The sequence below is a fragment of the Panthera onca genome (assembly GCF_046562875.1).
Source record: "Panthera onca isolate mPanOnc1 chromosome E1 unlocalized genomic scaffold, mPanOnc1 haplotype 2 h2.Chr16_ul_5, whole genome shotgun sequence".
NCBI lineage: Eukaryota > Metazoa > Chordata > Mammalia > Carnivora > Felidae > Panthera > Panthera onca.
In genome coordinates this window covers 162496-233413 of record NW_027675819.1, presented here as the reverse complement: position 1 = coordinate 233413, position 70918 = coordinate 162496, and the positions used below count along the sequence as shown (strand labels likewise).

The window sequence follows — 70918 nt, the reverse complement described above, 5'->3', positions numbered from 1 at the left end:
ATTTGTAGGTTAATTTGAAGGGAACTGACATCTTTACACTATTCTCGGAAAATAGTGTCTCACATCACGTATTCGTTTCTTCTTAATGTCCTTCAGAAGAGCTTTAGTGTTTTCATCTCATAGGTCTTACCCATTCTTTGCTAAGTTTATTCCTAGGTACTTTATGCCTTTTTATTGATAATTGTAAATGGGATAATTCTTCCATCTTTTGATTAATTATTTATGGAACATAGGAAAGTCATTGAGGTTTACATGTTGATCTCTTGATTTTATATATATCTAGCCATCTTGCTGAATTCTCATGTTTCTTCCAACAAAATTTTAGTTGATTCTCTTGGGCCTTTTAGTTTGTCTGTAATTTCATATGCAAATACGTCTTAGTTCTTCCTTTCCACGACTCCATTTTTTCCCAGTGCATCAGTTAGGACCTCCTCAACACCAATGAATAGCAGCAGTGATAACAGACATCCTACTCTTGTCCTTGATTTTAAAACAGTGCTGCTGTTTAGGTTTCTGGTAGACACTTTTCTTTTCCTCCTCCCAAGAATTTTTATTAGGAATTACCTGTTGAATGTTATCTGAGGCAGTCAGTAAAATGTATTACCAGCTGCACGCGAGTTAGGTGTTATTGAAGAGTCAAAGGACTATTCAACAAATTCCTGTCCTAGGAAAAGTTATCATCTCACTGGGTAGATAAGACCTAAAACGCAAAGGAATGAATAAAGATGTGGAGGGAGTGGTTATTGTGATGGGTAACTGTGATCATGTTTTCTTCCAAAACAGATTTATTCTCATAGAACAGCAGCCAAGGAAGGTAAAGAAGGAAGCTCAAGGTAAATATTAGTCTGGCAATCGTTAAAGTAGAATTTTAGAACTAGATTTTCAAACTCATCTATTTCAATCCCCTTGTTTTACAGCCAGGAAATCACCAAAGGCAGAAAGAATACATATTTGGCCTAATGCTTTGCCTGGATCCAGCAAAGTTAGCTGCCCAGCCAAACCCGAGTTAGAATGGGACTGGCACAGAGCACCTGCTCACTAGACCTTTAAAGAAAGATCGTGGGGGGACGGGGGTAGAAATGTTCAGACCCGTTCCCGCTGGCGGTGGGCATCAGGCCTGGCCACAGACCTTCTCAGAGGCTCTGGAGAAGGGATAGGGAGGGCCAAAAGTCGTGGGGTGAAGGGGCTAGTCTTCAAGCATGATGGAAGGTAGAATACATGAGTCCTTCCCGTAAAGTAGGGGGAAAACTTCCTTCTTCCTCCTTCTGGTTTTCGAGGCCCCGCTCTCCATTCCCTTTATCCAGACCCAATAGAATTTGAACTGGGAGAGACCTTAGATAATCATTTATCTCTTCCTTTTATAATAATGAGATGGAGAAGGAGAAAAGGAAGATATCTTGCCGGACGGTTGTATCACTAGTACCACTAGAACCAGAAAGAAGATGGTTCCTTTCCAGTTGGGCACGTCTCTGACTACACTGTGCTTGGGCTGTGAACTGCATTTTATGTCACAACTCAGTGCACACATACCGTATAGACATAAGTACCTTCTAAAACAAACTTACCATACACTCTGATTCTTTCTGTTCTGTTTTTTTTAAGTTTATTATTTATTTGGGGGGGAGGGTGGAGCAGAGAGAGAGAGAGAGAGAGAGAGAATCCCAAGCAGGTTCTACACTATCAGCACAGAGCCAGACACAGGGCTCGATGTCACAATCTGTGAGATCATCACTTGAGGCAAAATCGAGACTTGGGCTGCTCACCTGACTGAGCCACCCAGGTACCCCCTATTCCATTTGTATTCAAAAAGAGTATTTTGTGTTTTAGCGCTAGCCGTGTGTTTTCAGGTGATTTCACGACTCACTCACTCATCTGCCTGCAGTGTGAAAGTCAGTGAGCTAGATAACTGCTGGTTGGACTCAGGCATTCACTCGGTGCGATTCATCTTGTAAGGTAAAGCAGCTAGGAAAATAGAAACACCTCCCCACCCGCCAGCAAATGATGCCTGTGAGGCTAAGCCTGGCGGGGACTGATGTAAAATGCTTCTGGAGAGAGTTGGTGCTTCTGCCGTGTGGTCACCCAGTTTGTTGACTGTACAAGGGCACTTGGCCAAGGGCCAGAAGGTGAGCAGGGTGAAAATCCTGCCTATACTTCATGTCAAGTTACATACAAAGGTCTCCCAGGGACACTGTGGGGCCATTATGGACAGACACAGGAAAATTCTGAAAGCCCAGCATGTATGGAATTATTTCTGAGATCCCAGGTCTGTGTTGATTTTGCTTGCTAATAAGACTGGAGAAATACATTGTGAGAGGCATGGAAAATGGTACGAATCACTAATTGTCTGTGTGTGTGTGTTTCCTTCAAGGGGCTTCTTTGGATCTCTGCTGCGTAAGAGATGCTCAGAGGAAAGTGACAATCAGGTAAATCTGAGGAGGATAAAGTACCGTGGCTGGAGAAGGCAGGGGAAACAGACCTAACGTTGTCCTTTCTGTTTTCTAGGAGGGCTTTTTCTGGAGAAGGCGGCCACTTTGGCTTAGGGACATGTACAGACCCCTCAATGCCACACGCAAGAAAAACATGGCACAGAAGCTACACGACAAGGATTCTTCTGATGAAGATGAGATTTTCAACATGGAACTAGGGTACGTGATTGGGGAAGATTTTCTCTAAAACGAGGAAATTATGAAGAGTTGAATTGTTCCTTTCGAGAGTCAAAGCCTTGGCATTCTTCTCCTTTTCCCAGGGAGGCTGGCAAAGCCACAGCAGAGAAGACTCGGACCACAGATTCCACTACTGAAGAGCTGGGTGACGAGAGTGAGACAGCACGTGAGATTGTCACAGAGTGAACGCCGTCCTGCCTCAGGCCACCTACAAAGTTTACTTTCCGATACTGGCTTCTCAGCATTGCTTGTAAAATACTTTTTTTCTCATATTAAAATGTATAAATCCATAACCAATTCTAGCCACGTGGTAAGGAATTAAAACGTAAACGGTTAAATATTTATCTACAGACAACAGGGGCCACAGGCGAGAGAAGCAGGACTGAAGCCAGAGTCCCTCGTGGTAGCCAGTATTTCCACAAGACACAGTATGGGCAAAGTAGGGTGAACGGGGCGTCTTTCCGTCATTTCCCTGATACGGTCAGTCTCTGGAAACTGGAAAACGTATCTTCAAGGGGCTTAGACTATTAAGTTAATTAACAGCCTATTCTGGTGCTCTCTCCCCTGGCTCACCAAATACCAGTTATTCACAACGCGCTTGACCCCCTGCCCATAGAGGATCATCTCTCTCTGGCCCCTCTGTGAGGTCTTTGGGGTTGCCAGAATATTTGGATCGCTGAGCCGACCTCCACTGTAGGGCTGAGGCCTGTCTTTCTTCCCAAGAGCTCAAACTCAGACACAAAATGTGTAGTTGGAAGTAGGGTGTTCCTCAACCTTACAAGCTAGTAGATAATTCCCATTGGGTTTTTTTGTTTGTTTTCTTTAAAAAAAAAAAAAAAAAAGTCCCCACCCTCAGAGAGCTAGCAGGGAGATGCTGGAGGGTTAGAGTAAAGAATGTGTGAGAGCAGTAATTACCCAGGACTGCCCTGCTCAGGCCTTTATTTCAGAACACTTATTGGTGGGGGCACTTACTGTTCACCTGTACCCCACTAGCCTCTGCTGACCCCACTGAGGGTCGGATGCGTGCGGCTGGGCTCTCTCCAGTTCAGCCCAGCACCACACCTACCACTGCTTTCCTACCCAGCTCAGATCAGGGCTGCACGATTCCAAGAGATAATGCAGCACAACGTGCAGAAGACGCAAACATCCCTCCACTTCTGCAGAGGAGGGCGTTAACCAGTCACATTTAGGATGTTGGGAGGAGTCGGGGTGCCTGGGTGGCTCAGTCCAGTGAGCATCCGACTTTGGCTCAGGTCATGACCTCATGGTGTGGGAGTTTGAGCCCTGCATTGGGCTCTCTGCTGTCAGCACAGAGCCCACTTCAGATCCTCTGTCTCCCTTTCTCTCTGTCCCTCCCCCCAGCTCACACACTGTCTCTCAAAAATAGATAAACATTAAAAATAATGAAGTCATCTATGCTTTCTGAGTACATGAATGACAGGTTTTAGAAAAAGGACGTCAGAGTCAAAATACAGTAGTGAATAAAAGAAATCCTGAATTAACAAGGTTTGATAATCTCTTTTCTTAATGTCTGTTTATTTTGAAAGAGAGCAAGGGGGGAGGGGCAGAGAGAGAGGGAGAGAAAGAGTCCCAAGCGTGCTGTGTGCTCAGTGTGGAACCCGATGCGAGGGACTCGATCTTACGACCGTGAGATCACAGCCTGAGCTGAAGTCAAGAGTCGGATGCTTAACCGACTGAGCCGCCCAGGCGCCCCTGACAATCTCTTTAAATGCCCCCAAATAAATGCTGGTGGCTTAGCGATAGGTGATGGAATATGGCACCAACCGCTGGCCACCAACAGAGTCCCCCGAGGGGACAGTAGGACTGGGGCACAGCCCAGCAGGTTTGGCAGGGTTGGTAGGAACGGTTCCAAGCGGGGTGATTGGCCCATCAGTGCCTCTTCGGCTTTATTAGTTTGCTGCTGCTGGGCAAGGACACCTGTTCTCCTGGTGCCTGCTCCCGTTCCCCCAGCGTTTTAGTGAGAACGGCCACCAAGTGTCTGTCTCTGTGTGGTGACGTCAGCCAACAAATAACTGTGTTGAAAGCACAAGACTAGAGAGTAACAGTAATCGGAAGCGGCAGCAGCACCTAGTTTACTATTTGCTTACTTGGTGTCAAGGCCTGGGTTGGGTGTTTTGCAGTCTTAATTTAGCCCAACAGTCCGTGAAAACATACTTTATTATCCCCATCTGGCAGATAAGGGGACAGGGCTTAAAGGATGTAGGTACCCTGTTCAGGTGCCCAAGGCCGCAAATCCAAAACTGCCAGGTAGGGGTTTAATCCAGGCCTGTTAACTCCAAAGCCTGCTGACGGTTATACTGCCCTGCTGCAGGGTGCAGGGGTACAGAGACGTCTAAGCCATGGTTACCATCAAAGAATCAATAATTATAACGATGAGGATGGTGGCCGCTACTGTTTGTTGAGCACCTGCTTTGAGCCAGGCGCAGTACTAGGCCCTTTAGTCACTCTTAGGTCACAAGGGCAGAAACTCCTCATGCCAGCTCAAACTCCTTCATGAGCTGGGTGGAGCGGGGGCCGGTGGTGACTTTTTGAAGAAGAGAGGTGGACACAGAGACAGAGCTGACGAGAAACCAAGAAGACCCATCTGTGCATAGTTGGGCTTCCCGAAGTGTGGGCCGGGATTCCAGGCAACTCCATTCTCCTATTTTGGAATATTTCCATTAGCTCAAATGTGGTTCATAAAGTGAAGCTTAGAAAATGTTGTTTCTATAACACGACCTCAAATTTGCACAATACTTATCAGTCTCAAATGCTACCTTGCCGTATTTCTTTTAATTTTTTTAATGTTTATTTTTGAGAGAGAGGGAGAGAGAGAGACAGAGCATGCGGGCAGAGAGAGAGGGAGACACAGAATATGAAGCAGGCTCCAGGCTCTGAGCTGTCAGCACAGAGCCCGATGCGGGTCTCGAACCCATGAACCAACCACGAGATTATGACCCTCTCTGCCACCCCTCCACTCGCACTCTATGTCTCTGTCTCTTTCTCTCTCCAAAATAAACATTTTAAAAAATTTTTTAAAAACAACAATAAACATTTATTCCTCAAAAAACATCTTTTTTAATGTTTATTTTGAAGAGAGAACAAGAGAGAGAGGGAGACACAGAATCTGAAGCAGGCTCCAGGCTCTGAGCTGTCAGCACAGAGCCCAATGCGGGGCCCGAAGCCATGAATGGTGAGACCATGACCTGAGCCAAAGTCAGACGCTCAACCAACTGAGCCACCCAGGCGCAATACCCATCCCCAACCCTCCCCTCCCTCCCACCCCCCATCAACCGTCAGTTTTGTGAACATATTTTAAAACTACCATAGCCAGGAAAACAAACCATTCTAGATATTGCAAACACACACACACACACAAAGGTCATACAAGCAATTGGTGCTCACCACTGGTGGGGCTCGCGGTGGTGAAGGTCAGGGCCAGGGGGGAATCGCACCACTAGCTCTCAGGTTACTTTACCACAGTTGCTCTCCATAGATTCAAAGCTGCTGCTGCCACTCGGTCAGGAAACTTCGGGAAGCCACTGCTGGGGTCACTACAGCCCCATGGCCCCAAGCCTGACTGGTGGGGAGTATGGACTCCAACATTCGGCCCGCATGTCTGCTGCTACAGAGGAGAAAAGCATGGCTTCCACCTCCTTCCACCTCCGCCTTCCAAATTTCACACAGGTACGCTTTATTGGCAGAATTCTGCTGTCGAGGGAATCTGTCAACGATGGTTCGTGGGTTTCCAGGACCTGCAAAGAAGGGGCTAGAAATGGGTGTCAAGAGCCAACCAACATCATCCAGCAAACCCCTCCTGATGGGGGGGTGTTCAAAGGCTTTGTAAAAGGGGGGTGGTGTCCACGTGGAGTAACCTGGTGGTCGTGTTTCTAAGTCGGAAACCCTGAAAGGTGTCATTCTAGCTGGGCAGCAGGTGAGGCGCTGGATGCTGACGACATACACTCATCCCCAGAGGTGACTGGAGAAGCGCCTGGAGTTGATTCTTAGTTTCATCTCTGGAACGTTCTCACTGGAATTAAAGCTGGATGGACTATTGGCAATGCAGTATCTGAGAAAACATAGCCCCCATTCAAAAGGGCTGCCAGAGAAAAGATCTCCACAGGGAAACATGTTTTCTCAAAATACAGCCTTTGGACCTCTATACGCAAACATCCCTGGGATGCTTACTTAAAAAGCTGATCCTGAAAATAATTTAATTTCAAAGGCTGTTGGGGCACCTGGGTGGTTCAGTCAGTTGAGCGACCGACTTCGGCTCAGGTCATGATCTCACGGTTCTTGGGTTTGAGCCCCACGTCGGGCTCTGTGCTGACAGCGCGGAGCCTGGAGCCCGCTTTGGAGTCTGTGTCTAACTCGCTCTCTGCCCCTCCCCCACCCCCCTGCTTGCACCCTGCCTCTCTCTCAAAAATAAATATTAAAAATAAAAAAATTAAAAGGCTGATCCTGCACACCTCCCCTGATGAAAACAAACAAAAGCAGACACTACTTAAAGTAATCCAGACAGATTTCAGTCAGTAACATAGTATTGCAGTGCCGTAGGGGAAAGGGTTCATCGTGAGCAGGCACCCGACTGGGATTATTACAGAGGTGATGGGGTATTTCACAGGGAGAATGAGGGACTAGGGAAGGGAATGAGTGGGGGGCTCTATAATCAGAAGTGAAAGATGACAAAAAGCAGGAAGGGACGCTGGCCCATATGAGACCCATCTGGCTTTGCTGACACTTCTCAAAGTTAAGCTCCTGCCCTCTCACAGAAGCTGGGAGACAGGGGCCCGATCTTCAGGCGTTGGCTGGACTCAGCAGCCAATCCTTTAGACAGCCGGGAGTTTTGCAGGCAGGCACTTTAAGGGAGGCTAGGGTCCTACTAGGGATGCGGCCACGAGCTGCCAGCAACCACGTCCGTGTTTGTTCGCCTTCACAGGCCAAGCAAGGTCGAATCAAGAAGAGGGCTCGGAGGAGCCTGGCGAGCATTTGGAGAAAGAATCTGTCACCCTCCGAACCCACATGCCCACCCCTCCTGAGCCCATCCCCCAAACAGAGGGACCACTTTGACAGGCCTTTTTATGCTCACCAAACGACTGAAGTAGGACAAGGCGGACGGGGAGGTGGGGGAAGCAGAGGTTCTCCGGCTTCTTCAGGGCTGGAGGTCGGCAGGGATTTGGGGGTGGGAGACGAAGGGCAGAGCAGATTGAGGATGACCAGGAGGCTCAACTGGATTCTTAACCTGGGAGTCCCGGCTGGTCATGCTGGCCGGCTCCTGCCCCCACGGAGGTCAGGGCCTCTCAGTCCTGAGGACCACCAGGCACGACCAGCTCTGGCTCCTGTGGTCCTGGTGGGGGTATGTTGTTGAGACCTGGGGGATGGCGTGGAGCACCAGCTGGGGGGCGGGAGCACACTCATTCAAGAAGAAGAAAAGTCCCGAGGCCCAGAGCAGAGGCAGGAATGGTGCTTAGGCTGCGTGTGTTTCCAGGGCAGCGGCAGAGAGCGGTCTGGCGCCACACTGTGGAGGAAATGAAGATTTCAACGGTACAAAGGCCTCGTCTGGATGAGGGCTACACCCCAGGGTGGTAGAGCAGGAAAACAGAAGGAGCCTGGCTCCCTGACATAAGAGCCACCGAACCAGCCCCAGATCCAGTACTTAACCGGATTATCATATGAGAGATCAAGAAGCTGCTTCTTAAAAAAATTTCTTTTCAATGTTTACTTATTTTTGAGAGACAGAGACAGAGCATGAGCAGGGGAGGGGCAGAGAGAGAGGGAGACACAGAACGTGAAGCAGGCTCCAGGCTCTGAGCCGTCCGCACACATCCCGACATGGGGCTCGAACCCATGAACGGCAAGATCGTGACCTGAGCCAAAGTCAGACACCTGACCGACTGAGCCACCCGGGTGCCCCCAAGAAGCTGTTTTTTAATTTAACCCACTGTTGGGGCGCCTGGATGGCTCAGTCGGTTAGGTGTCCGACTTCGGCTCAGGTCAGGATCTCACCGTTCGTGGGTTCAAGCCCCACATCGGGCTCTGTGCTGACGGCTCGGAGCCTGGAGCCCGCTTCAGACTCTGTGTCTCCCTCTGCCCTTCCCCCACTCAATCTCTGTCTCTGTCTCAAAAATAAATAAACATTTAAAAACAAAGGAATTAAAGGGCGCCTGGGTGGCTCAGTCGGTTAAGCATCCAACTTCAGCTCAGGTCACGATCTCGGGGTTCGTGAGTTTGAGTCCCACATCGGGTTCTGTGCTGTCAGCCTGTCAGCACAGAGCCCGCTTTGGATCCTCTGCCCCACTCTCTCTGCCCCTCCCCCGCTTGCACTCTCCCCCCCGCCCCCCGAAAAAAAGGATTAAAAAAAAAGAATTAAAAAAAATCACTTAACCACTGTTGTGTTGGGTCTCTACTGCAGCAGCTGAACCTGTACGTAACCTGATAACGGAGGGAATCCATGTATCTGTTATCTTTTGCCACAACAGTGCTAACTAATAGACCATCCTCAAAACTCAGAGGAGGCTGGGAAACCGATTCTCACAGGTTGGCCGTTACCGCTGTACTTTAATGCCCTGCTGGCTGGATCGGCGCTGCTTCTCACTGCTGGTCTTTTCTCCCTGTGTTGCTGCCGGGACCCAGGCTGAAGAGGCAGCGGCTACCCAAGAGAAGCGTAAGAGAGCAAGCAAAAGAGCCATCGGGCCTCTTCGAGCCTAAGCACGGAACCAGCCCCCAGCCCCAAGCCAGGGGATGGGAAAGTACACTGTGGCCACGAGGAGACACAGCAGGAGCGGGGATGCGGGGAGGGCCCATATTTCTCTCTCCCAGAATGTGACAGAGTCCTGGGTCAGAGGCTACAACACGGTGGCCCTGCTCTTCTAGGCGTCACCTACGAATGGCGCAGAGTGAAAGACAGCGTCCGTCCATGTGAAGACTCAACCGCAGTTCTCTATCAGGTCAGGAGCCCTGACAAGACAAGAATCACATCTCCTTCCTCTTCCCAACGCCTAGGGCCAGGCCCTGCCCTCAGGGCTGACTCAGGGAGATTACTGGGTGAATCTGAGACCATTTCTTCACTCTCTGCGTCGGATTCCTTATGTGATACAGACTGACCTCCTAAAGGTCAGCACACAGTGCTAGGGGTTTGCCCGCAAAGCTGCAAAGGGACTGTGCCATTGGGAACTGAGATGTGTACCTAGGTCTGTCTACACCGCATCCTGGATCCACTGCCTGCCAGAGGGACCTCCAGAAGAAAGGACTTCTACAAGTTAAATATCGCAGACTTCACACTCCAAAGGAGAACCGTTTGAAGAGAGCCATGGTTAACCCTGACGAATGCCACCATCACCACAGAATTCCAGGCACCGGGCATGTGGGTAGAAAGCATATTTTAGGGCAGTGACTCATGGTAAGTCGTTTCCTCCAGTCCCTAAAACGGGCTATTCAATGTCAAGCTGTCTCAGGCTCAGGCTGATAACAGGGCAGCCATAGGGGACCTAGTGGGAGCTGCGTTGTCACGGTCCAAGTCTGTACGCACCGCTTGTATAACCTGCCCAAGTTCACAAAGACAGGATATCAGTCGCCGCTCTTTATGCTCCCAGTGAAAGAAATCCAACTAAAATATGCTTAAGCCAAAAATGTCATACGGTGTATCGGCTCACATAACCGGGAAGCCTAAGATCTTCAAGCTGGCCGCATCTAGCGCTCAAACGTCATTCTCTCCCCAACTATCCCTCAGTTGTGCTTTCCTCCATGACGGCTTCAGGCCACAGGATGGATGCCCCAAGACTGCAAAGATAGTCCTTAGTAACTCCAACTCTCCACTGAGGTTGAGCAAGCCTCATAAAGGAAAGCCAGTCTTCAAAAAGCCTCTGATTGGTCTGCTTGGACCCTGTATCTGGCAGGAGGAGACCCTGATTGGCCAGCCATGGTCAGCGTGCACCTGCAAGGTGGGCCTTAAACCAGTACTTAAGTCTCTGCTAGGGCACAGGAACTGAATAGAAAGTCAAGAGAGGGGGTTGTCTCACGGCAAGTTGAGGGGGCGAGGTGACAAATGGAAGACCAGACATTGAGGCTAGATTGAACTAACCCTAAGCCTAAACTTTGAACAGGCTTTCACACGTTCATAGATGCTATTGTGAGTAAAACACAAATTCACTTAAGAGCAGGAGTGCCTTCATAGTAACTTTTGGTCTTTCTGTATTTTTTGTCCCAATTAATAGATATCGAAAGGATCCCTACGATCACGAGCAGGTCCGAAGACCATTCTATTTTTTAATATTAGAAAGGGATTCTTAACTGCAGATTAAGAGAGAGAGTAAAGAAAGCAAGAAGAGAAGGGAGCCAGGAAAACCCCAGCCCAGGAAGCAGCGAAGGAAGGTTCCAGGACAGCAGCGTATGACAGGTCAAGGAGGTAGCCGAGGGAAACGGCACTAACTGTCATGCCAGAGCACTGGAGCGGAGTGGAGGAGTGATCGTGGCGGGCAGCACAGAAAGAGAAGGAGAAGAAATTAAACCCCGGGGGGTCAGGGGACAGAAACGAGTGCCATCGGACTACATGAGCAAGCTCTGCGGTGAACAATGCTTACCTAGTCACAATTCTGCAACCACTATCAATCATGGGGCAAGAGTGACAAAACTAAACCCCAAGAATGGAATGGGTGGGGGGTGTTAAAGACCTAACTCCTTGCCTGTGTTGCTAGGAAGTCCACAGATAGCGTCTAAAATGGGTGAATCAGAGCACCTGGGTGGCTCAGTCGGTTGAGCGTCTGACGTCAGCTCAGGTCACGATTTCACGGTTCGTGGGTTCGAGCCCCGCATCGGACTTTGTGTTGACAGCGCAGAGCCTGCTTGGGATTCTCTCTCTCCTTCTCTCTCTTTCAAAAAAAAAAAAAAATTAAAAAACTCTTTTAAATGGAAGAATTAAGAGCTAGAAACACAAGATAGGTGGAGATAAGCACCAGAAGATCCAGCGAGAGGTAAGGAGGACCGAGGACTGGCGAGCTGGCCCAGGAGGGTGGGGATGGTCGAGGCAAGAAGCTGCTGCGGGTCATTCTGTTTCCTCACCACTTCATTTCGTACTATTTGAACTGTAAACTATGTGTGATAACATTTGGGAGGCTTAAAGAGTCCATTCTTTTGTCAACGGCACCTCAAAGCTGTATTTGTGTCCAACTTTATTGAGATAGAATTGACACATAATTTTTACGAACCCTTTAAATCCATTTTTTAAAGAGAGTGGGAAGAACCAGCTTCCTGCAACAGAAGCCATGAGAACATTACCTATTCCGGTTTCAAAAGAAATGGTGGCATTAGTTCTGCTTAGATGATTTCGGTCAGAGACCAAGTAAGCATACATCTGGGGTTCAAACAAGAGAGGCTCTCACTCCAGTGCTCAAAGACCAGTTAGAAAACGGAGATCTGACTGAACTGGGTAGGTACGAATTAGCCAAAACTGTAACAATAATAATAATAATAATAATATAGCTAGTTATCCTCAAGTGCTTACTTCAGACCAGAAACCGTCCTGAGGATATTATCTTATTTAATCCTCATGGCAACTGATATTTTCCCCAATTTACAGATGAGGAACTGAGGCTCAGATAGTTTGGGGAACTTCCCGGAAGTCACACACTCTGGCCCCTCTGCCTGAGGCGGAGGGGCCTCAGCGTGTTGTGATTTACTTCTCTTTTCTAACCACCAATCAAACTTAGAAGTTTCTATCTCTGGTGCCATCTCGAGGGGCCTATGAAAACCACTGACTGTGGCAGTGGTCTCAGGCCCACACTTGCTGGGTTGTGCTGGGCCCTGTGCTGTCTTAGGGAAGGCCTAGAAAACAGTATGGGGTAGAGCCGGTATTCAAACCTAAGCATTCCCGGCTCCAAAGCCCACTTGCTCGGCCACTGAATTATGCTAGTTCTCCAGCTAGAATCAGAGCTGGGTGAGGATCCCACCTGTAGTAATTATGAGTTGTATGGCCTTGGGCCCCCAAGTTCCTTAACCTCTCTTAAGCCTGTTTTATCATCTATGCCATGGGGATAACAATGGTGCTTACCTTCAGGGTGGTTGCTAAGGATAAATCAAAATTCCTATCTGGCAAATAGGAGCCTCTATTTTCCACACCTGTTAAATCCCTTGCCCTTCAGCTCCTAGGTTAAGGAGAGATTCTCACATTTTCTCACCCTTCAGATCCACGGGTGGTAGGGCAAGAGACAGAAAAGGTTTGGGTCAAGGCTAAATACTTGGACCTCATCCCAGAGTGACTCTCCAGGGCAGGGGCGGGGTTCAGGAATCTACACCTTAGACCCCCGAGAAATTCAGATGCCTGCAGTCCTCCTGCCTGGCTTTGAATGACTATGCGTAGTGCTTGAAATCTGACAGACCAGTGCCTTTGTGAGCGTCTGAGCCCTTCCTGCACTGGCCTCCAGCTCTGTCTGTGCCTCCTCCCTTTCCCCATTGCCCAATCTGTCTTTATCTCCCCCTTCCATTCTAAGCCCCCTCCCCTTACTCTAGCCTTACTTCCTAGCTTCCTCTCCACCTCTCCGTGCACCCTCCCCTGAGCTCAGTCTGCATTCCTACCCACCGGCCGTTTCTCTACCAGTCTCTTCGCAGGCATTGCCCTTTCCTGTGTCCACCCGGAAGGCTCAGATAAAAGTTGCTTCCGCCAGGATAACCTTCAAGGCCTCTTCCCTGGCACCATGGCACTTTGCACGTACCTTTATTATTGCTCAAATAACAGGGTAATGGGAGATTTTTTTTTCCGGCCTCAGATTACCTGGTGGACTCGTGGCCCACGAATGGTGGAAATGTGCGCCAGAGTAAGATGGAGAGAGGAGGACAAGCCCGTAGACTTTGCAGAGGGGCCGAGAGGCCTGAGAAGTAAGAGAAGACCAGGAGACAGGGGCTCCTGAAAAGATAGATAAGAGATTACCATGCGGGGTTCCCACAGCTTTTGCAGACAGCGGCTGCGCAAAAATTCATTGGAAGAACTGAGGAATGTTGCTGGCTCCATCTGGGGGAGGGCATGCTTGTATCAAGACACTGATGCTCTTGATGTGCTATAATTATAACCAGAAACACTATCCTTTTGCCCAGGAAACTGGATTTCCCAGTAAATTCCTTACTTTCCAAGTTGTTTAACGCTAAGATAATGCTTTGCTTCTGTGTCCTTATTTATTTATCTTTAACGTTTATTTACTTTGGAGAGGGAGAGCACAAGCGAGGGAGGGGCAGAGAGAGAGAGAGAGAGAGAGAGAGAGAGAGAGAGAGAGAATCCCAAGCAGGCTCTGCACGGTCAGCGCAGAGCCCAATGCAGGGCTGGAACTCACAACTGTGAGATTGTGACCTGAGCCGAAGTCAGACACTTAACCGACCGAGCCACCCAGGCATCCCTCCGTGTCCTTATTTCTAACTTTCTGTTCAACTGTTAACCATACTAAATGTACTCAGATTCATCTAGTCTAAAATCGAGGAGAGGTGGTTCTCGCTCCTAGAGACAGAATTATTGAAGAGGCAGCCCGCACACACTCAGGTGCCACATCTCCAACAGCTGGTTTTATAAATGGAAACAGGCACTGGGACCCCTTCTTCTCCCCTTCCCAGAAAGGCTGATGGAGAGCCTGGCCCAGATCAGTGGAGCTTTCTTCCAAGAACTGTCCCGTTCCCAGACCAGCCCTGTAGACACCCCCAAAGTCCCCCTGGACCTGCAGGTAGCAGTACCTCTCCACCCCAGTACTCACCCCACACTCAGGCCCTAAGATCCCACTTGACCTGAGCCTGCAGGTATGAAGTGTCCAAAGCACAAGACATCTGTCCCCACCCCCACCAACACACACTCTTGACCTTTTGTTCTGGGTCCATGTGAAAGAGAAATGTCAACTCTACCAAGTAAAGGAAACAAACAACTTCCTGGCTAGATGAGAATAACCAGAACCTTAAGCTTCATGCCTGGGGGCTGACGGGTACCTAAAGGTGCTCCCTTGGTGATAGGGGTGATCAAAACCTGTATGCTTGTCCTGAGAACCACCAGGCGGGAAGCACCAACTGCACTGATGCCCTCAGGGAGGCAAAACTAGGGTAGACGTTATTGGTCCGATTTTACAAGTGGGAACCTTCCGGGCAGGAGGCCAACAGACAGCCTCGGTAGACAGCACGGTAGATAGTGCTGTGCCCAGGCAAGGTCGTGAACCCAGAAGGCGGCCGGGATCTAGTGAGACGCAGACACTGCTGGGGGCGGGCAGTAGGACACGTTCCGCCCGACACTGGTGGGCTAGCCTGGTGGCCTCGCCTCTTCGTGCGCATCTCGGGTCGCAGAGTCCCCAGCCTCCCAGATCACTCACCTGCTCTGGAGCTGGGAACTTGGGCTTTCCTGAGCGCTGGCCCCGCCCCGAGGCTCCGCCGGCCCTGCGCTTGGCTCCGCGGTCCGGGGGCGGGGCCGGACGCCGAACCAACGTGATGGCGTCAGGCGCCGCGAGCGCCGTTTCCTGTTGTCCCTGGCCCGGAGGCCGCAGCGCCTGGTCGGAGGCTTAGGGGCTGCAGTGGCCAGGAGTGCCCCGCGCCCCCTCCCCGCTCCCTCTGGTGAGTTAGGGGTCAGAGGGCGAGGAGGGTGAGAAGGGGACGGCGGGGCCGAGACGAGAACGGGCGATGGGTCACCAGCCCTGTCCGTGATCGCAAACCCTTGGTTGCTTTGAAACTGTCCTGCTTCAGAGCCTTTTCCCTGCCCGGCCTGAGCCCCGCACCCTACCCCACTCGGACCCGAGCCTTCAGCCCAAACAGCCAGTGCTGACCCGTCCCCTTCCTCTTCTCCACCCGTGACCCGAGCCCAGCCCTTACCCTCACCCCTTCACCACTGGTCTTGCGTAAGTGCAGCCACACTCGACCCCACGGTAGCCCACTTCCAACCCCTAGGACAGCCACTTCCCTCCGCCTCCCTCTAACGCATCTCCTTCTCACCCCTCAACCCCTTTGGCAATCCCAGTGCTCCACGCAAACCTCCTCGAGCCCCCCCTCCCCCTCCCCGTCTTTCTGGCTTACCCCTTTTCAGGCTCAGCTTTCTTATCCCAGCCCCCCTGCTCAGCCCCCCAAGGTCTGCTCAGCCAAAACACCCACCTCCCCCCACTCATTTAATACCTACCACTACAGTAGATGCCCTATTGCGCTTACCCCCCTCTTCTTGATAACTCTGATCTCAGCCCTATCTCAAGTCTTGTATGTATCTTCTTGCCCTCACCCACTCAACCCCTAACTTCCAAGCCCACCGCATACTTTCTTTCCATCCCCAGCCAGCCTGAGGACACTTCATTCCTGAGTCTTTGCTAAACCACCCCCCAACTCTTGCTGCCCTAGTTCCCACCACCCCTACCCAATCTTGTTAGATTGACGTCTTCCTATCCCCATTTCAACTCTTCATCCCAGCTCTGTGCCCACTCTTCCCTTGATGTGGTCCCCATTTGATCTGAGAACCTAGTGCAGTCCCCTGCCAACCCCACCTGCTTTCTCAGAGCCAGGCACTTGCCGAACACCTCAATTGAGGCAGGGCCTCAGATGGTAAGTAAGTGTGGAGGAGTAGAGATCCTTCTCCCGTGGGTCAAGTGCTTTTCCTGGATGTCAGGCCCCCTGTACCTGTCCTTAAGGATTGTATTCCTGGCATCCATATTACATTACTCGCGTTGGCTGCTGGAATGATAGGTATCATCCAAATACCTGGAAGGTGAGGGAGCTACTCATTCAGCTGGGGCAGTGGAAGCTTATCACTTCCTTTTGGGTGACGATCTGGAGAAACTCAAGCGGTTCCACTGTGTGGGGTTGGCTGTGGGCACAGAATCATGTCCATGTGCATTGCCCTGCCGCTCAGAAAGGACCCTCACCCAGTGCTCCTCCTGGCCAGAACTGGTTGTAGATTAGTCCCGCTACCGAATGTGCCAGAGGTGACGTTACATGTTGTGAAGAGTAGAGATGAGTGGATCCTGGGGACGCCGAGGCCTCCGTGGAGGCTGTTGAATTGCTTCCTCTTTTTGCAGGTGCTGGATCATTGAGTTTTGACCATTTTGATTACCCATGAACACAGAGAGTCAAGTTATCTCAGAGTAGCTAGACATTCTTGAGGCACCCAGGCTCCATGGTTAACATTTATAATCTCCTGGGATTTGGGGGTGCACATCCCCTCTAAGTTCTGGTGACCAAACTCCAAAGGATTGGCCACTTGACAGCCATTGTAAAGGACCCCAAAGAAGACCCCTTGTGTTTGCTTGCATTTATAGTCTCACGCCTTTGAGAATCGGATGTCCTTTTACCTTCAATATCCCCTTCCGTTAAGGTGTGATCTCTGAAGGGTTTCAGCCTGTTGGCAGCTTGGTGTAATGGAAGGAGTTCCGCAGTGACCCCACCACTGAGAAGTTGTATACCTCAACTTCTTACAGTCTGAAACGGTCTGAGCCTTTTTATTTTACTCATCTGTTCATTCAGCAAGTATTTTGTGAGCACCACTGTGTGCCGTGCACTGTTTGAAGCATTAGAAAGACAATGGTGAATGAGTCAGGCAAAGGTCCTGCTTTCATTCACTCAGAGTTTGGTCCTTGCCAGAATCTTAAGGGATCTGGGACAAGAATATGGGAGAGATGGGTGTTGTTGGATGGAAGGAGGGAGGGAGGAAAGAAAGATACCCAGTGTTCCTAGACCTCACATTTCTGGCCTCACCCACTAGCCTTTGGACTGGGAATCACGAGCTAGAAGTTGCTTGCCCTCCAGCTGATATTCAGTTGCTTTGTTGCCCTACCCACCCCCACCCCCCCACACCCATCCCACCCCCCACAGGGCTCTTGTCTAGAAATCCAACTTTCTTCAGGTAGAAGGAGGTGCTGTTTACTCAGCACTCACATGTCTGAAGTATCAGCTGTCTTTCTGAATCAGAAGATAACTTTGTCATTTGTTTCCAGCTGAAAACCCTGACTCATCACCTGGTACAGCAGCTGGAGGGCTTAAACACCGGCCTGTTGTCGTGCATAGCCAGGTGCAGGATCGGAGTCAGGCCGTAGAGACGAGGCTGTCGCGGATGGCGGGGAAGTCTCTAAGAAGAAGAGGTTGCTGTTTACTGATGAACGGAGTGTTTCGAAAGTGGTGAAGCCAGGTTATCCATTTCTTCTTCTAATGTAAGTCTCATCTGAGTCCTTCTCCTCTTTTCGTTCTTCCTTAGTCTCTGGAGGAAGTGAAATTGGATGTTTATAGAAGGCCAGGCAGTATCACGAAGAGAATCAACCCCAACGATTCCTTCCTGTGTGTTGGAACATTTGAGGAGGGACAGCTCGGAAACCTGGCTGCCATGGAAAGGACCTGTGGTCAGCTAGTTGGGGCCACAGATCTGATGGGCAAGATTGTTTCTTGTCAGTGTTAGGCCTTCTTTGATAAGGTGGAGCTTCTGAAGAGTCTGTGAATAATAAGTTTGCCTGAAACTCTTTGAACCAAGGACCTGGGACAGTATGAACTGACGAAAGGCACAGAGCTTGGAATGAGAAAATTCTGTCCCTCACCTGAGGCATGTTTCTACTGAGCCTCAGTTTTCTCTTCTGTGAATGAGGGATACTCATCCTTCTCTCACAGGATTGTTTTAAGAATTAAATGAGGATAGAGAATGAGATCCTGTGCCAGAGTGAACCAATACAGAGGGGCAGAGGTAGACGAAGGGTGACTTAAGAGTTTCCTAAAGGCACACGGCACTCACCTTTTCTGCTCCACTGTATCAGGGATGTTTGAACTCTCTACTTGCTCTCTTTATTCTGGGTCTCCTGAAGACCCACCCCTCTTTGGGGCGCCTGGGTGGCGCAGTCGGTTAAGCGTCCGACTTCAGCCAGGTCACGATCTCGCGGTCCGTGAGTTCGAGCCCCGCGTCAGGCTCTGGGCTGATGGCTCAGAGCCTGGAGCCTGTTTCCGATTCTGTGTCTCCCTCTCTCTCTGCCCCTCCCCCGTTCATGCTCTGTCTCTCTCTGTCCCAAAAATAAAATAAAAAAAAAACATTGAAAAAAAAAAAAATTAAAAAAAAAAAAAAAAAAAGAAATTGTGGTTTATATACACAATGGAATACTACGTGGCAATGAGAAAAAATGAAATATGGCCTTTTGTAGCAACATGGATGGAACTGGAGAGTGTGATGCTAAGTGAAATAAGCCATACAGAGAAAGACAGATACCATATGGTTTCACTCTTATGTGGATCCTGAGAAAGGTAACAGAAACCCATGGGGGAGGGGAAGGAAAAAAACAAAAAAAAAAAGAGGCTAGAGTGGGAGAGAGCCAAAGCATAAGAGACTGTTAAAAACTGAGAACCAACTGAGGGTTGATGGGGGGTGGGAGGGAGGGCAGGGTGGGTGATGGGTATTGAGGAGGGCACCTTTTGGGATGAGCACTGGGTGTTGTATGGAAACCAATTTGACAGTAAATTTCATATATTAAAAAAAATAAAAAATTAAAAAAAATAAATAAATAAAAAAATAAATAAAAAAAAAAAAAACTATATGCACCCCTATGTTTACTGCAGCATTATCTACAATAGCCGAATTTTGGAAGCAGCTCAAGTGTTAGCAGCCCATCTATCCATTGATAGATGAATGGATAAAGAGGTGGTATACATATACACACACACACAAGCACACACACTGGAATATTACTCAGCCATAAAAAAGAATGAATAATCTTGCCATTTGCAACAGCACGGATGGAGCTAGACAGTATAATGCTAAGTGAAATGTGTCAGAAAAGACAAATACCACAAGATTTCACTCATATGTTATGAAACAAAGGGAAAAAAAGGGACAAACCAAGAAACACTCTTAACTATAGAAAATAAACTAATGGTTACAAGAGGGGAGGTGGGTGGAGAATGGGTCAAATAGCTGAAGGGATTAAGAGTACACTTATGATGAGCACTAAGTAATGTATACAATTGCTGAATATTGTACACCTAAAACTAACACTTTATGTTAACTATATTGAAATTTAAATAAACAAACTTTAAAAGCCGTAAATGAAGTCGGGGAGGAGTGCTTATTGTTACATGAAATCATAGAATCCACAACAGAGCTAGGATGATTTCAGAAATCTTTCTGGTCAGGGGTGCCTGAGTGGCTCAGTGGGTTAAGCTTCTGACTTCAGCTCAGCTCATGATCTTACGGGGCGGGGGGTTTCGAGCCCCACATCGGGCTCTGTGCTGACAATTCAGAGTCTGGGGGCTGCTGCAGATTCTGTGTCTTCCTCTCTCTCTGCCCCTGCCGCACTTGTACTCTCTCTCTCAAAAATAAACATTTAAAAAAAAAGAAATCTTTCTGGTCCAATACCTTAGTTATATATAAGGAAGCTGATACACAGAAAGATTGTGATTTGCTCACACAACGTACACAAAATAGTAGCAAAATTCAGGTCCCTGACTCCCAAATCCAGGGATACTTTCACTAAATTTACACTGCTGCTTAGTAAACCCAGAGGCACAGCTAGGCAGAAATATGGAGAATCTAACTTTATTTTGTTTTTAGCGCTCTGATGTTTGCACTGCGCTTTCACAACTGCACTTTCTCACTTGCTGAGTTACCACCACCTCCACATCTGCTTCCCTCCCATCACCCACCACTTCTGCAAAGTACTTTCTACTCTTTCCATTTGGGTTCCCTTCCAAACCGCCCCTCACTTCCTCCCTCACTTCCCTTGCAGCGATGACCGCAAACGTCCATTAACAGCAACTGCAGACACCTCTTCACCGCACCTGTTGCCCTTAACGTTCACACATGACCGGCACCACCCCCAACTACCACCTTTAACAATACTGACTGAACTTCCACTTCATGGAAGAACCTGTGCTGTGGAACATTCCAACAGGCCCTGCTCGTTTAGCCTTCTGGCGAAGAAAGTGAGTAGACCTGTGAACACGTTAAACCACTCACCAGATGAAAACAAGTGCTCTACTAGAGGTCTGAGGGTTTGCTCAAGAAGCAGGGAAGCGTCCCAGCCACCATGACCTCCACCCTTCTAGAACCACCACCATTTCCGAGGCACCACGGGATCCAGCCGCGTCTGCCCCTTTAGTGCCCGGCCCGCCCAGTCACATCGCTGCCCCTTCTGGAACCTTCGTCCATCTCCGTAATTGTTCTACTTTGTCCCTCGCACCGGGTGGCACGCTCCTCGGCAAGTCTTGCCTCTCCACCTGTGTCCCCCCGGGGGGGGGGGGGGGGGTGTCCCACCGTGAACCCCCTCGGGCTCCCAAGGGTGTCCCCGTCCTCCCGCCTCACGGGCCGAGGCCCTAGCCCAACGGGATCCGAAGGTCCTAGCTGCAGGCCGCTCAGCCCCCCCGCGTGGCCCGGCGCTCTCGCTGCGCCGCCTTCCCGGGCTCCCACGCGACGAAGCCCCGCCCCCAGGTCACCTGACCGAGGCCGACGCTCCGCCCACTGAGAGGCCCGCGCTGGAAGAGCGCGGGACCCAGGGCACGGCCACCGCCACCGCCTCCGCCACCGCGCAGGGGCTCCGGGGCAGCCGGGAGCGGCTGAGCTCGCCGCCGCCTCCGCGCCGACTGGACGGCGCTGCGGCCCCGCGGCTCCACCCCACCTCACAAGGGCCTGTGACCTCACCCGGCCCCGCTCGGCGGCCCAGACGCGAGCTCCTCCCCGCGCGCTGTCCTCCCGGCACCTGGATTTCGCCGTCCATCCCGCACTCCCTACCCTTCCTGCAGCTGTCTTCGTTCCCTGGTGCAGTGTCCCGCCCCAGTCTGACATCTTTTCAGGATTATCCTGTATCCATCCTTTGAATACTTCCCGCCCTGCCTTCGAAAACATTCCATCCTTCTTGGTTTCTACCGCTCTGTACCGGACAACAGCGCAGAGCTCTTTGTCCCGACACTTTGCTGAAATCTGTTCCAGGCTGCCCTTCAGAGGACTAACGCTCTCTTTGGGAAGAGATGCTTTGTGTTTCTTCGAAGATCAATTTCTTGTGTGTGTGCGTGCTGCAGATGAAATGTTACTGGTAAAAGACAACAAAGCGATTTTTCACGGCTTGCCCCAAATATTATGTCGCTAAAACGTTGTACGAATCCAAGACAGTGAAATTAATCATTTTTAAGGTTTTTGCTACACTAGAGTCGTAATGTTCTGTCAAGCGGAGAGCGTTTTGCAAATATTTTCCCTCTAAAGCTCATGATTTGAGGTGTAAAGGTAAATTTTCAAAAAGGTAAAATTCACATTGATTGAGCCAACCTGAGCTCTCCGTTGTTAACATTGTGGTGAGCAGCGTGGGCTTTAGAGCTGGATCTATGCAAATTCAATTATTGAGTCAATTATCCTAATTATTTACTGTATGCAGTGGGGCAAACTAAGCTCTCTAAGCCTCAGTTTTCTCATTCGTTCAGAATTGTGATAATTCAAAAATGTTTATGCAGTGCTCAAAAAATGTTAAAACATTTAATTACTTCAGAGATACTTGTGCCCATTTATATCTCAAATCCTGTTGTGTAGGCATTCTTTAGTATTCTTTAGTATTTTTAGTATTCTTTAGTATTTTAACATGTATGTGTTTTATCTCCCTAAACAGTCTGTAAGTAATGAGTGCTGAGACCATGTCTTTTATTTTTGTAAACACCCCACCCTCCATTCCCTACTTCCCCACCTACCCACACACACTGTTTACAGTCCACCTCTATTAATGAGCTGAGCCCATTTTCCATCTATTCATAAGACATCAACTTCTAACGTGTAAGGATTATAATGGTTTCAGTCTGTCTGATCACCAGATTGTGGACGCTTCACAATCTTGAGCACTTGTAGTTTGTTAGTACTGAGTCTATTGATGAGTTAGTTACTGTATTAGTCAGTTTCAGAGACGCTCACCAAATAGCACCAAGAGTATAGTAGTTAGGATTAGATTCTTTCACCTAACAGAAAATCCCTAAATAACAGTGGCCTAAGCAAGATACAATTTTATTTCTCACATTCAAGAGGTTCAGAGATGGTCACTCAAGGGTGAATATTGCTAACCATAGTTGCAAGGACACAGTCTTCTATTTTACTGCTCCACTGGCATTTTTTCCAGTGGTGGCTTAAGGGAGATATCACAGGCAAAAGACTCTCAAAAGATTTTAAGGTTATGCTTCTTGGATCCTCTCATTCAAATAATATGGCTTCTAAGAAGCTTAAGGCTTTTGTCCTTCTGCAGAAGCCCGAGGTAGCAAAAGATTTAGCTCAAAGATATTTATGGGTAGGGCTTTTATTTTATGGGACTGAAACCCAATTAAGATTTGCAGGAGATTCATAATTTTTTTAAAAGAGTATTGTAATTGTCAGAAACACTGCCAGCTTGGGCTGAAGGAGTCAGAGCATGAAAAGGAAAGAGGTCTTTGGACCCTCAAGCTCTATAAGCAGGAAGCAGGCTGAGAAAACTATTTCCATGTAAATATATGCTACCTTTAATGGAATAAAGATGGCTTAAAGGGTAAAACCAAAAGCCTAGAAGATAGAATGAAAATCCATGGAGAATTATTCCCAGGCCTTTCATATGGAACTGCCAGCCTATACCCAAGTGACTTTCAGAACTGCTATGGACTGGGGGCTTCTGCAAACCTGTTTTCTGCCCCTTGAAACTGGAATGTCTATAACAGTTACCCTATCTGTCCTGCCATTTTAATTGGTTGTTGCAGGAAGAGAGCATTATAGCTTTTTCCTTTAGTTCACAGGACTTCAGATTAAGAGGCACTATACTCAAGTAGCCAAATGTAAGGAACTATATCCAAGAAGACTCCTCTGCCCCAGGACCTATTTAGAGGACAAGACTCTGGACTTTGAGTGAATGCTATAATGAGATAAGACCCGGGGTCCTTGGGAAGGGGGAGCACTTGTTGCAAGTGAGGGAACTAGGAATAAGTAGTGACCAGAGGGTGGACTGTGGCAGTTTTGAACTATGTCCACAAGTTCTTTGGTGTATTAGTTTCTTGTTACTGTAACAACTTACCACAAACTTCAACAACAATGTATTACATTTCTGGAGGTCAGAAGTCCAAAATTGGCCTTACAAAGGCTGCATTTCTGGAGGCTCTAAAGGAAAATCTACTCCTTCCCTTTTCCCGCTTCTAGAGGCTTCTGCATCCCTTGACTCGTGGCAACCTCACACTGACCTGTTTCCATCATTACATTTCCTATTCTCACTCTGACCCCCTTATGATTGTATTAAGGCTATCCACATAATCCATGAAATTTCCCTGTTTCTGCCCTTAATTACATCAGCAAAATTCTTCATTCCATGCCAGGTAACATATCCGCTGGTTCTGGGGATTAGAACATGGGTGCCTTTGGGAGAGGGGGATGGGCAGGGGCAACAATTTTATCTACCAGGGCGCTCATACCTTCAAGAAGTGGCATCTAGGTTCATGAGTTCTAGCCCCGCGTCAGGCTCTGTGCTGACAGCTCAGAGCCTGGAGCCTGCTTCAGATTCTGTGTCTCCCTCTCTCTCTTTCTGCCCCTTCCCCACTCATACTCTGTCTCTGTCTCTCTCTCTCTCAAAGCGTAAACATTTAAAACAATTTAAAAAAAAAAAGTGGCATCTGGTCCACGCTTCTTGCATGTGGACTAGTTGTAGCGGGCTGCTTAACAACGAATAGAGTATGGTGGAAATGCTGACGTGACACGTACAAAACTACATCACAAGAGATATTGCAGCTTCCTCCTGGCTCTCTCTTGGCTTCCGCACTTTGGGAGAAGCCAGCTAACATGCCGCAAAAACTGCAAGATCGCGTTTGTGGTTTTAAGCTGCTAAATCGTGGGGTAATTTATTATGCAGCAATAGATAACTACCACAATCCCTCAGGTCCCATCCTGTTCCGTGAGGTCTGCTTAAGTTCTAGCTATTGTCTCTACAGTCGGCCTACCTGAAGAAGGAAGGGGAGAGGGGAGGCATGCTCCCTTCTTAAATGGCACGCGATGGAAGTGGTATGAACCTCTTCCATTCACATCTGTCTACAAGATGGACAGGGCAGCCTAGGAGAAGCTTGGAGACATAGTATCTATTCCAGGCAGCCATGTGTCCAACGGGAAATTAGGAGTTCTGACTATGTGAGAAGAGGAAAACACATATGGGGGCACAATTAGCAACCTCTGTCACAATGGGGGATTATAAGGGTCAGGAGAAGCAAAGTTGAGCATAGATCCATTAACATTTTTCCTAACCAATCTCTTCATTGGCCACCGAATGATATTTACACACCCAGCACTGTGATCTCTCCAAAGAAATCATGCCAATTGTATGAGTCACAGGAAAACCCAACTAATAGAAAAAAAAAAAAAAAACCCACAATGAATTGCGAAATTTTTTTTTTCTTACAAAGCTCTTTTCAGGGACACTGATAAAGAATTTACTGTGGAGATTTTGCCTGAAGGCTGTTAAATCTCCTAAATGTTGCTTTCTAAATGCTTCTATTCTGTGAGCATTCTCCCGTGTATTGTCAGAAAATACACAGCTGATGGAAAATGTCTTCTCTGTGCAAAAGTTTAGAGAGACAGCACTATGGCAGCAATCGCAAGGAACACAATCATGTTAACTGACCTATAATTTTCTTTTCACATGCTAACTATTCTTGGATAGTCTCATTAAGTGGATTTTTAAAAAAATTTTTTAAGTTTATTTTTGTGAAAGAGACAGAGCAAGTGGGGGAGGGGCAGAGAGAGGGAGAGAGAGAGAATCCCAAGCAGGCTCTGCACCATCAGCACAGAGCCCAATGTGGGGCTCAAACTCACAAACTGTGAGATCATGACCTAAGCCAAAACCGAGTCGGACACTTAACCGACTGGGCCATCCAGGCGCCCCTTAAAATTTAACAATATAGATAACCCCAATCACAAGCATTTAAAACTGCCTGTGTGCTTTAGTCAAACTACAAACTATCAGAAATAGATATTTCAAGAAATATGTTACAAAACCAAATAGAAATTATTTTTCAACAAGCATTAAATGGTTTTCTTGCACAGCATATGTTACTGTTTCCTTACATCAGTGTGAAAAATGAAAATTATAGTTGCACTATAATTCCAAGGCAACTTGCTTGTAATTGATCCCGGTGGTCATTACATGGCTGTCACTATAGAGTTCAGACTACACAGGCCAAGAGTTAGGGGATTACAAATATGATTTGATATATAGCTTTTCATTTCATTTTCACATAAAGTCCTCCATTTTACCCAGATATGTAGTCATCAGTTACCATGAAGTAAATAAAACACAGTGTACCTACAAAATTTCACCATAAAAGGTCTCAGTGTGTGTTCACATAATCCTTTTATGACGTCATGCACCGTCATGTTTTTTAAAAATGCACGTTATTTAAGGAATGGAAGACCCAAAGGCAAAGATGATGAGTGTGCCATAAAGTACTTCAACCCCACACTGTCAATGCTCAATACATTTTAAATAGCAAAAAGTGAAGTTGCAAATTCTAGAGTCTTACCCTATAAAGTGATAATGCTAATAATTTCGATATTCATCCCATCTCCTGTGAATTAAAGGTTTTCTTAGATGCCTGCCAAGTATCCTGTTAGTTGGGTTTCTTTCCCTGTGATTTTGATCTAGTACTTCTTTTAGTTTTTCATGGGAATTTGTGGCTGTGAGGGAACCAGAAGCCTCTGATCACTTAATTTGGAAAATGGATCAAAAGTGCATTTTCATTTTGTGTGGGTAGATATTTGGTTCTCTTAATATACCCGCCAAGCTATATTCATAATCTTTTAGTAACTGAGATGATTTAACTGCAAACTTAGTAAGCCAGAAGGACAGGTAAGTGACTTCTTAAGTCAGTGGTTCTCAAACTTGAGTAAGCAGCAGAATCACAGGGAGGGCTTTGCTGAAACAGAACACCGGGCCCGGCCCCATCTCAGATTTTCTGAGTTAGTAGCCCTGGGGCGTGGCCTGTGCATTTTTATTCCTAACAACTTCCCAGGTGATATGGAGGCTGCTGGTCCTCAAACCACATTTTGAGACCCAATTCCTTAAATAAAAGTTGGGCATTTTTCCCCCTAAAGCTGGGCATTTAAATGATCCTGTCAATAATCTGCCATCAAGCCTTTATTGTACTGATTTATGCCTCCTGCAAACAAAACCTAGGCCAAACTGACAGTCTGTTCTATTGAGATTGCACAAGTTCCTAAAAAATCCCCAATTAAAAGACAAAAAACTCCAACTCTTAGAACAGCAATAACCTGCTCAGTTTGAAAACATTATGAAAGTCTAAAGAAACGCTCTGGGTTCTGGAGTAAACTTCAGTCCCCGTGGTGGTCATCATTTGGTTACATTTGGAAACAGGCTTGTTCTAAAATAATCATTTTTGAGGCGATGACATTTACTCTTTTCACCCAAAGAAAACAGAAATAACAACACAGGAAGAACTGGGCAGCCTTAGGTCAATTCTTTTTGGAAAGCACATTTAATTTACTGTTGCACAATTCAAACAGAGGGGGTGGTTAGGAAGTCAGGAAGGCACTTAAGTCATTTCAACCAGGAATACCTAACAAAGAGAGGGATCTTGAAATCATGGATGGTCTAGGAATATCTGAGAGAGAAAGAAGGGATTCGTTATGTGACAACTTGTCAGGAGCATCCCAAGCTTCCCATTACTATCCACACACCCTGAGACTGAACATACATTCTCTCCAGATGAGCTGAGCACAAATAAATAACTTCTTTGGGCTGTGCTGATACCAAAATACTATTTAGATGTTCACCCTACGTGATGCCCAAACTGACTGCCATTTGCTGTCTTGCGAACGCAGCTACAGGTTCTCCCCGCATACAAAGAGTATTGGTCTTTTTTTTTTTTTAATCTTTATTTATTTTTGAGAGAGCGTGAACAGAGAAGGAACAGAGAGAGAGGGAGACACAGAATCCGAAGCAGGCTCCAGGCTCTGAGCTGTCAGCACAGAGACTGATGTGGGGCTGGAACTCACGAAATGTGAGTTCATGACCTCAGCCAAAGTCAAACACCTAACTGAACCACCCGGCGCCTTTTTAAAGCCTAGGAGTCTCTTTCCAGAAGCTCAAAGAGTCCTACTGATTTTTTCATCCTTTAAATATATGTTCTTCCTCCTTTGATATAGTGTCTTCATATAAACCATCTTATCTAAAGAAAAGGTCCAACTACTGCTTTAATGGACTCTTGTCTCAGTAGCCAAAGGGTATAGTTAGGTTCTAAACTTCTGGGATTCATTATCGACCCTCCCCTCCCCCATTTACCCCTCTACTGTACTACCATCCCTTTCAGTAAAGAGTAATCCATGGGTGAGACAAGGCTCAGTCATTTGCCCTACTCCTAATTCCAAGGCTTATTCTCAGTGTTAACACACGAATACAGAATACACATTTCAGCTACTTCTTAATGGATTCCTCTCCCTTATATGTGGATGCAAACGTGTGCAAAGTGAGCTAAGGAATAATAAACTAAGTGGAGCTTAAGTGCTACATTAGGAAATGTGACTGCTAACAAACATTGGAGAAGGGGCTCTAAGAGAGGACAGAATGAGGCTTTTTCATTGAGAAAGGTGATGTGGAATGACATCTGCTCTTGCAAAAGCTGGTCTCTCAGATCTCCCAACTTAACAAAAAAAGTAGTATCAACATCTCATGGAATCTTGACTGTATGTCTGATGCCACAGTAAATCCCAGCATCTCAGATTATCAATATTGAAAGACACCTTCCAGACTGGCTGGTCCAAACTATCATTTTTCAAACTAGAAAACTGAGCCCCGAAGGGAAGGAAGAGAGGCTTGCCTTAATTAAGGGTAAAACTTCCTCAGCTGCAACAATGAGGCCAGGACTTACATTTTCTGATCGTCAGACCACTGTCTATAGCTCTTTCCTTTTTCTTGATGAATGGGGGGTGAGGGTGGTTGTTAATGTTTAGACCAATGTGAACACCAAGGAAGCAACTGCTAGGAGAAAAGAACCACTTGTACCCCTCCTGCTTAGAATGGCCCAGCATGCCCGTGGGGCCATCCCCACAGGCTCCCAGGATGAGAGAGCCCCTACAGATCCAGCAAATGGGCAGCAACTCCCTATGAATGATGCCAAGTGGGAGGGTCTGTATCCATCCCAAGTCTATGTGGGGTTGTTTGTTTGTTTTTAAATATGCTCCTTCCTCCTCAAATAAAACTACAAAATATAATGCAAATGTGTTTCTGTACATGTTCCTTTAGATTAAGCAAGCCTCATCATGGTTTCAGGTGACCCAATGAGAAAAATAAAATAAAATTGCACTTGTGGCCTCTCAGATTAAAGACTGAGTTAAAATGAGGTTGCCCAGCCCGTAGGAGAATAGGCCACACACGCTGATACAACTGGCCCATCATTCTAAATGTGGCACATATGCCCAGCAGACTCAGAGACCCATGGGAATGATTCCTTCACAAGACAGCCAAGAGGTAGATAAGTGCAATCAGCCCCATGGATGGATGTAGCACACAGAAGCACCAGATTGGGTGTAGGGGCGGGGGGGTGCCTTGGACAAGGGGCAGAGGGCCTGAAGGGTGGGGCCAGATCTCTGGCTCTCATCACAGCACTCTCCCTGGGAGGAAAAGCGTCCGGTCATGAAAGAAATTCCCAGTATGTAGCAAATGTCTACAGCAGTGAGAGTGTAGACGTAGCAGGTAAAGAGGTGATGCTGGTCTAAGGGTAACACGCGTCCTCCAATCGAACTTCTAGGGTGGGGTGCCAAGGAGACAAATGTGAAGGGTGATGATTATGAACTGGGGGACTCTGGCACATTCATCCAGGCCATGCATGACCCCTGAGTGGCCTTCCCATCCTCACTCCCAACAGAATTGCTGGCAAGGGCTCCCCTTGTGAGAGAACCATACTGGATTGAGGGGACAGCAAAAGACATAGGCAACTCCGATGGCTGCTCTTGCTTCTGATTTCTCCGTCAGCCTGAGGGAAGGCAAAGGAGATCAAAGTCCAGATGACACGACAAGGCTGCGGAGCCCAGCATTTGCTATCAGAGCTGCTGAGCGTCGGACCCAAGAACCGTCAACTCAAGGCAGAGTCAAGGCCCCTTCCTCTGGAACGAGAGGCTCAGCCCTGCCCTTCTCTTCGGGAGAAATGGCCGGAAAAGGAAAGCTGGCTTCTCAGTGAGGTAATGAACAGTACCTGCTCAGCTACGTGGGTCACCCTAAGGTTAAGCAGGAAGGATCCCTGAAGGAGGCATTCTGCGGACAAAGGCTGAGGAGCTCCACGTGTCTGGACACACCTCAAGTTTTAAATTACACACTCCCCCACATGCAGCACACTCACGCGCACACACGCACAGAGACCCACACCTCCACATACTGACATTCTTGTAACCCACCCCACTCCCAGCCCCCGATCCTGCCCCACGGATTTCGTTCCCTGTAAACATGACAGCAGATGTGTCCACAATTCTGGGACAGCCTGACAGTGAACTGAGGATGACTGCTTGTCATTAAGTGCCCCGGTAGGTGATGTTGGTGAAGGTGGATGTGGCCTCTTTATACAGTGGGTTGTTGGCCTGCGGAGAGAACAGAAATGTGTCTTACAGTGAATTCCTCAATTGTTCCCTGCCCTCAATGATTACATTTCGCCTGAAGAGTTTACCCAAGACACCTTTCTCCGGGCTACACCATCCATGAATCGCTTAATGCTCATTGTAACCCCATATTCGCTCCTGAGATGGGAGTGGGTAGGAAATAAGAGGAGAGAGAAAGTGGAATGCCATTGTGCTGCTGTTTCGAAGGGGTTGAATTCAACCCATTACTTTTTGGTGATCCCCAAACACCTCAGTACCACTTGTAGCCAGTATCTATTTCCTGCTTCTCTCCTGAACTCTCTCTTTTGCCCTTCTCCAATTTTTTTTTTCTTTTGTTGTGACTATGCTGGCGGATGCGGGCAGAGACGAGAAATGTAGCAGGTGGTAGCTGAAACAGAGAGGATAGCTTTCACTCAAAATAATTTTAATTTGTTCTCATCTCATCCTTCCAAACGCTACCCACTGTCATGTTAGCAGGAAAAAATAAGACCCTCACTGGGTTGCCCAAATTATTTTCTAACAAAAAGTGATAAATCCCATAAGATCTGGCCGTCTTTAGGAGTCCCATTTCAAGAAATACAACACATTCTCATGTGCCGCTGAGATTCCAGATTTCTACACTGTACGAACAGAAACATCTCAAGTTTCTTGGGACCCTTGAGTACCAAGGCCTGAGGTGACCATCAAATGAGAACAAACTTTCAGCCTCCCGCTAGACATTCATGGACTCAAACAGCCATTTTGGAAGGTCCAGAAAAAAAAGTCAGAATGTGGAAGATGAGCCAAAGGAGAACAGAGCAAAATTAAGTATATAGAAAGTTCTCAATAGATGCTTGATTGAATGCAATCAGAATAAATTGCAGAGAGGATATGTTTTAAGAGGCTGGCCCAAAGAGTCATTTCTATCATAACTTGATTCTCTCCCACAATTGGGCAAGCTGTTGAACGTCTCTGTGCTCAGTTTTCTTATCTACAAACTGGCAATAATAACGTTCCCCACCCCCCATCATTTGTCCTGTCTTCCTCAATTAGAGAATATGTTTCCTTTTGATTATGTCAGTGTCCAGAGCAGAGCTGGGCCCTACCTGTACTCAGTCAGTTCTCACCTATGGGACCTATGGTCACTGTGTGGCAGTGAGAGACTCAGGTGGTTTTCAGGAATAATAAAGACAACAGGACCATCTCCCAATTTCCACAACAGAGACTAACTGGGAAATTATGGTGCTGGCTGAACCTGGCTCCCCTAAGTACCTACTATTTCCAGTTGAGGCTCTCAAACCAATGACTTAAGAAAATGCCCAGCCCCGACTCTTACTGTGTCCCATTTTGCTCTGGCTCGCTCTTCCTCAAATTTAGCAAACTCCTTCCGGTCATGGATGGTGATGAGGAGCTTCCAGATGAGCAGAGTAGCAAGGCCGATGAGCAAAATGGCCCCCATCACTGAGAGTAGGACCACCAGGATGTCAGGACCCTTGGGACACTCTGTCAGGAGAGAGCACAGAGCAGGGACGTTGTAAAGGCAACCTGACCAAGTAAGAAATTACTAGAAATCTCTCTGAGGGAAACAGGGCTTACAAAATAAATCAAAATTTTTAAAGGGGGGGGGGGGGGGGAGCACCAATATTTAAGACAGCAATAATCTGTCCTGAGTAGTTTAAATTAGAGGTCATAAGCAGGTCACCCCCGGTAGAATCTAACCTACTCAAGTGTTTATTAAAAAGTTGATTTTATGTTAACTCTACTGGATTTAAAACAAAAGCTTGATTAAATTTTTATTTTGTTGGCAGCATGGAATAATCAGGAGATTATCCCCCTAAAACTTCAGATTCTTCTTCTTCCCTTTAAAAACATGAATAAATAGAGGCGCCTGGGTGGCTCAGTCGGTTGAGCGTCTGACTTCGGCTCAGGTCATGATCTCACACTTTGTGGGTTCGAGCCCCGCATCAGGCTCTGTGCTGACTGCTTGCTCAGAGCCTGGAGCCTGCTTCAGATTCTGTGTCTCCTTCTCTCTCTGCCCCTCCCCTGCTCACGCTTTGTCTCACTCTGTTTCTCAAAAATAAATAAAAGTAAAAAAAATTTTTTTAAACATAAATAAAAAGGTCTGGAAACACTGCACCCACAGGGCAGCTCTGGTTAGATGTGAGTAGCTGCTGTCCCCTTTAGATGGGACACATTTTCTAGTTTGCCAGACTTGTCACCACCCTCTTTTCTCCACTAAACAGAGGCAACATGTTAACTTGTCATGGAGGCTGTGCTACTGTGGGTTCTGGAGCTAGACCGCCAGGGTTCGAATCCTGGCTGACAACTTACTTTGCTATGTGACCTTTGATAAACTATTTAACCTTTCTGGGTGTCTGTTTCCTATCTCTCCATGTTTAAAATGGAGAAAGTAATAGCACTGAATTCCAAAACTTATGAAGCATAGTTAAGTTAAATATATACTTTTAAAAATTGTTTTTAACGTTTATTTATTTTTGAGAGAGACAGAGCATGTATGGGGGAGGGGCAGAGAGACAGGGAGACACAGAATCCGAAGCAGGCTCCGGACTCCGAGCTGCCAGCACAGAGCCCAACGCGGGGCTCGATCTCACGAACTGTGAGATCATGACCTGAGCTGAAGTCGAACACCCACTGCGCCACCCAGGCACCCCAACTTATTTATTTTTTTAAGGATTATTTCTTTTTTAGAGAGAGAGAGAGAGAGTGCGCATGAGTGGGGGAGGAGCAGAGAGAGAGGGAGACACAGAATTTGAAGCAGGATCCAGGCTCTGAGCTGTCAGCACAGAGCCCAATAGGGGCTTGAACCCACGAACTGCAAGGTCGTGAGCTGAGCTGAAGTAGGACGCCTAACCAACTGAGCCACCCAGGCATCGGGCTCCATGCTGATCATGAAGCCTGCTTGGGACTCTCTCTCCCTCTCTCTCTGCCCCTCTCCCCAACTCGTGCATGCTCTCTCTCTCTCTCTCTCTCTCTCTCTCTCTCTCCACAAAATAAATATTTAAAAAAAAAGAAACCTGTAAAAATAAACAAATAAGTTAAATATATTTAAAGAACTCAGAACACTGCCTAGCACAGACTCAGTGCTCAATAACTATCAGCTACCATTATTACTCGTGTTCTTGTTACACCTGTTTTCACTAATTTATTTACCTAGCTCCTTAGGCATTTGTATTTGTTTCTCTGGTTTGGATATGTACATCTCTGAGGGCTGGGAACCTAATGTCCTTGTTAGCACAGAGACCAGGAAGCCTGCCAACCCAGACAATATTTTGGGTTCCTTCCCAAAATATTTCGTCATCTTTAATCCTAACCCTATCGAAAGCCGACTTCCTGTTCAACCCTAGTCAACAACCAACACAGACAGAGGTGCATCACCCCTCTGAAGACCAAGCTGACTGTGCTCTGCAGAGCTCTGCTTCCCATAAACCACAGGTGTCTGATGGGTGACCTCACTCCAGTAACTTCTCAGGTGTTATGTAATTAGGTGTTTGAATATACGGGTATTGATGGGTCTGGAGAGGTGGTCATGCCTACTTTCCACACTGTCTCCCACCTTCTTCTCTAAACATACACCCTATGCTCACCACACATGACCCAAAAACAACCACCGATGCAGACCCAAGCTGGCTATTTCCCAAGCTACCAAATTATAACCTGTCTATAATTAAAGGAGCATCTGGAGAGAGGCTGTGAGGTTCCAGTGTCTGAGTTCCCAGGAGTGAAGAGCACCAGCTCTTCCGGGAACAACAATTATGAATTCTTGGGAAGAGAGGGCTGACCCTCAAACCTCAGAGTGAAATCTCTTCAATTCTGCATGTCAGTATGGGCAGGACAAGTAGAATGTCAAGAGGTCTTCAGGCAAAAACATCTATTAAGCATTTGTCCTGAAAGGAGTAGATGGCAGGATTCCCGGAAGAAGATGATGAGATCAGCTAGTCTCTAGAGAGCTCTCTCAGCCACGGTGATGAGGACCCATCGTGGAGACCCAAGGTCAGGAAAGACTGGGCAGGGCTGGCAGGTTTGACAAAAGCACAGGAAATCCAGTTAAACTTGAATTTCAGATAAACAATAATTTTTCAGCCTAAGTAGGTACTAAATGTTGAATGGGACATATTGTATTCGACGAGGCAACTCTATCTGGGAGTGATAAGGACCCAGCTCAGCGGAGCCCACTCCACATAGTAGGCTGAACACCACCCAGTCAAGGCCAAGCCCTTTGGCAGTGCTGTCTCTACTGCCTTGCAGTGGCCCAGCCCTTCAGGGAGACCATCCGCAAAGGCATGAGTTGGGGAAGAGAATGAGAATAATCCCCTCCTATGCTCTGGGACCTCAGATGACACATTCTGCACAAAGCCAGAACCCCTGAAAATAGTTGGGGGCGGTAGGTGAGAAGAGAGGTCAAATTCAGAATTCCAGGGCAACAAGATAGGGAATATGGGTCTGGGGTCCCATCTCCTCATGTGGAGGATGGAATCTACATCAGAAAAGCTACTCCACCCCCCACCCTGGGGGGTTATTTGTACCAGCTCAGGTTATCACCATCTTTCTGCCCCATAATTCCAAGTAGTGGATTCCATCTAAGAATATCAAGCCAAAAGATTTTGGTGTTACAGCAGAAGCACCTGCAAGGATTGTTATAGCAGAGATGAAGTAACGTTAAACCCCAAAGCAAGAACGTACTGCCCTTCAAAAATGAGAAAGCACAAAGGTGCAAATAGGGCGGGTGTGGAAAAATCCATGAAACGTGTTAACACAGGTGGGCGGGAAAGTGTGAGGGGTCATGGCCAAATAATCCACATGTGCTCCCCCACAGATACATACCCAGACTCTGCCCTCTCCCCTTCCCATGTCAGCTTTCCCTTGAGTCGCTAAATAAAATTAAGGTCATACCCTTTCCTTTACCTTCCTTCTCCCTTCTGAAGGGTGAGAGCCCTGGGAAAGGCAGGTGAACAATATCACGGTAGGGGGCGCCATGCTCTCCGGTACCCATGCAGCCAGCAACACCCTGGCTGACCCGGATGTAGTAGAGCTTCTTTCCACTGTCACCCGCTTCCTTCTCCAAGCAGCCAAAGTTCTCCGAGCAGGTTATCAACATGTATGCAAGCCTGCCTGTCAACTCGAATAATCAGTCCTAGTAACTCATTCAAAACCCGTTTACTAAGTATCTTCTCTGTAGATGACTGAGCCAAGTATGGAGATATAACGATAGATAAGACAGATGGTTCGTGTGTTCGTGGGGCACGTGATCTACTGAGGGAGATGGGTGATTAAAGAAGCAAGTTAATGGTGGAATGAAGGCCCATCTAAGGGAAACACAGCTGCTCTGGGACTCAAACAGGAGCACCCAACCGAATCAGAAGAAAGGATGATGGAGGAGGTCTGAGAAGGCTCACTAGGGGAAGTGATGTGTCCAAAGCAGAGGCACTCAAATATTGGGGCGTCTCACAACTGCCAGGAGCACTATTCAAGAACACAGAGGCTGGGGACACCTGGGTGGCTCAGTCGGTTAAGTGTCTGACTTTGGCTCAGGTCATGATCTCACAGTTCATGGGTTCGAGCCCTGCGTTGGGCTCAGAGCCTGGAGCCTGCTTCGGATTCTGTGTCTCCCTCTCCCTCTGCCCCTCCCATCTTTCTCTCGACTCGTGCTCCATCTTTCTCTCAAAAAATGAATGAACATTTAAAAATGTAATAAAAAATCAAATAAAAAGAACATAGAGGCTCATGGAAGCAGCATGGGGCTCAGGACTCTCGATTTTTTAGCAAGGGGAACATAGAAAAGTTGGAGACCCACTTTCCTAAAGCAGGGGCCAGCAAGCTATTGTCTGGGAGCCAAATGTGGCTTGCCACCTGTCTTTCTAAATATACTTAGGCTTGTGCATTAAATATAGACTATGGCTGCCTTCCTGTTACAATGGCAGAGTAGTCATGGCAGAGACCACAAGGCCCACAAAGCCTAAAATATTTATTTTGAGACAGAGAAAGCACGAGTGGGTGAGGGGCAGAGAGAGAGAGAGAGAGAGAGAGAGAGAGAGAATCCCAAGCAGGCTCCACACTGTCAGTGCGGAGCACAATGTGGGGCTCAAACCGATGAACCATGAGATCATGACCTGAGCTGAAATCAGGAGTCACACACCTAACCAACTGAGCCGCCCAGGTGCCGCCAAAGCCTAAAATATTTAACCCCTGGCCCTGAACAGAAAGTGTTTGCTGGACCCTGGTCTGAAGGAGGATTTGAAGAAATTTCTACAGCTGTAGGAATCAACTGACGAGCAACCAACTGACTTAGTCTCTGCCTTCAGACATTGTTCCTTCACTCATAGAAGCTCCTGTCTACCCCCCGCCTTGGCACAGCCCTTGTCCCTCAGCAGTATCACTATCAATTTACATGTCCCTCTCCCCCTGGCCTGTGAGTGCCACATCTGCTTGATTTATTGTTATATTCCCAGCACCTAGTCTACTGGCTGATATACAATAAGTACTCGAAAATATTTTCTAGTGATTCATCGCTTCGTCTGTTGTGTAAGAGAAAGGAAGGAGACGGGGGTGGTAAGGGGAAGAGAGCTAATCTACTACACTGGATGGCGACAAACCTGTGGTTGGTCTGTGTATGACGGATGAGCTCCTCCTGCTTCCAGAAGGCTGTGAGAGCAAGCACTATCTTTTCAGTGCTCAGAACACCTTGGCTTGGTGCCTCAAAGCCAGTACTGTGTCTCATGGTGACCCTGGTAAGGTCAACACCTCAAAGCATCAGGCCTTCCTCTGAAGCAGCGAACAGGTTGCCCTTGGCAACCACCTGACCTTAAGTGGAGCGGATGCTGAAGAGTCCCAGACTTTAAATTCCTCACTTCTTAATACTGTCACCTCAAAAAAATGCCAGGATGTATTTTGTCCCTTCGTGGGATCCATATCTACCTTCTTCCTTTCCTTACTCACCTTCTTTTTCTGCCTCCTCAATTAGCAAGTCACTTTCTCACAAAGATTGGTATTTAAATATCTCCCACCCCCAGATGACAGGCCCTAACTTACCACTTGTAAGGTAGTCTTAACTTGGCTGTTCTGTGTAAGAGGCGTAATGGGTGGAAATTGCTGCCTAACGTGGCTCTCCCTCTCCCTATAGGTGCAGTGTCAGGGGCCCTGGCGGTTCACGTACCTGGCTCCTCTACCACATAGAGAATGGACTTTCCACTGGAGTCTTCATAGTACTGGAATCTGACAACACAGTCATCTTCATTCTTGTACGTGCAGTTCACTGCATCCTTGCCAGTATCCTCTGAGGAAGGGGAAAATATGGGAGAGTGAAAAACAAGGCAATTCCTGGAAGACGGGGCCATCCCCAAACCCCAGTCATGGGACTTCTGAGAAAGTATGCAACAGGAAACCCTATGCCTGACATTAGGCAAGATGCCTAGACTTGAGATGGCTGTTGTGCCTGGCAATTGCCTCTAGATGACCCTCGCTGCTGAATTTTGTCCCTCCCAGACCCTTTTTGGTTCGTATTCCTTCCCTTGGAAGGGACATGACAGAACACATGACACAGTGTGATTCAAAGCCTGGCTCTACCACCTGTCAGCTGCGTAATATTGGGGAAGTTACTTGACCTCATTGGCTCTTTCTTCATCTATGAAAGGAAAAGGATAACCCACCTCACAACACTGGTAGAGAACTAAATGATGTCAAGTGAACAGTACCTAATAGAGAAGGGTGTTCCCTTCCCTCTCTTTCCTTTCCCTCCTGGCTCAACTATTCTCAATAGTTTGTTGGCAAAGCCCTTACATTTCTTCCGTTTCTGCGTCTGATCCAGTGTTCCTCTCCAGAGCCAGCCTCTCTTCTCTGACTCCCATCACTTTTTTGTAGGCTTCACCCCTTCTAATTCTGAAGCCTCTTATTCTGACAGGGAAACTATAGGTGCCCCTCTATCATTTGCACCACGTCCTATAGTGATGCAACCAGACAGGTAAAACTGACACACGATGATGTTAAGCAAATGCACCAAGATCACAACACAAGTACGTGATGGAACAGAACTAAAACAGGAGTCTCAGAGCACACCAGACTTGAACTCAATGATTGTTTCTCGGCCTTTTGGCTAAGATCAAGTGTAGTATCAGACTTGAACTCAATGAGCCGCCCGAAAACTAGTGGTATAAGAGTACAGTGGAAAGAGTAAGGATTTCCAGATTCATTCTAAGCTTAACTTGTTCGGGCAAGTTATGTAGCTTTCCTGAGATTCAGTTTCCTCATCTGCAAAATGAAGATAACAACAGTACCACAGTTCTACTCTACTAGGTGGCTGAGAAAAAGACAAGATCATGTGTATGAAAAGATACTTGCCTAACTTTTATAAGTTACACAATTCCATACAAACAAGCATTTATCTTTATGATTATCATGGCACGGGGGTGGGGGTAAGAGAAATACTTTCAACTAACCTGAGATTCCCCTCTGGTCTAGGTAATAAAAACATCTCACATCTCTCTCAGCAGTCTTGCCCGCCTGAGCTAATCACAGCATACCGATTCTCCTCAGGAGGAAAAGCCGTCTCTTCAAACTCAATCCCCAAATCATGCCCCTCACCCCCCCCCCCCCACCAGCCCCACTTCTGATATTAGCCAAAGGATCCAGAGAGCTGACCCTTTTCTGTAACACCCCAAGCCAGAAGCCGACTGACTGGCTGTGTCTCACTGTGGCTCTCACTGAAAACATGTTTCCTGCCTTCGTGAGAGACAGCTATCTCAGGAGAGATTGCCATCTCCCTAGACCAACCAATGCCTAGCTGACCCAGATAACATCAGATGTGCTGACAGCAACAAAGATTATCCCCTTTTTGGTCAAGGTGAAATTCAAACTACAGGGGCGCCTGGGTGGCGCAGTCGGTTAAGCGTCCGACTTCAGCCAGGTCACGATCTCACGGTCCGTGAGTTCGAGCCCTGCGTCAGGCTCTGGGCTGATGGCTCAGAGCCTGGAGCCTGTTTCCGATTCTGTGTCTCCCTCTCTCTCTGTCCCTCCCCCGTTCATGCTCTGTCTCTCTCTGTCCCAAAAATAAATAAACGTTGAAAAAAAAAAAAAATTAAAAAAAAAAAAAAAAAAAAAAAAAAGAAATTCAAACTACAATGACTGCAGGCAAGAGTTTTGCTCACCACTGTATTTTTATCTGTCTTATTCTAGGAAGGGCTCCAGAGAGCCAAAAAAGGCTACAGCATTATGATTTTAGCTAAAATCCATAAGGGTGAAGGTTTCCCTCCAAACCAGCAGAGCAGTATGCCTGGGCATTGCTGAACACTCTCAGTTAAGTAAACTCAGTAAATGGTTACTAGCCTCCTAAACTGACATCACCTAGCCTAGGTTTCTTCATCCGTAAAATGGGATGCATTGTCTTCCTCTCCCTGGGGAGGTCAAGTTAGGGTTGATTTCTACATACTTTAAAAGTTATCTGTAGGGTCTTGCTGAGTCTGTGGGTGCCGGGAAGCAGCAGAATGGGGAGGGACTGTGGAACAAATTAGCAGAGGGCACAAGAGGACTCAGGGAAGCTGGCCTTTATTAAGTGCCTAGTGTGCATCAGGTCTGTACAACATGCCTTTGAGGCAGGGATTACTCTTCCATTTTACTGATGAGACATAGACACGTTTTGGGATCAACTGAAAACTTCAGCAGCCGCATATGTGCACAATTCTAAGACATGCTGAGCTTACTGAGCTCCTTCACAGGCTCAATCTCATCACGACAGTAACGGCTGCAGGTATTTTCTTTATGTAGGTCTCCTCGGTCAAATTTCTTACACTCCACACACTTCCTAAAAGAGAGACGACACAGAGATTAAGACAAGGGAGGAGAGGGACGCCTGGGTGGCTCAGTCAGTTAAGCATCCGACTTCGGCTCAGGTCATGATCTCGCCGTCTTCGAGTTCGAGCCCTGTGAGTTTGAGCCCTGCGTCAGGCTCTGCGCTGACAGCTCAGAGTCTGGAGTCTGTTTGAGATTCTATGTGTCCCTCTCTCTGCCCCTCCCCAATTGCACTCTGTCTCTCTCTCTCTCTCTCAAAAATAAAGAAACAAAAAAGACGAGAGAGGAGCAAACCTACGTGTGTGTCAGTCCAGCTCTGACATCCACACACCAGAAAGCTGCCCCACCTTGGAAAACAAACACCGAAACAAAAACCCCTGTAAGACAATTCTGGGGGACCCAGAGGGTCGGGTCTGGAGTTCAGGGGTGGGAGTTCCTCCTCACCCAGAGGCAGGGCCTGGCAGGCAGAAGGCCCCAGTCCCCTCATTAAACTTCTTCATGTCCCATCCGAGAGTGTGACAGGAGGTAAGGCGTGTGCCACTTCGAGGAGCCTTAAAGGCAGAACCGGTCATGTAATCTGGGGACCCAGCACAAAAGAAGATGTCAGGCCCCTTGTTCAAAAATCCCTAAGCATTACAAGACAGTGCCAGCAGAGCGGTAAACCAAGCATGGGGCCCTTCTAAGCACAGGGCTCTGTACAAATGCACAGGTTGCATGCCTATGAGCCCAGCCCTGCTGAAAGTGGCAAGAGAAATGGCAGGAGCTTCCCCTGACCCCAGATGAGTGGAGTTTGTACTAGCGAACATCTCCTGTTTCACAGAATCCTTCATAACTCCAGCCCAACTCTCCCACACGATCGGAACATGAGAACGTTCCCCAGAAGTTCCCTGGTTTAGCCTTCCTCCCAACTCAGGGATTCAGGATGCCATCCCAGGAGAGGGGTTTCTCCAACTGGAGTCCAGCGAGTGCTACTTTGGCCCCTGCATGGTTGGCTCTCCCTCCCTCTTTGCCCAAACTTTTCCGTGGGAAGAGGAAAGCTAGCCTCTTAGCTGCAGCGGACGCCTCCTCCTGAAGCTTTGGTGAGTAAGAACCTGGAGGGTTGGGGATTCTAGCCTGGGGGACCCCCTCCCTCCTTCTAGCACCCGACTGGCTCCAACTCACTTCTCTGCCCACTCACTTCTTAAAGGTGCAGGCGTCAGGGCAGGTGGGGCACTTCTCACAGGTGTCCCCGTAGGAGCCGGGCTGGATGCACTTGCAGCTGCCGCACTTACACTCGCCCCGGCCGCTGCACAGCAGCCCGTTGCTGGACATGCAGGTGTCGGTGCGCGTGGTACAGTTGCAGTAGAAGCCGGTCCAGTCGGAGTCACACAGACAGTCCCCACAGCTGCACTGGCCGTGACCTGAAAGCACACAGCCCGAGGGGGCGGGCAGCAGGTGAGGGGCCCCAACCCGTGGCTCAGCCTGCTCTCCAGCTTTACCCTCATCCACCCTCCTCCCACGGCCACTCATTAACACCCCACGGAAGCGTCACCACCTTCTATCCTTCTAGCCTCATGCTGCTAGCTCTGCCTTGACGCCCTTTCGTCCTGTGATCGCTACCAAACTCCCACTTACCTTTCGAAGCTCAACTCAAAAGTTCCTTCCCCTCCATAACTTTTTCTGACCTCCCCGGAGCAAATTGTCTACTACGTGTTCTCCCAGCACTTACATATGCCTCTATTTTAACCCTCATGACCAGCCCATTTGCTTGCCTATCTGTTTCTCTTTCTAGATTTTGAGCTCCACAGTGAGAGAGGACATATCAATTTGTCCGTCGGCAGGGATTAGCGTAACGTCTGAAATACAGTAGGCATGCAATTAATGTTTCTTTATCCATTTATGCAACAAATATTTATTGAGCTCACACTGGGCACTGGAGATTCGGCAGTGAATGAGACAGGAAAGGTCCCTATTACCGTGGAGCTTGTGTCCTAGTTAAGTTCCTGGGTAGGGTGCCTGGTGGCTCAGTTGGTTAAGCATCTGACTCTTGATTTCAGCTCAGGTCATGATCTCACGGTTTGGTTAGTGAGGTCAAGCCCTGCATCAGGCTCTGGGCTGACAGCCTGGAGCCTGCTTGGGATTCTCTCTCTCCCTCTCTCTCTCTCTCACACACAAAATAAGTAAATAAACATTAAAAAAGAAAAAAAAATCCTGGGAACCACACACACATTCACCAGCATGTGCCCTGTGTTGTATCATCACAGTACTGCAGAGAGCCATCAGCCCTAGTAGGAAAGACCTACTCACTTTACTGCATGAATGTAGGAATGGGAAAGAGAGATTGGGGTAGGGGGTAGATTGGTTAAATGCAGGTGTTAACTCTCAGTGCTACATCCCCCTAATCACTTAACAAGGCTTGAAAACTTGGCTCTCCCAAACTCAGAAGAAAGGGTGACTCATTCTCAAGGATTCCGAATCAGGAAGAAGTGGATGAATAATAAAAATCTGACTGTTAATCAGAGGAAAGGCAGGGAGCCAAGGGGAAGTAACCTCAACGGGTCTCAAAATCATGTCACTGTGTGAGCGGATGGGCCCCAAGATGGTGGAGGAGAGCGAGGTGCATAGGCTCAAACAGACACTAGCTGGCATCTTCTGCTCCCCAGGGACCCCAGTGGGTCTGACTAGAGGCCCTTGGTCAATGAGTCTCTCTGCCAGTGATCCTAGCACCATCCTCTATTCAAGACTCAGACACACCTTTGCTGCCTTGGAAAGAGATGTCTGCTTCTTTCTGGATGGCAAACATAAGGTCAGCTGCCCCAGCTCCAAATATCTGGAGAGTAGAGCCCGCTCCACCCGGAGGCAAAGGGAATGGTCTTGTGTAACCTTTGTCCACCAGTCATTGGCCCAGGTCTGAGGGCAAGACAGCTCCTGTCAGCTGAAGATAATTCCAAGGAAGGGGCAGCTGTGAGCCATTATCAGCAGCCCTAACAGCAGCTGGAGGGGCCCCACAGTGTCTACTACAAGCAGCTTTCAGTGATGGCTCCCGAACAGGGAAAGGCAGACGCCACAGAGGTCTGGCAGCACCCGGAGGCCTCCGCCTCCTCAGAAACCCTTGTCCCATAGTGTTTCCTTTGTGAGGCCAAACAAAGTAACCTTTGAGAAGATGGTCTGCCAGGCCAGCCACGGAGCGAGGCTGGAAGTAGAGTGGCGGGCCGGAGCCGGCAGGCCGAGCCCGAGCCCTGGCAGGGTCAGCCCTCAGAAGGAAGCTACAGTGCGGTAATGTCACAGGACTGGCATCCCTCCAGCAAAAGGGTGGCTGAGCCTGGGTTCACAGCAAAGTCAGAGGAGGAGGGTGAGAAATGAAGAGAGAGTGTAAGAAAGAGGAGGGAAATAGAAAAGAAGGCAGCAGGGGAGGGGTGGAGATGAGGGAGGGGGAGGGGTAAGGGAGGAGCAAGTATTTTAGGTCAGAGGGAATGACCTCTCCCTATAGAGCGTGACTCCCAGGCCGATGTCAGCCCCACTCCTCCCTGCCTTATGAGCCGACCCTTTGTCTGACATCCTACTTCCTCCATGAAGCCACCCAGGCCTCCTCTGTTCACACTGGGTCTCTCTCCAGGAGACTCCTATAACATTCCCCAGGGACAACTCACTTCTTTTCTTTAATTTTTTAAAAATGTTTTATTTATTTTTGAGAGACAGAGTGAGAGTGGGTGGAGGGGCAGAGAGAGGGGAAGACACAGAATCGGAAGCAGGCTCCAGGCTCTGAGCTGTCAACACAGAGCCCAACGCGGGGTTCAAACTCACAAACCACGAGATCATGACCTGAGCCGAAGTTGGACGCTTAACCAACTGAGCCACCGAGGCGCCCCAAGGACGCCTCACTTCTAAGATCTGGCACGTTCTGCCTCATGTTGTGAATTATCCTCAGGTAAGTTAATTAAGGGCAAAACTGTCTTATTCATGCCTCCCTATCCCACAACACTACAGCACAGAACCTGGCTCAGGGGTGTCTGATCAATCTATGCTCATGGATGTCCCTCGGGGAGAAGGATGAGTCCCTCGGGGAGTCCCTCGGGGAGAAGGATGCACTCCCTGATGTTTCCGAAGGAAGTGCTGATAACAGATGACCACAAAAGACCATGCCTCCAGCGGGGAGGGGGAAGGCCAGAGGCTGGGGAAATGGCTAAGTCATAGCATGCCCCCCTCGTGAGCCACTGCTTGCAGCAAAGAACAGACCAGGCCAGCAGCCCAGGGAAGAGACAATGGTGAACTGGTCTACAAACTGAGTGGTCAGGAATCACGCATGCCCCCTGTTCACCCGTGTGGACTGAGCGCCTGGCACAGAACAGGTGCTCAATAAGTGTGTGTCCCTGAGCATCCGTCACTGGGGAGTGTGACGGCAGCACCACAGGATCCAGACCTGCAGCCAGTAGGCACACAACACCCGGGCTGGCAGTGGGGGAGGGAGGCCTCTGAGCTGCTGCCTGGGGTTCCCTCCTGAATTGGGTGGAGCGCATTGCTGACGAGCTGTGCTTGCACCAGTGAGAGGCAGGAAGCAGGCTGCTGAACCCGATGGCTTTGTTTCGCAGCATCGGTGGGGCCAGCAGCTGAAGGAAACACACTCTGCCCGCGGTCCCTCCCACCCTGCCTCATACCAGACCAGGAACCAGGAGGCTTGGAGGACAAGTGGCCCTCCCTCTGTCCCTGGTGCCCCCAAGGGGCTATCTGTAGGCCTCACGTAGGACAACCCTCTTCCCCTCAGCCCCACCCTACTCCCCGTGGTCTCCCACATCAAACTTACCATTCCTTTTGGTACTCTGAATATGATGTAAGTACTATTCACTAGTAAAATGAGCTGAAATGCCTCCCTCACCCTCTAATTCAAACTGCTGTTGGGGGGTCCGTGCCTGATCTCTTTCTCCCCTAATCTCCCTGCTACCATTTTTTTCCAATCTCTGTCAAATTTTGCTGACATGAATAAAGGAAACAATGTTGTAGATAATAAAAAGAAGTCTTTTTTATGTGACTTGGGCATGTTTTAGAATGACATAGATTTATGGGGCACCTGGGTGGCTCAGTCAGTTAAGCCTCCGACTTCAGCTCAGGTCATGATCTTAAGGTTTGTGAGTTCGAGCCCCATGTCGGGCTCTGTGCTGACAGCTTAGAACCTGGAGCCCACTTCGGATTCTGTGTCTCCCTCTCTCTCTCTCTCTCTGCCCCTCCCTCACTCATGCTCTGTCTCTGTCTCTCTCTCTCTCTCTCTCTCTCTCAAGAATAAATAAACATTAAAAAAAATTTTTTAAGTTTTTTTAGAATCAAATTGTTTTTTTAACATTTCTTATTGAGAGACAGAGACAGAGCATGGGCACAGGAGGAGCAAAGAGAGAGGGAGACACAGAATCTGAAGCAGGCTCCAGGCTCTGAGCAGTCAGCACAGAGCCTGACGCAGGGCTGAAACTCACAAACTGCAAGATCATGACCCGAGCTGAAGTAGGATGCTTAACCAACTGAGCCACCAGGTGCCCCCTTTTTAATTTTTTTTTAAAAGAATGACATAGATTTACCTTTCTAATCAAGTTTTCATATACATATATATATATATACATATATATATATATACATATATATATATATACATATATATATATATATATATAAATTTTAAAGTTTATTTATTTGAGAGAGAGAGCGAGCTCAAGCAGGAGAGGGGCAGAGAGAGAGGGAGAGAGAATCCTAAGCAAGCTCCACAGTGTCAGGGAGGAGCCCATCGTGGGGCTTAAACTCACAAACCCTGAGATTGTGACCTGAGCCGAAATCAAGAGTCAGTTAACCATCTGAACCACACTGGCAGCCCTTTCTAATCAAGCTTTCTTAAAGGCAGATGTTAAAGTGAACATCTGGTTGGATTAGTTCGGCTCCTTTAAGCCCCATTGCAAAGGAAGCCAATCTCCGCCATAGATTTGATCACCAAAGAAGCCAATTATAATCTGTGTTAATTAACCACACAATACACCCATAAACCAATCCTAAACAACTTGCAAATGTCTTTGATCTCTCTGTCACAAGAGGAATCAAGCCTCAGAGACCATAATCCAGCGAAAACCTATCCCCAGTGCCCCAGGAACTACTCAGGCTGCCTAGTTGCCTCTGCAAGTATTGTCAGCACATACAGACGACATTCACATTAGTTCCACTTGGTCTAGCTGGGGAAGTAGCCTAGGAGCAGTCTTTAGGGCAAGGAAAGACCAGGTTGAGATTTTCCGTGGGCCTCAAGACTTTACTGAATTTTGTAATGAGAAGGACAAAAAGTATCCTGCAGGTAGAAGGAGCCAAAATCGTAACCCCCAGTTTGCAGGCTGGGCCTCTCAATGGCAATCCTTTCCCATGTCTGTGCTGTCCAGCATGCCACGAGCCACGTGGAGCTCCTGAGCAACAGAGGAAATGAATTTTTCATTTTTCATTTATTTTTTAAATTTTTTTAAGTTCATTTGAGAGAGAGGAAAAAAAAAAAAAACCTCCAATGGGGGAGGGGCAGAGAGAGAGAGAGAATCCCAAGCGGGCTCTATGCAGTCAACACCCTGGCAGTGCAGTCAGAGCTTTAACCTACTGAGCCACCCAAGCGCCCCTCATTTTTCATTTAACTTAAATTTATTTAAATTTTATTTAAGTTATAATTCAATGTGACTAATTTACAAATAAATAGCCACACGGGGCTACTATATCTGACAGCACAGATCTAGAATCCAAAACGTTATAGTGCCAATAGCGATAACAAAATAGTGCCAGCATGTAAAAAGAGCTTATGATTTTCCACTCATTGTTCCGAGTGTATTGGCTGTTAAACGTGCTCCATTGCCTTGCTTTTTTACTATTTTCCAAGTCTTGTCATGAAAAGACAAATTCATGTAAAATAATTACTACCAACTTTACTACGCATTCTGATACCATGCAGTTTCCGAATCTGTAACTACTAAAAATCTAATTACCAGCAGCCAGAGATTTTTTTTTTTAACCTAAAAAGGGAGTTGTTCCGCATCCTTGAAATGATCAAGAGCCAGTGATTTAAAGTATTAGCAGGATGGCAGGTGGAAGAAAAGAAAATAACGGTCTTCACCTTCAGGCTCCCCCACTCGTTCCCATGCTCCAGGAGAGCAGAGGCTCCCTTCCGCTGTGTACCCCAGGAGCAAGGACGCGGGGAGCAGAGCGGAATTACAGAGAACCTCCTTCCTGTCTTCTGCCGTTGGAGTGGAAGGACCATCCACTCGGCTCTGCCTGCTGGGCCTTCCTGTGCCCACCTAAGCCCCGGCCTAAGTTTCCAGAGGCTGTGGATGTGCGAGCGAGCGTGCGCGGGTACAGGGGCGGGAGGGTGTGCAGTTTCACTCACCTGAGCACATCTCCCCCTTATAGCGGACGCAGGAGAAGTCATCACACTCGCAGTACTTGCCCGTGATCTTGCCAAAGTCACTGCTGTGGCAGACGCACTGGCCACACAGGCACTCGCCCCGCTGGCTGCAGGCGGGCTGGCCCTCCCGGGGGCTGCACTCTTCCTGCTGCGAGGGGCGGTAGTCCTCTTCGGAGCACTCGCACTGGGACCCCAGCCACCCGGGCCCGCAGCGGCACACCCCACACTCAAAGGTCCCGTTGCCATTGTTGCAGCGGCGGCTGTAAGGCTCAGCATGGGCCTGGCACGCACAGTCACAGTCGAAGGTGACCTGAACGGTGAGGCTGTCTTTGAAGCCTACAGGCTTGATGGTGAAGGACTTCTCCCTCTCCTGCGGGCAGCCTCGCACCTTGGCCTCAATGCTGAAGCTCACCTGGGTGGAAAGGAAGACCGCATTCAAACACAGGCGCACCCTGTTATCACTCCAGCCCTGGAGGGAAAGAAGCCCCGCCCTGCCCCGCCCTGCCCCGCCCTGCCCTGCCCGGGAATATCCAAACTGGGTGTCTCATCCCCCAGCAACCTGGAGTTCCTCAGCCTCCAAATGACCAAGGTCTGCAAAGCAAAAAGAAAAGCCTGGGGACAGTTGTCCAGTTGTATCTGGTTGGGTGCACAGACATAATTTACAGTCAGGAGAGAGGTTGGTTTTGGTTTTTTTTATATATATATCTATTTTTTGGGAGACTGCAAGTGGGGGAAGGGCAGAGAGAAGGACAGAGGATCTGAAGCAGGCTCTGCGCTGACAGACTGACAGCAGTGAGCCTGAGGTGGGGCTCGAACTCACGAACTACAAGATTATGACCTGAGCTGAAGTTGGATGCTCAACCAACTGAGCCACCCAGGTGCCCCTGGATATGTGTGTGTGTGTGTGTGTGTGTGTGTGTGTGTGTGTGTGTGTGTGTGTGTGTGTTTTAATTCCACCTGTGAAATAAGCCAGCTCAAGCAGAACAGAACCTGTGATCTTATAAAAATTCTTCTCTGGCCAATGAAGCCAGCTGGACTGATTATACACAAGGTCAGTCAGCCAGACACACAAAGCACTATATGGCACCACACGATGCCACACAGTGACCAAAGGCTCAGGATCTACTGTTTAATTTCCATATAGTACATCATCACTTGTGCAGTCAAACACCTTTCCGGCCAATATTTCTTAGACAGGATATGTGCACATGTTCTAGAATATAGATAGGTGTACGGACAGATGGATGGACCTAGATACAGAAATGATAGAGATACAGGTGATACCGGTGATAGAGATATAGCTATCCCCCTTTCTGCTTCCCTCCCTCTTCACCAACCCCTCCCCCCATCGGCAGAAGCAGAAGAGAACCAGTAAGGAAAGAAAGCCATAGAGGCCACAGAGGGACCTGAGAGGCAAAATGAACATTTGCGTTCTGGAAGTCTATGACAGTGGGTATTTGGTATTTTTGCCTGTTCCATTTGCTGTTGAATCTCCAGCAGCGAATGATGCCTGGCACAAAGTTGGCGCTCAGCAACTATCGGTAGATGTGACTGCCATTTCACATTGTAGAGGAAAGACAGGTATTACCTTAGGGGAGGCTGGAGACTGGGCCAAAGGTAAGAAATATTTTCATTTGCAATCAGCTGTGCATAAACAAACAGAGGTAAGCTAAACGCAAGTTTTTTAAAGATCTCCACGTAGCGGAGAAGTTTAGACAACAGGAGTCAGAGGAAAAGGTTGGCAGCTCCGTTATATCCAACTTGTAATGACCTTCGGGAAGAAGGTGCAGGGGAGGAATGGAAGGGTGCCCACAGACGCTCAGGGGCAAAGGCCAGGGCCAGAGCTGAAGCTTCAGCCCCTGCCCAGCCCAGCCCACCTCACCGTGTCTCCAATCTTGAGTCCGACACAAGACTTGAGCCCAGGGATGACCTCGTTGTTGAGACAGGTGGCGTTGAAGGATAGAGACAGCTCCTCGGGGAGGTCCCGCACTTCCAGCTCTACTTTAGAGCGGATTTTCTGAGCAGAAAGGGGGCAAAAGAAGGTTAAGGAGATGAGCCGAGAGGAAGTAGACAGGAACCAATTCCACCCCAAGTAAAATACCAGGTGGCCATGGACTCACCGCGGCAGTGCTGGGTGCTGGGGTTTGCTTAGAAGCTGCCAGAGGAGAGCATCCTTAGGAGCCTATTTCTTACAATATTTCCTGCCCAAGGTCTGCTCCTCTCTCTCTCTCTGTGCCCCCTGGTGTCTAGTTGAATCTGGGTAAAATCTAAACCAGCCACACCCTCCTGCAAGCCTCAGAGACATGCAAAAAGGGAGGGCTAGCACTGGTCACCTTGGATAGTAGCTTTTTTTACCTAATTTTTAACCAACCTCATCTTCCCCTTGGCTCAGCTCCCTCTTCTCTCTATTGTTGGAGCCCTATCCCTCACCCTGTCCTTCCTCATCACCACCCCCAACCTCTCTTTCCTTTCCACCTTCTCTAAGCTCTTCCACCCACTGCTCCTGACACTCCCTGGCAATTCTTTCTGAGCCATTTCCCTCTCAGAAGGCTGCATTCCTCCCAGTGCTGGCCACCAGCCAGCCTCTAGAAGAATAAGAGGAAGGCAGTGAAGGCTGCATCGTGGACTCACATCCAGGACTCCAAAATCTGCGTTCCCTCCTGGGGAATGCCGAGTGAGGTGGATTCTTAGCAGACCCAACCCCAGTGCGAGACACTTACCCCATAAGCATCAACAATGAGCTGAAGGACGTTGCTGGAATTGGCAGACAGAACCCCCACTGTCGTCCCTGGGATGAGCTCGCTATAGTTCTAGAAGGTAAGACAGAGAGATGTACAAGGCTGACTAAATGAAGAGGGTGATCTCAAAAGCCCTCCCCAAATCAGAATGAGGGTCTTGAAATGAAGATTGAGGGAAGGATGGGATATTTTACTTGTCACTTCCAGGAACAAACCTAGCAGTTTTGCAGCCCTGAGAAAAATTATAAAGAACTTCTCACACCCCTCTCCCCCAATAAATTACTCCCCTCCAGCACCACAAACACCAACACACCCATCCCGTGAGGTTCAAGGTTGGAGGAGAGAGACCATAAAAAGGAACCATTTGCCCCTGGGAATAGGCTGGAGGAGGGGCTTTCCTGGTTGGGAAGCATGGCCCGTGCTAGTGTGCCTGGGTTCCCAGAGACGGCTCCACCCAATACAGACCCCACTCCCGAAATCCCTGAAGGCACAGTCACCTGGTAGAGACTGACTACATTTTCCGTTACAGCGAAGATCAAATTGATGTTTTTCTGGGATAGCTTCTCGGTCATCAGCCCCAGAGAGGGATAATCCTGTAAAATGGGAGGATGTGGAAGTCAGTTAAGAATTCACCTGAATTCTACACCTTAGAACTTGGCTGATTTGGGCTGTGGCCCAGACGGTGGTGGTGCTGAAACCTTTTCACGCCATGATCAGTGTGAGGCAATGGACTAAGTGGCAACACAAACCCAGTTGTGAACTCCAGGGACAGATGAAGAGGCAAAGGCTGGTCAAAGCCAAGCATCTCAGGGCACCTGGCTGGCTCAGTTGGTTGAGTGTCTGACTCTTGATTTTGGCTTAGGTCATGATCTCACAGTTCATGAGACTGATCCCCGCATCAGGCTCTGCACTGACAGCGTGGAGCCTACTTGGGATTCTCGCTCCCTCCCTCCCTTTCTGCCCCTCCCTGCACACTGCGTGTGCTCTCTCTTTCTCTCAAAATAAATAAATAAACATTAAAGAGAACCCAGGCAGCTCAGTTGGTTGACGGGGTCATGATCTCACGGTTTGTGAGTTGAAGGCCCTCATCAGGCTTGCTGCTGTCTGCACAGAGCCCACTTCTGATCCTCTGTCTCCGTCTTTCTGCCCCTACCCCACCCATGCATGCGCACGTGCGCGCTCTCTCTCCCTCTCTCTCTCAAAAATAAATAAAACGTTTAAAATAAATAAGCATAGGGGTGCCTGGGTGGCTCAGTCGGTTGAGCATCCGACTTCGGCTCAGGTCATGATCTCACGGTCCGTGAGTTCGAGCCCCGCATCGGGCTCTGTGCTGACGGCTCAGAGCCTGGAGCCTGCTTCCGATTCTGTCTCTCTCTCTCTCTCTGCTCCTCCCCCGCTCACACTGTCTCTCTCTCCTTCAAAAATAAATAAACATTAAAAAAAATTTTTTTGGGGGGCGCCTGGGTGGCGCAGTCGGTTAAGCGTCCGACTTCAGCCAGGTCACGATCTCGCGGTCCGTGAGTTCGAGCCCCGCGTCAGGCTCTGGGCTGATGGCTCGGAGCCTGGAGCCTGTTTCCGATTCTGTGTCTCCCTCTCTCTCTGTCCCTCCCCCGTTCATGCTCTGTCTCTCTCTGTCCCAAAAATAAATAAAAAAAAACGTTGAAAAAAAAAATTAAAAAAAAAAAAATTAAAAAAAAGGAATTGAAGATGTAAAGCTGAGGGCTATCACTCTTGCCAGCCTCAATTTTCTTAATGAATTAAAAAAAATCTGGTTGAAAAAAATGATGTTCAATGAATGCTTAGGGAATTCTGGTACTGGAGGCAAACATTATGTAGTTCTAAACAATAGTAGGTTGACTTTTGATGAATGAACTTCCAATTTAGTTTTTTCTATTTATTAAGTTCTCTGAATCACTGCTAATCATTTATATTTTTTCCCATGTAAACATGAAATTTGATATTTCTCTTCCTGAAAATTTCGAATATGACAAGAAAGTGTGGTGCTTTACTTCCAAGATAGAACATCAGATTCAACTGCTAAAATAAAGATTGAGGTCCAAAAAAGCATACATTTGCAATCAGTACATATGACAGATGGCAGCATTCAAATTCATATCTTGGAAACAGTATAAAATGAAGATCTCATATTCATTTGTATTCTTATTATGTTTCTCACTCACCTTTAAGGGACTTCACACCATCTAGCAACCTGTTTTTAAAGACCTTGTTATCATCTATAAAAAAGAACACAATTAAGGTCATAGAGAAATGATGTGGCTATTCACTAAAACTCTAGTAAAACTGAGATTTTCATGATTTGCCCTAGAAACTTCCCTCATTAAAATAAAGTTTGAGAGAAAATTAGGGAAAGTTTATAATATGGTAAGTCTATCTAAAATTTAGCATACAAGGCACTCTATAACATGCACAGCTTTTTTGGAAAATATCACCTCTGACCTTTTATCCCCTTCCGGTCTAACACCACTTCTTTCCCTTGGTTGCTTCCCACAACTGCCTATAGGTATCTAAAAAGGTAAGGGTAGCCTCAGAAATGTAGTCCCCTTGATGGCATGAGTCAGCATCATGGGGATGATTATTCCAAAACAGAGAGTTAAACTGCATAGATGGAAATTTCCCTCTACAATAAGTGAACATTTAAATTATTTTGTTTGGCATTTGCTTGTTTATTTACTGTTGCATCTTAGCAAATGGGGATAGTTTGAGTTTCTAAAAAAAAAAAAAAAAAAGCTTAAGAGGGGACAAAACAAACACGGGGTAAAAAAGAAAGGCAAACCAAGAAACAGACTCCTAACTATAGGGAACAAACTGATGGTCACCAGAGGGGAAGATGGTGAGGGAAGGGTGACACGGGTGATGGGGATGAAGGAGGGCACTTGAGATGAGCACAGGGTGATGTGTGGATGTGTTGAATCACCAAATTGTACACCTGAAACTAGTATTACACTGTATGTTAACTAACTGGAATTTAAATTAAAAAATCTTTAAAAGCTTCAAAGAACACTTTAAGGTCACATCAGTATATAAATGCCTACCATTGAAAGGCAGATTTTTCAGCAGCTTCAAACGTTCCTTATCTGTGAACTCTATTCCCATGTTTTTCAGAATAGCTTTCACATCTTTGACATCAACCTCCCCTCCTTAAAAAAATAGACATCATTACATATACGAATTTAAAGGATCATCTAATGACTCCAAACAGGGAAAATTAATCTATGGCTATATAGATTGAATCGGTACAGAATAAAGAGCATAGGCCAATGAGACCTCTCCAAATATACTGACGATGACTTTCACAGAAAAAGAATTTGATCTCTAAGTGCTAATAAAAGAAGTCACAGTCACAATGACAATGGCAAGGCAACTCTGAACCCTGTGAGATTTACATTATGTATCTGCTATTCAATTGGAATATTATAAATTACTTATTCAAATAAATGTATAAAATAAGGTAAGATCTGTTAGTCTCATTTTTTGTCAGTTATCTGTAGTCTTTATCAAAATTTTACTTCATATATTATTTCACTAGTACAGAGTTTGGCCATTCTAAAAAAGAGAAGAACAAAATATACAAATAAAAAATATACCAGAAAACAAATGAGTTGCTAGTAATTTAATGAACCAAGAAATAAATGCCATAACTAATATGGCAATTGAGGAATAATGATGAAATGTAATTATTATAAATACTAAATGTTTTAGATTCATAATTTCTCTCTTACCTGTAGTAGCTTTTACTCCATCCATCACCTCTTTCAGACCAACCATTCCATTAGCTACAAGAAAAGGCACAATGAAAATAATGTCAGAAGCCCAGAAGACAAATTTAAGACATATATTTTAAGGAAACAATTCCATTAAAAATTCCTTACATCTTCATTTTACCTGAGACCATTTAGAAAATGCCTGGATCTCAGGGAGTTAAGATGATCTCCATCAATACAAAGGTCTCTTGTATACTAGAAACTGGGTCAGGAAAAGTGTGCTCTTCCTAGTATTTTGGATGCCATTATAAGCCATAGCTGAAGATACTATTGGAGTTGGCCAGGTATTCTGGTAACTTTACTTCATGTACCCACAAACAGCTGAGGAAGGGACCACTAATCCAGCTTGGTATGTTCTAAGATTGCTTCCTGCAGGAGATGTGTGTGAACTACATTAATGTATCAGAGCAGTTGATACGAAATATGGAAGGATGGAAGAGCCTTCACATGGAGGAGAAGTTGAGAAAAATGTCCAGGGACATCATGCTATGTGGGTAAAACTACAAGCAGCTCAACATGGCTGGAACAGTAGAAAAATGAGAGAAGATATGTCCACACAGGCAGATGGAGCTTGAAGGTCTCATGCACTATGATAAAAATCTTTGAACACGTTTTCGAATGAAGATTTCATTAGACAGGAGGATAGATAGAAGAATGGCTTGTTGACTTCTCTATAAATAGATTTTCAGATCCCTATTATTTTGCTTTCTTATTGTTTAGACTATTAGAGTCCTGACAGCACCCTCTGCAGTTTTTGGTATATTTACGGAGAGGTGATGCTGTTTTAGGTTAATTGTAATGAAGATCCAAGATTTATTCTGACTTTAAAATTGGGCTCTCCTCCAAGTGTCCATCAATAGATGAATGGATAAAGACGTAGAACGTGTGTGTGTGTGTGTGTGTGTGTGTGTGTGTGTGTGTGTGTGTGTATGATGGAGTATTATTCAGCCTTAAAAAAGAATGGAATCTTGCCATTTGCAACAACATGGATGGAGCTAAAGAGTATAATGCTAAGAGAAATGTTAAAGACAAATACTATATGATTTCACTCATATGTGAAATTTAAGAAACAAAATGAGTAAACAAAGAAAAAAAAAAGAAGAGAGAGACAAACCAAGAAGTAGACTCTTAACTATAGAGAACAAACTGGTAGTTACCAGAGGGGAGGTGGGTGCGGGAATGGGTGAAACAGGTGATGGGGACTAAAGAGTATACTTATCACATATATATAGAATTGTTAATATATTATATACCTGAAATAATATAATTTTCTATGTTAACTACATTGGAATTAAAATTAAAGACTTCAGTAAAAAAAATAAAATTGGGCTCTCCTCCAAGCTTTCTAACATGTATCTGTCAATTAAATCTATTTTCAAACATATCAGATATAAAGGAAAAATTAAAAAACGGCCTGAGGTCATCTGTAGTGTTCACCATCAACTTGTAGATTTTTTGACAGCTTTGCAAGTTCCTCTTCCGTGAGCTCAAGTCCCAATTTTTTAAGGGTGTTGTCCAGGTTATTTACATGAACCTTTCCCCCTTAGGAAAGATAGAAGGTAGGAACATGAAAAAAAAGTGTATTATGCCAAAATTCTGCATGCATATCAACTTTCTATTTATTTATTTATTATGTTTGTTTGTTTAAGGTGAAGTGATTTTTTCGTGCATAGAGAAGGGGTGTACAGAGTTGAAAAAAAATGCAAGTTCCATATGGAACTTCCTACAAGATAAAATATACGCTGTTATCAGTTAAAATGTGGGTAGACTGCAAGAATCATAAATAAGGAATGATACCAAAGTGAGGAGCCAGGATTCATAATTGGAATAAAATTGTCAAGTTGGGGAATGTCAGACAGTATGACTTTTAATTAGGTCTTACTCACCATTGAGAGATTTCACACCCTTTAGCAACCTGTTGTGATATACCTTTCCAGCAGCTGTAAGAAAAGCCATAATTCATGCAATGGGGAAATTAACATGAAATCGCAAAAATGGTGTGAAATAAATAATAATTTAAATAAACAATTTCAAAAATAACATTTTAAGAAGAGTTGTCTCTAATTTTTAGTTTATTTCATCTAATATAATGAAGGTTGGAAACAGAAACCTCTCTCCTTGTGACAAACCTCTTTATTCCAGTACCTGAGGAAGTCTCCTTGCTCAAACATGAGTATAGCTTCCCTTTGCTTTTAAATTTCTGCTTCCCATCTTTATTTTTTTTTCATGGATCTCCAATCTTTCTTTTTTTTTCTCTTCTCATGATATGAACAAATTAGTAGCTTGATAGGTAACAATATGTTTATCTGTTAATGTCAACTCTTGTCTAAAGGATTATTTAACTTCCAATATAAATTCTAAGCGACAGTGACAGGTTGCTATATACTTATAACTCAATTTAATATTTTTTCTTTTATACTTTTGGGGAAAAATAAATAGAAACAAAGTTGAAAATATTTGCACAGACCTAAAGACCAACAAAAGACCTCCATGACACCTCTATCAATCTCACCATCAATTGGCAGTGTTTTCAGTAGCTTCTCTTTTTCCTGATCTGTGAGCTCAATCCCCAGGCTTCCCAGGAAAATTTTCAGGTTATTAGAATCAACCTTCTCATCTTTTAAGAGAGGGAACAATAGACATATAAGCTTTCGGAACTCTGGTATTATATCAAGTTGTAAAATATGTACTATGAAGTTTAATGATATCCTAATTTCAAGATGAGGTGTTAGGCGAAGATATTCTCAATTGCAGAACCCTTGAGCATATCTTATGGTAATAAAGCATATCTTTATGAGCGTATCTTATGGTATCTTATGGTAATAAAATACCACATTTATTATAAATTGAAGACCATTTTTCCTAAAGCTGGAAAAAAACAACTTTCAGAATAAAATCTGATGAGTGAATTAAGATAACGCAGATTCTTATATAAATTATTCTTCAAAAACATTTGCTTTGGTAAGAATTATTGATGATATCAGGAATACATTATCTTGATCATTTCTAAGCTTCACCATGCCATTTTCTATACATTTCTAGATATTTTTCATTTAAACATTTGTGACCCGAAGCATATTACTTGCACAAGTAACAGAAAACTTAGGATTTAAAATTGACATATAGTCTTGTATCCTAGTGTAGAAACTTTCCTAATGTCAATCCATGATTCATATATTTAAAAATAAAACATCAGAATTTATAAGATACCAGAAATACCACTGAAAAAAACTATTATAAAGGACTGAAACCCTAGATTTACATCAACTTCTCATTTACCTGTAAAAGTTTGCAGTTCCTTCATCGGTGTTTTAGGAGAAGTCCTCCTATCAACTGTAGAAGAAAATTAAAGTCATAATGAGATATAAAAGACTCATGAAATATTGTGAAAGACAATGTCGGAGTAAATATAATAAATCCTAACTTACTATGTGCCAGGCATTATCTTAAGTACTTTATATATGCTTACTTAAGAACTATTTACTGAAGAATATCTTTCTAGGCTATTAATTTATTCAGTTTTCATTGGCTTCATTAATACTAGAAAGAAAAGCCTAAACATAACAACATGCCATTTCAAAAATATTAATTTTACTTATAGTTCTATACTATTTCAAAGCTATATGCATTAGTAATGGGAAGAAATTCAGAAGTACTGTCATCTAAGTGGCCTGCATTTTTCTTTTTAAAATGTGGAAGACTGTCTTCTAGTGACCATAATATGGGTAAAGAACATAAAAGACATTCATACAAAGGGCAATGTTTTCACGGTGACTTGGTAGCTGGCTGCTTATATGCTCTTTACATGCTTTGCCCATATTTATAGCTTCTTACTATCAGTGTAGATTACCATTCCTAAGGGCCCTTTCCCCGCAACCTTTATTGTCCAAGCTCTCCCAACATGGAACTATGGTATCTGGAAACTTGCTCACCATCACCAGGGAGATTTTGAGTCAGAGCCTCAAGTTCCTTATCTGAGAGCTTGATTCCCATATTATCCAGTATTGCGTTCAAGTCGTTGACATTGACTTTCCCATCTAAGGAAAGAGAGTCCATGAAGAAAATTATGTAACTTCAAAAAAGAGGTTCATAAACCTTTTAGAGACACATGCCCTGTTGTGAATTTCATGAGCTATATGCTAGTGTTCACAAAGATTACATATCATTTCAGGGGGGGGCATATATTCTCTAAAGCCTATTCACAGACCCCCCTTAGTAGTAAGGTTAATAATCCTTGTTCTAAAATGTGGAGAAAAAAAAACCACAGCAATTTTAGAACAAGAGACTAAGGACCTTATTATGCCTATAGAGAAAGTCAACTATGACATTAGAACGAAGGTCACTTCTCGTGAGATTTGTCTTGGGGATCAGACTACAAAATACAAAGTTTTAAATATCATTGAATAAATGCTAAGTGAATTCTAGTTCTGGAGGCAAACATTTTTTACTTCTAAACAATAGGTTTTGATGACTGAATTCCCAGTTTAGTATTTATCTGCAGCTGATTAAATTCCCTGAATCAGTACTAATTCTTGTCTGTCACATTTTGCTATGCAAACTTGAAATCTGGTATTTTTTCTCTTGAAAAGTTTGGAAGAATCTTGAGAAAGTAGAAGGCTTTCTTCCTAGATATAAAGTAAAAGATCAGCAGCTACCGTGAAGCTTGATCTTCAGTGGGAGCATAAATTTGCAATCAGTATATACGATCAGTATAGCAGCAACCACTGATACCTTGGAAACAGTATAAAAGCAAGGATCCCATATTGGTCTACACTCTCATTATGCCGCTCACGTACCTTTTAGAGACATCACAACTTCTAGCAACCTGTTTTGAAAGATCTTGTCATCATCTGTAAGAAAAGGCAGAATTTAAGTCACAGAGAAATGTGGAAAATCACAGAGAAATTAGGAAAAATGACTTTTCGAGAGTTTTCTCTTATTTTAATAAAATTTGAGAGAAAATTGGGTGAAATTTAGCACATCATGCACACCTCTGTTCTTCTTCCCAATCCTGCCTTTATTCACTTCCAATTATTAATCCTTTCTTCTTTCACAAATCCCAGTTTAACCTTTGTTTTTTCCTTTTTTGTTTTTCCCTATTGATAAAAAGACTCATCATAATGGAAATGCTGCTTCCTAATCTAAAAGTAAAACCACCTAGGGATTCATTTCAGGTATAAGTGGACTTTCTAAAAAAACATTTTTTTTTTTTTTTGAAATGGATTTTCTATATCCTAGAACTTAGGAAATGGAGGTAATTTTAGAGCTTCTCGCAGACGCAGAAATCTAAAACTTCTTTTTGGGGACAGCTGGGTGGCGCAGTTAATTAAGCATCCAACTCTTGGTTTTGGCTCAGGTCATATCTCACGGGTTGTGAGATCAAGCTCCGAGTCCAGCTCCGTGCTGACAGTGCGGAGCCTGCTTGGGATTCTCTCGCTCTCCCTCTCTCTCTGCTCCTCCCCAACTCACACATGCTCTCACCTTCTCAATATGAATAAATAAACTTAAAAAAAACCACTCTTTGAATACATCAATATTTAAAATGCTTACCCTTAAAAGGAAGAGTTTTCACCAGCTCCAAGCATTCTTTACCTTTGAGCTCGATCCCCATGTTTCCCAGAACAGCTTTAACGCTACTGACATCAACATTTTCTCCTTAACAAAAAGATCAAAACAATGACATACATGGAATTTAAGTACAATCAAATTATTGCAAATAATTAAACTAAATTATGATGCTAAAACAATAGGATTATGAGCTGGGGAAAGTAATGATCACTGAGCTCTGCCCAAATACATGGAGATAATGTCATTTATGGAAACATAATTGCCTTTTTTTAAAATAAGTTTATTTATTTTTGAGACAGAGAGAGACAGAGCATAAATGGGGGAGGGGCAGAGAGAGAGGGAGACACAGAATCAGAAGCAGGCTCCAGGCTCTGAGCCATCAGCCCAGAGCCCGACGCAGGGCTCCAACTCACGGACCATGAGATCGTGACCTGAGCTGAAGTCAGACGCTTAACCGATTGAGCCACCCAGGTGCCCCAGCTTTCTAAAGGCTAATAAGAGATGGCACTCTCACTCTTAAATACTGAGAACAATACTGAGGGGTGATCGGGGGTAGGGGAGAGGGGAAAGTGGGTGATGGGCATCAAGGAGGGCACCTGTTGGGATGAGCACTGGGTGTTGTATGGAAACCAATTTGACAATAAATTATACTTAATAAAAAAACAAGAGAGAGAGAGATGGCACTCTCAACGGCGGTCATGAGAATGTATCCACAGGAGTTCCAACTATGGAGAACATAATTAACCAAGGGCCCCACCTTCTGCTTTGAAATTAACCTGTGTTTTTTTGCACTAATGCCATATGTATCATTGGCACTGGCCAATCACAAGTGCAGCCAAGATACTAGGGGAGCCCTGTTCCTGGAAGATACAGAATGGTGATTCTAACCAGAGGATTCTTGAAAGCACTTTTGCCAGGCCCTCCTCAGACTGCATGACAATCTAGGATGCTTCCGCCCAAACATTTCTTCCTCTTTCCTTCACCTGGTGCCAGATTTGCCCTGCAGTCTGACAGCCTCCCAGCCTTTCAGGCATCCTCCTTATTTTCTCTTACGCAGGCATTTCCCCTAATAATGTCCTGGCATGTTTAACCCTGCCCCGGCTTTTGCTTCTTGGGAGGCTTGGACTAACATACTCAAAATGACAATGACACAAAGTGGGTATTATAGATCTCTTTTGTCAATTTTCAAGCTGCAGATGGCTTATCTTCATAATTCTATTGACATGAAGAATGTATCACCTCTCCTTTAAGTAATTACCAGGGTCTTTTCCAAAGATTCATTTCACCCTTTATTGTACGTTTTGGCTGTCTTAAAATAAGGAAAATGAAGCGTATTCGTGAAGAATACATCAGAAAATTCTCCAATTTCTGGGCTACTGGCTATGAAAACCTTAAACAAATAGGAGGTAAAAATGATAGAATTAGCCTAGCAATTAAGGCATGAAGAAAAACAGTACTGTAAAAATTAGGATCCTATGTTTACATTAACTTCTCAATCACCTGTGACAGCTTTCACGCCATCCATCACTTTATTCAGATCAACTTTTCCATTAGCTATGAAGAGAAGGGACAATTGAGACATGTAATCAATGTCATGAGCTCCAAAAAACATATACAAAGGATATATGTTGATGGAAAATTCCACATAAATTCCATTAATATCATAATTTTATACATACTTATATTAAATCTGTGAATTTCAAGGATTTAAGCTGATCTATTTTTCCAGTGTTTCTGGATCATTGGTATTTATCAGCTCTCTGGTAGCACTTCAGGTACTGCTGTGAGCCATGAGTGCCATAGCTCATATAGGAACCACTAATTCAAACTAGACTGTTAAATGTATACATCATAGAGTATGTAGTGCCAGGACAAGTTAAAATATCAGATTTTAACTAAAGGAAAGGGGAATGCATAGAAAGAGTCTTCTACATGGAAGAGGGGCTGAGAAATATAAAGTAAAACCACACCTGGGTACAACATATACAACATATACATATGCAGTGCATGGAGAACTATAGTCGGTTCAGCACTGCAGAAGAATAAAGTATGGATTTGGGAAAGGAAAGTTCATACAAGAGAGGTAGGTTGGACTCAGATTATTAAGGGATTTGTAAGTAATTTTAAGAAGCTTAGCCTTTATCTACTAGGTTATATAGAATCATTGAGTGGTTATAAGTTCAGGAATGATATGGACCAATTTGCATTTTATTTTAATTTTCTTTAACTTTAAATTATAATTAATTTTATTATTACAAAATTACATTTATATTGAAATATATAGAGAGTGATGTCATCAAGACGGTGACATAAGTTTTTCCTGACTTCAGTCCCCCTCACAAAAAGACCATCTTGCAAGTATCCACAGACAAGACACCATTGTGAAAATCCCAGGATATGGTTGTGAGGCTGATGAATCTCCCTGAACCACAGAGACTGAGAAGGACCACATTAGAAGGGTAAGACAATCAGCTATGCTCTGGCTGCACTGCCCCTCTCCCAGGCTAGTATAGTGCTGCACTGAGAGGGCTTCCCAGAGCTATGGTTTCTCTGGTGGGAAAAAGAGAGCCCAAGGTAGACATCCAGCTCCTCCAGAGTTGGGGGTTGCTTCCTGGAAGGCCCACTTGGGTCCTGTCCCATAGGTATTGGGGGGGGAGGTATCCGTGGGTCTTAACCATTTGAGATCAGAATGAGATGGAGAAGGGAAACATTAACCAGCACTTGGATCTTGGCAGATTGTTTCTCCTAGCAGCAGTGCCTGAGTAGATATCTGACACAGTGGTTTTGCCCATCTGCAGAGCCAAGATGGTGGTCCCTCTGGCCAGGGAACCATTCTGCTTGAGTTGGGTCCCCAGCCAATAAGCCTTTCTGGCCTTGGAGCCTCTTCTATCACCCCATCCAGATGAGGAAGCAAATTCATGGCTCCTGCCTATTGCTGAGTATAGATAGTCCTCTGTCCTGCCTGACCAGAAAACCTATTGAGAGCATCCCAGAGACTGTGTAGATTACCCTACAGCCCCTCTTACAGCAGTGCCTGAGTGAAGAGCCCACTCATTGGCTCTGCCTCTCTGCAGAACTGAGCTAGTGGCACTATCTGGCCAGGGATATTGATGGATACTCCTGCCTGACTCAGGTACCCAGCCAATAAGCCTTATCAGCAAAGGAGCCTATGATACAGAGACTGGGCTGGGAAGGAAATTCAAAGCCCTGACCAGGGATGAATATAGCTTCCAGCCTTATCTGACCAAGAAGCCTAACCAGAACACCTGGGAAGTTGCATAGTCCATCCTACAGATCTGGTTATAATGGTGCCTGAGCAGAGACCCCAAAACTGACAACCTAGAAGAAATGGATAAATTATTCCCAGAAACATACAACCTACTGAGATTGAATCATGAAGAAACAGAAAATCTGAAGAGACCAAAAACAAGTAAGGATATTGAGTCAATAATCAAAATCTTCTTCCCCAAAAGTCCAGGACAAATGGTTTTATTGCTGAATTTTTACCATTTAATGAAGAATTAATACCAATCCTTCTCAAATTCTTCCCAAAAAATTTAAGAGAAGGGAACACTGCCAAACTCATTTACAAGGTAGCATTTACCCTGATACCAAAGCCAGACAAAGATACTACAAAAAAATTAAAACTATAGGCCAATGTCCCTGACGAATATAAATGCAAAAATTCTCAACAAAATTCTAGCAAACAAATTCAATAGCACATTAAAAGGATAATATAGCATGATTAAGTGGGATTCATCCCTAGGATGCAAAGGTATTTCAACATGTGCAAATCAATAAATGTGACATACTGCATTAATAGAATGAAAGATAAAAATCACATGATCATCTCAATTGATGCAGAAAAAGCATATGACAAAATTCAACATCCATTCGTGATAAAAGCTGTCACTAATTTAGGTATAGAAGGAAAGAATCTCAACATAATAAAGGCCATGTATGACAATACTCAATACTTAACATCATACTCTAACAGTGAAAGGTTGAAAGCTTTTCCTCTATAATCAGAAATAAGACAAGTGCTCACTCTTACCACTCCTATTCAGTATAGTACTAGAAGTGTTAGCTAGAACAATTAGGCAAGAAAAGAAATAAAAGTCACCAGAATCAGAAAGAAAGAAAGAAAGAAAGAAAGAAAGAAAGAAAGAAAGAAAGAAAGAAAGAAAGAAGTAAAAGTGTGTCTATTTGCAGATGACATTATTTTAAGTATAGAAAATCCTAAAGACTCAACCAAAAAAAAAAAATAACAACTTGTTAAATTTAATGAATGAATTCAGTAAAGATGCAGGATACAAAATCAACATACAAAAATCAATGGTGTTTCTATATACTAACAATGAATTATCAGAAAAAGAAATGAAGAAAATAATCTCACTTACAACAGCATCACAAACTATAAAGTACTTAGGAGTAAATTTGGAAGAGACACAAATAGAAAGATATCCTGTGTTCATAGATTAGAAGAATTATTAATATTAAAATATCCACACTAAGGCAATGCCATCTATAGATTCAATGTAATTCTTAAGATTCCAATGGCATGTTTTACACATACATAAAACATAATCCTAAAATTCATTTGGAACCACAAAAGCTAAACCAATCCTCAAAAGAAGGGTAAAGCTGGAGGATCACAATTTTTTACCTCAAACCATATTATAAAGCTATAGTAATCAAAACAGTATGGCACTGGCATAAAACCACACACTTGGACCAATGAAAGAGAATCAAGGGCTTAGATACAAACTCATACATATATGGCCAACTTCTATTTGACACAGAAGCCAACAATATTCAAGCAAGCCTAGAATACTCAATGGAGAAAAGAGTGTCTTCATTAAATGGTGTTAGGAAAATTGGATATTTATATGACAAAGAGTGAGATTAGACCACTGTCTTAAACTGTTCACAAAAATCAACTCAAAATGAATTAAAGAATTAAATGTAAGGCCTGAAATCATACATAAAATTCCCAAGGGAAACGGAGAAAAAAGCTCTTTGATGTTGCTCTTGGGAATGATTTTTTGGATGTGACTCCTATAAAGCACAAGCAACAACATAAAAAATAAACAAATAAGTAGGGCTACATCAAACTGAAAAGCTTCTCTGCATGGCAAAATAACCATAAGAGACCCTTAAATACAGAGAACAAACTGAGGTTGATGAGGTTTGGAGGGGAGGTAAATGGGTGACAGGCACTGAGGAGGGCACTTTTCAGGATGAGCACTAGGTGTCATATGTAAGAGATGAATCTCTGGGTTCTACTCTTGAAGCTAAGACTACACTGTATGTTAACTAACTTGAGAATAATAATAATAAAAAAAGAATCAACAAAATGAAAAGACAGCCTATGTAATGGAAGAAAATATTTACAAACCATATATCTTATAAGAGGTTCATATCCAAACTATATAAGGAACTCATATACCTCAATAACAAAGAAACCAAATAACACAATTTAAAAATGGGTGAAATATCTGAAAAGACATTTTTCCAAAGAAGATATTCAAATGGCCAACAGGTCCATTAAAAGGTGGCTCATCCTCACTAATCATCAGGGAAATGTAAATCAAAACCACAATGAGGTATCACCCCACACCTGTTAGAATGGCTATCATCAAAAAGACAAGAGATAGAAAGTACTGGTAAGGATGTGGGGGAAAGGGAAGCCTCGTGCACTGCTAGTGAAAGTGTAAATTGGTGCAGTCAACGTGAAGAGTATGAAGGTTCCTCAAAAAATTAAAAATGGAACTACATATGATCCAGAAATTATGACTTGGGTATATATCTAAAGTAAACAAAATCACTGTCTTGAAGAGATAACTGCATCTTCACATCCATTATAGCATAATTTATAATAGCAAAGACATGGAAAAAACCTAAGCATCCATTGATGGAGGAATACATAAAGCAAATGTGGGGTATATATACAATGGGATATGAGGGTATATATGGGGCATATATACAATGGGAATGAGTTTTGGAAGCATGTGGGTGTTTAGGAATTTGTCCATTTCTTCCAGGTTGTCCAGTTTGTTGGCATATAATTTTTCATAGTATTCCCTGATAATTGCTTGTATCTCTGAGGGATTGGTTGTAATCATTCCATTTTCATTCATGATTTTATCTATTTGGGTCATCTCCCTTTTCTTTTTGAGAAGCCTGGCTAGAGGTTTATCGATTTTGTTTATTTTTTCAAAAAACCAACTCTTGGTTTCGTTGATCTGCTCTACAGTTTTTTTAGATTCTATATTGTTTATTTCTGCTCTGATCTTAATTATTTCTCTTCTTCTGCTGGGTTTAGGCTGCCTTTGCTGTTCTGCTTCTATTTCCTTTAGGTGTGCTGTTAGATTTTGTATTTGGGATTTTTCTTGTTTCTTGAGATAGGCCTGGATTGCAATGTATTTTCCTCTCAGGACTGCCTTCGCTGCATCCCAAAGCGTTTGGATTGTTGTATTTTCATTTTCGTTTGTTTCCATATATTTTTTAATTTCTTCTCTAATTGCCTGGTTGACCCATGCAATCTTTAGTAGGGTGTTCTTTAACCTCCATGCTTTTGGAGGTTTTCCAGACTTTTTCCTGTGGCTGATTTCAAGCTTCATAGCATTGTGGTCTGAAAGTATGCATGGTATGATTTCAATTCTTGTATACTTATGAAGGGCTGTTTTGTGACCCAGTATGTGATCTATCTTGGAGAATGTTCCATGTGCACTCGAGAAGAAAGTATATTCTGTTGCTTTGGGATGCAGAGTTCTAAATATATCTGTCAAGTCCATCTGATCCAATGTGTCATTCAGGACCCTTGTTTCTTTATTGACTGTGTGTCTAGATGATCTATCCATTTCTGTAAGTGGAGTGTTAAAGTCCCCTGCAATTACCACATTCTTATCAATAAGGTTGCTTATGTTTGTGAGTAATTGTTTTATATATTTGGGGGCTCCTGTATGCGGCGCATAGACATTTATAATTGTTAGCTCTTCCTGATGGATAGACCCTGTAATTATTATATCATGCCCTTCTTCATCTCTTGTTACAGCCTTTAATTTACAGTCTAGTTTGTCTGATATAAGTATGGCTACTCCAGCTTTCTTTTGACTTCCAGTAGCATGATAAATAGTTCTCCATCCCCTCACTCTCAATCTGAAGGTGTCCTCAGGTCTAAAATGAGTCTCTTGTAGACAGCAAATAGATGGGTCTTGTTTTTTTTATCCATTCTGATACCCTATGTCTTTTGGTTGGCACATTTAGTCCATTTACATTCAGTGTTATTATAGAAAGATACGGGTTTAGAGTCATTGTGATGTCTGTAGGTTTCATGCTTGTAGCGATGTCTCTGGTACTTTGTCTCACAGGATCCCCCTTAGGATCTCTTGTAGGGCTGGTTTAGTGGTGACAAATTCCTTCAGTTTTTGTTTGTTTGGGAAGACCTTTATCTCTCCTTCTATTCTAAATGACAGACTTGCTGGATAAAGGATTCTCGGCTGCATATTTTTTCCTGTTCATCACATTGAAGATCTCCTGCCATTCCTTTCTGGCCTGCCAAGTTTCAGAAGAGAGATCGATCATGAGTCTTATAGGTCTCCCTCTATATGTTAGAGCATGTTTATCCCTCGCTGCTTTCAGAATTTTCTCTTTATCCTTGTATTTTGCCAGTTTCACTATGATATGTCGTGCAGAAGATCGATTCAAGTTACGTCTGAAGGGAGTTCTCTGTGCCTCTTGGATTTCTATGCCTTTTTCCTTCCCCAGATCAGGGAAGTTCTCAGCTATGATTTCTTCAAGTACACCTTCAGCACCTTTCCCTCTCTCTTCCTCCTCTGGAATACCAATTATGTGTAGATTATTTCTCTTTAGTGCATCACTTAGTTCTCTAATTTTCCCCTCATATTCCTGGATTTTTTTTTATCTTTTTCTCAGTTTCTTCTTTTTCCATAATTTTATCTTCTAGTTCACCTATTCTCTCCTCTGCCTCTTCAGTCTGAAGCGTGGTCATTTCCATTTTATTTTGCAGCTCATTTATCGCATTTTTTAGCTCCTCCTGACTATTCCTTAGTCCCTTGATCTCTGTAGCAATAGATTCTCTGCTGTCCTCTATAGTGTTTTCAAGCCCAGCGATTAATTTTATGACTATTATTGTAAATTCACTTTCTGTTATATTGTTTAAATCCTTTTTGATCAGTTCGTTAGCTGTTGTTATTTCCTGGGGATACTTTTGAGGGGAATTCTTCCATTTGGTCATTTTGGATAGTTCCTAGAGTGGTGCGGAACTGCAGGGCACTTCCCCTGTGCTGTCTTGAATAACTCGCGTTGGCAGGCGGGCCGCAGTCAGACCTGATGTCTGCCCCCAGCCCACCGCTGGGGCCACAGTCAGACTGGTGTGTGCCTTCTCTTTCGCTCTCCTAGGGGCAGGATTCACTGTGGGGTGGCGTGGCCCGTCTGGGCTACTTGCACACTGCCTGGCTTGTGGTGCTGGGGATCTGGCGTATTAGCTGGGGTAGATAGGCAAGGTGCATGGGGGCGGGAGGGGCAGGCTTAGCTCGCTTCTCCTTCTGTGATCCGCTTTGGGAGGGGCCCTGCGGCAGCTGGAGGGAGTCAGGTGCGCCGCCGGAGGTGTGGGTCCGCAGAAGCACAGCGTTGGGTGTTTGCGTGGTGCAAGCAAGTTCCCTGGCAGGAACTGGTTCCCTTTGGGATTTTGGCTGGGGGGTGGGCGAGGGAGATGGCGCTGGCGAGTGCCTTTCTTCCCCGCCAAACTGAGCTCTGTCGTCCCGGGGCTCAGCAACTCTCCCTCCCATTGTCCTCCAGCCCTCCCATTCTCCGAGCAGAGCTGTTAGCTTATAACCTTCCAGATGTCAAGTCCCGCTTGCTGTCGGAACACACTCCGTCCAGCCCTTCCGCTTCTGCCAGCCAGACTCGGGGGGCTCCGCGTGGCCAGCGGGCTGCCCCTCCGCCCCGACTCCCTCCCGCCAGTCCGTAGCACGCACCACCTCTCCGCCCTTCCTACCCTCTTCTGTGGGCCTCTCGTCTGCGCTTGGCTTCGGAGACTCCGTTCTGCTAGTCTTCTGGCAGTTTTCTGGGTTATTTAGGCAGGTGTAGGTGGAATCTAAGTGATCAGCAGGACGCGGTGAGCCCAGCATCCTCCTACACCGCCATCTTCCCCTCCGTCCTAACTCTATTATTCACTGATTTAATACAGAATATTTTTCCCCAACATAGAAGAGGTGTCATATATTAATGTCAAATTTAAAAAAAAAGAATTTGCTACCAAGACACAGAATTGAAATTATTTATTCTTATTTATTATTTTGAAAGAGAAAGAGAGACAGAGAGAGAGAGAGAGAATGAGTGAGGGAGGGGCAGAGATAAAGAGAGGGACAGAAATCCCAAGCAGGCTCCATGTTTTCAGGGCAGAGCCCCATGTGGTGCTTGATCTCATGAACCTCAGACCATGACCCGAGGCAAAATCAAAAGTCGTCTGCTTAACCAACTGAGCCACCCAGGCACCCCAGAATTTAAATTTTATTACTAACATGCAGAGATTTAAAAGTCTAACTCTAAGAAATTAGATAAAAAACGATCTATTAAATGAAGGATAAAATGGTAGAATAAGCAAAGAAATAAAAGTCTTTGAAATATAATTTTGAGTATATTCTTAGATTTATATTAACTTCTCACCTGTAAGAGTTTTCACTCCATCCATCAATTTATCAAGATCAACCTTCCCATTATCTATAAAAAAAAAGGTAAAGATAAAAATAATAAAATGATGCAGACTCAGAAAAACAGAGTATGAAAACCTTATATTGTGAAAGTCCACTTCTCTTCGTTGTGCTCTATGTCAATCCTCAACTTATAAATCCAGTTCTTCAGAAATCCTGTGATAGAAGACGTGCCCTATTCCCTGTCAGACATGAGCCAACTATCGTCCATTGGCCAAATCCAGCCCACTGCCACGTATCTTTTTATTTTTTCACCACCTATTTTTATATGGCCCATGAGCTAAGAATCATTTTTACATTTTCAAATGATTGTAAAACCCAAAAGGATATTATTTGTGACACATAAAACTTACACAAATTTAAAATTTTAGTGTCCATAAATAAAATTTTATTGGAACACAGCCACACTGATTTGTTTACACATTGTTTACAGCTGCTTTTGTACTACACCAACATAATTGAGAAGTATGACATCATCCACAAAGCCTGAAGTATTTATTATTTGCCCTTTATAGAAACATTGCTGACCCTGCCCTAGAAGATAGAGTCCACTCAGAGGCAATTTATACTCCTGAATTGTTTAGATTCACCCTACTTTATAAACCTGGAAGAAACTATTATTGATGTTGGCCATGTTCTATGACCCTCCTCAATTATGGTATATCCATAAATCCTACCTATCATTGTATAATAAAAGGAAAAATGAAGTAATCTTTCATATATTCCCAATATAATTTTTTAAAAAAGTCTTTTCAATTACTATGATAATCATGGAATGGCTAGTGACATATGACTGGTGTATTTTTGAAGCAATTGTTAAAAAACTTCATTCATCTCATTATAGGCAAATTTCCCTTTTTTTTTGTTCTTATTTTCCACTACTTTTATTTACTTAGTCATCATACATTAGTTACTGACAAGTGGTCAAGAAGTTCCTAAGAAGAGGTATGGTATTTAACAGGATCACAAAGATTGCCACTGAAACTGCTAGGTTGGCTCGTCACATTTCCACAGATTTTGATGGTAATGAGACAATGAGCCCAAATGGATTAAGATAGTTTATTACTTATACCCAAGAAGTAAGATCAGCATGGTGTTGGATCTCTGACACTTTAGTCCCAGAGTACAACACGGAACCAGCTGGACAGTGGACTGGTGGGACATACGATGAGTTGTTCTGCTGCTGGGGAGCTCACTCAAATGGTACGCAGCAAGTTTTATAGACTTATACAGAAATCTGCAGCTGTATCCTAAGGGAGAGAGGCGGAAAGTTGTGTTCAACTGAAACTAGGGAGATGAATGAGAAATGACCTGTGACTGTCTCCTGTAGATAGGGAAACAGATGGAGACACTGCTTGGTGGCAGCTCTTCACAAGGCTGTCTACTTCTCCTTATTCCAGGAGGAAGTGTGACGCTTTCAAGAAAGACTTTGGTAAGATTGTGGTCAAGATATATTTATGTGGCCTAGGTGGAGATGTGCAAAGTTGTTAGAGAAGAACCATTTCCCTCAAATTACATATCTAATATTTGAAATATGCTAGGTCTTAAGGGTACAAAGATAATTAAAGTACACTTTCTACTTTCAAGGACTTCAGAGTTTAGAAAAACTGGTATGCTGAGTAAATAAAATTCAGAGATAGTGTACTTTTATGGAAGACTCTGATCAAATTGCCTGAAATTTTCCCATATACACCACATAGTAATTTTCCTTTTCCATAAATAACAAGTTAAATTAGGAGA

The 70918-nt window shown here is 45.3% G+C and overlaps 2 protein-coding genes, 3 long non-coding RNA genes and 1 pseudogene across 6 annotated transcripts in view; 4 read left to right on the top strand and 2 right to left on the bottom strand.

Moving 5' to 3' along the window:
- LOC144614253 (uncharacterized) overlaps nt 1–4168 on the top strand; it is a 50568-nt gene extending 46400 nt beyond the window's left edge. The window contains exons 9-12 of the mRNA XM_078436986.2: nt 784–833; nt 2369–2423; nt 2503–2645; nt 2747–4168. Coding sequence (XP_078293112.1) covers nt 784–833; nt 2369–2423; nt 2503–2645; nt 2747–2849 — 351 coding nt within the window. The 3' untranslated portion in view covers nt 2850–4168. The remainder of the gene's footprint in view (nt 1–783; nt 834–2368; nt 2424–2502; nt 2646–2746) is intronic.
- A 518-nt stretch (nt 4169–4686) lies between these two features.
- LOC145715161 (uncharacterized) lies at nt 4687–9565 on the top strand. The gene is made up of 2 exons (XR_014137191.1): nt 4687–6350; nt 9297–9565. It is a non-coding gene; the product is annotated as an uncharacterized LOC145715161 (long non-coding RNA).
- LOC145715159 (uncharacterized) lies at nt 5492–8529 on the bottom strand. Its single transcript, XR_014137189.1, has 2 exons — nt 7753–8529; nt 5492–6418 (listed from the first exon to the last, which is right to left on the bottom strand). It is a non-coding gene; the product is annotated as an uncharacterized LOC145715159 (long non-coding RNA).
- A 1832-nt stretch (nt 9566–11397) lies between the features above and the next one.
- On the top strand, nt 11398–18376 carry LOC145715158 (uncharacterized). Its single transcript, XR_014137179.1, has 3 exons — nt 11398–11632; nt 13424–15230; nt 17588–18376. It is a non-coding gene; the product is annotated as an uncharacterized LOC145715158 (long non-coding RNA).
- Nucleotides 18377–27064: 8688 nt separating this feature from the next.
- LOC145715168 (integrin beta-3-like) lies at nt 27065–50679 on the bottom strand. 2 transcript variants are annotated; one of them, XM_081794829.1, is made up of 9 exons: nt 50589–50678; nt 50074–50163; nt 49236–49370; nt 47336–47765; nt 41150–41372; nt 39885–39985; nt 37346–37465; nt 31511–31677; nt 27065–30177 (listed from the first exon to the last, which is right to left on the bottom strand). In XM_081794829.1, the coding sequence occupies exons 1-9, from the start codon at nt 50661–50663 to the stop codon at nt 30112–30114; spliced, it is 1407 nt and encodes a 468-aa protein (XP_081650955.1). In that variant the 5' UTR covers nt 50664–50678; the 3' UTR covers nt 27065–30111. The 2 variants fall into 2 exon arrangements, 1 of the variants encoding a protein (XP_081650955.1); XR_014137192.1 differs by lacking the exon at nt 27065–30177 and adding an exon at nt 33983–34206 and having other exon boundaries at nt 31613–31677; nt 50589–50679.
- On the top strand, nt 38262–38416 carry LOC145715172 (U2 spliceosomal RNA; annotated as a pseudogene).
- Nucleotides 50680–70918: the final 20239 nt, after the last annotated feature.

Excerpts from the sequence above, each read along its gene's own strand:
- LOC145715168 (XM_081794829.1), bottom strand. The coding sequence starts at position 50,663 with ATGACCGAGAAGCTATCCCAGAAAAACATCAATTTGATCTTCGCTGTA. Across the intron at positions 50,164-50,588 it reads ATGTAGTCAGTCTCTACCAG|AACTATAGCGAGCTCATCCC; the intron begins GTGACTGTGCCT and ends CTTACCTTCTAG. Across the intron at positions 30,178-31,510 it reads CCAGAGCAAAATGGGACACA|GCCAACAACCCACTGTATAA; the intron begins GTAAGAGTCGGG and ends TTCTCTCCGCAG.